General features: G+C 37.5%; 4 protein-coding genes across 9 annotated transcripts in view; 1 reads left to right on the top strand and 3 right to left on the bottom strand.

Annotated features, from left to right (window-relative positions):
• LOC144644198 (microfibril-associated glycoprotein 4-like) overlaps positions 1-2,425 on the bottom strand; it is a 3,574-nt gene extending 1,149 nt beyond the window's left edge. The window contains exons 1-2 of the mRNA XM_078503625.1: positions 2,035-2,425; positions 1-70 (exon numbers count right to left, since the gene is read on the bottom strand). The exon at positions 1-70 is cut by the window's left edge and continues 34 nt beyond it. Coding sequence (XP_078359751.1) covers positions 1-70; positions 2,035-2,299 — 335 coding nt within the window. The 5' untranslated portion in view covers positions 2,300-2,425. The remainder of the gene's footprint in view (positions 71-2,034) is intronic.
• A 336-nt stretch (positions 2,426-2,761) lies between these two features.
• On the bottom strand, positions 2,762-22,306 carry LOC144644185 (paladin-like). Of its 4 annotated transcripts, none has more exons than XM_078503612.1 (19): positions 22,181-22,306; positions 16,630-17,054; positions 12,916-13,083; positions 12,053-12,213; positions 11,364-11,588; positions 10,648-10,759; positions 10,139-10,243; positions 9,507-9,602; positions 8,732-8,872; positions 8,159-8,212; positions 8,010-8,072; positions 7,129-7,251; positions 6,536-6,592; positions 6,330-6,389; positions 5,937-6,086; positions 5,520-5,669; positions 5,230-5,310; positions 4,567-4,707; positions 2,762-4,276 (listed from the first exon to the last, which is right to left on the bottom strand). In XM_078503612.1, the coding sequence occupies exons 2-19, from the start codon at positions 17,032-17,034 to the stop codon at positions 3,983-3,985; spliced, it is 2,586 nt and encodes an 861-aa protein (XP_078359738.1). In that variant the 5' UTR covers positions 17,035-17,054; positions 22,181-22,306; the 3' UTR covers positions 2,762-3,982. The 4 variants fall into 4 exon arrangements, with proteins under 4 accessions (XP_078359738.1, XP_078359736.1, XP_078359737.1 ...); XM_078503610.1 differs by lacking the exon at positions 22,181-22,306 and adding an exon at positions 21,241-21,779; XM_078503611.1 differs by lacking the exon at positions 22,181-22,306 and adding an exon at positions 20,108-20,302.
• A 2,156-nt stretch (positions 22,307-24,462) lies between these two features.
• LOC144644183 (histone acetyltransferase KAT6B-like) lies at positions 24,463-39,178 on the bottom strand. Of its 3 annotated transcripts, none has more exons than XM_078503606.1 (16): positions 39,019-39,178; positions 35,934-36,510; positions 34,811-34,928; positions 34,090-34,202; positions 33,675-33,756; positions 32,806-32,932; positions 32,466-32,537; positions 32,015-32,184; positions 30,981-31,158; positions 29,725-29,797; positions 29,535-29,624; positions 28,280-28,420; positions 27,791-27,884; positions 27,093-27,239; positions 26,714-26,798; positions 24,463-26,138 (listed from the first exon to the last, which is right to left on the bottom strand). In XM_078503606.1, the coding sequence occupies exons 2-16, from the start codon at positions 36,474-36,476 to the stop codon at positions 25,073-25,075; spliced, it is 3,099 nt and encodes a 1,032-aa protein (XP_078359732.1). In that variant the 5' UTR covers positions 36,477-36,510; positions 39,019-39,178; the 3' UTR covers positions 24,463-25,072. The 3 variants fall into 3 exon arrangements, with proteins under 3 accessions (XP_078359732.1, XP_078359733.1, XP_078359734.1); XM_078503607.1 differs by lacking the exon at positions 39,019-39,178 and adding an exon at positions 38,754-38,908; XM_078503608.1 differs by lacking the exon at positions 39,019-39,178 and adding an exon at positions 38,776-38,895 and having other exon boundaries at positions 35,934-36,531.
• Positions 39,179-48,923: 9,745 nt separating this feature from the next.
• Positions 48,924-52,510, top strand: LOC144644182 (apoptosis regulator R1-like). The gene is made up of 2 exons (XM_078503605.1): positions 48,924-49,469; positions 51,230-52,510. The coding sequence occupies exons 1-2, from the start codon at positions 49,032-49,034 to the stop codon at positions 51,353-51,355; spliced, it is 564 nt and encodes a 187-aa protein (XP_078359731.1). The 5' UTR covers positions 48,924-49,031; the 3' UTR covers positions 51,356-52,510.
• The last annotated feature ends 2,534 nt before the right edge of the window (positions 52,511-55,044 follow it).

The following is a 55,044-nucleotide window of genomic DNA, read 5'->3' as shown; positions in this document are numbered from 1 at the left end:
TCAGGATCAATGGTGTAAATACCGTTTCTATGACGACCAGACTTGTACACGTCAGCACAGTCACGAGGAACTACAGAAGACAGACAGGATCATGTATCACGAAAGAAACTTATGCTCTAGATACAGGTATGGAGCTGGGAGTTTAAATCAAGTATTGGTGCAAAGTTATAACTTAAAACTGTTTTTAAAATAATGAGACTTCTCGACTGAAGATGTAGCGTTGGACCTGAAACAAACAGATTAGGGGGATGGGGCTTATTATAAAGAAGTGTATAATTACAAAGAAGTGTGTTAATAAAAATAATAATAATATCTCTTCTTCCGAAGAGAGGCTTAAAAGAAAAGCGGCTTATAGTCCGGCGGCTTAGCTCCTGAATTGTGCGATTTTTGATACAAGCACCAAACTTTGCAGGATTACAAGCATTCGCATACTAATCAATTCTTGATATAGTGCCAACGCCAATTTTCTATTTTCAGCTAGTAAACAGCAATGAAATTTTCAGCCGAGAGGCCCCCCTGTCCCTTCCCCACAAAGTATTTCTTCTTGTACTTTTATAAACCTTTTATTGTTGATTTTTATTCATAAATACAGATATGAATGCTTTTAATTAGGCTTAAAATTGTTATTTTTTTTACCATGTGTTTGATACCAATAATTTAATAGGAAATTATTGCATGGGAAAAGATTTTTCGTTCCCCGCCCTCTGCTCCCTTGCGTCTTTCGTTTTGCGCTAGCGTCCAGGTCTCGCGATCGGTGAACCGCTCGCTAACAGAAGAAAAATAGGAAAATATAGGGCTTTGAACAGTCTAAATTACAGCATTTCATTCTAAATTTTGTACGTGCGACTTGGTATCACTACCTGGCATAATAGTAGTTGTCCATAAACCAGGACAAACAAATATTTCACGAAATTTCATTGATTTTAACCCTATCCAGACCGGGAGGGGTGGAAAGTGCCCGCGCTGCCTTTGAACGCTTATAACTTTTTCAAGATTAAACCAAACGCTACCAAACTTTGCGAGTTTATCTAAAATTTATCTGAAAATAATTTGGTAGGGTAAGTTGTTTTGTCAGGAGCTTGACGTCACCATGGCAACGGCATTTTGACAGGCATGTTTTCCCAATTTTGTAATTTTCGTGTTTCTATTAATGAAAAATAATTTTAATGCAAATATTTTCATCCTTTTACGGTTTTTAAGCACAGTTTTATTGATTTTGAGTACTTTGCAGTAATTTTGGGCGGTTTTATGACGTTTTGGAAAAAAATTCGAAATCCAAGATGGCGGATCCAAGATGGCGGCTGTTTTGACATTATGATGTTATTGTCACGTCATGTGACGTTACCTTCCCACGTGACGTATACCAAAAGATAGGTGTTTGGACATCCTATATATTCCCTAAGTTTCATTGTGATTGCTTAAATATTCTGGAAGTTACGGAGGTCTGAAAAGATCCAAAAAAGCCCGGTCTGAATAGGGTTAATAAATTAAGGTTTCCATGGAAACCGGTGTTTTTCGGGCTTGGCACTATATCTGAAAAAAATTCTTTTGGTGACCACTTTCATTGTGCCAAATTTCATGCTTGTATCAAAAAGTGCACAATTCAACTAAAATTTCGAGCTAAGCCGCCGGACTATTAGAAGGGCAACTGAAAGGGAGAGCATTTCTTGCAGTATTTGTTGCTTTTGTTGTCTAAAGGGTGGAAAATAGGATCTTAGTATCATTTCTTTTTGATTTTCCTAGCAGCCTGACACTGCAACGGAAACGGACCCCAAAAAATTACAAAAATGTCACGAATGTTCATCACGACATACGTTATATCGAGTAGAAAACAAATTACTACTTAATATGGCAGATTCTATGTTTTTAATGACCTCTAATGACTTTGTCTCGACGCCAAGATCTGTTTGTGTTTTTAATTAATAGATAGCGTAGATAAAATAAACGGGAGATCTAATAAAGATCCCTTTGTCTTACGTATCGTAAAATAAATAGAGCTTGTAGATTCGTGAGTTTCAAGTGCAGTTTCATTACCTTGTCTTTCTCCTCCGTTGCAGTTGATGTTGCTAACTTGCCTGCTCAAGACAGCAATGCGCTGCTCCTGCGAATCAATTTTGTCATTCAACTTGCCCAGAAGCGAGACGATGGAATCGAGACTGTTCTTCAACTCCGTGTCATCCAGTTCGCCCCGTACGGATCTGCGAGAATGTCGTTTTTTTCCATCAGTATGATCTGCCCCTTGAACGACAAAGGCGAGGAAAAATCCAAACACGATAATTGTAACAGAAAAGCCCGCCATCCTTTAATACCCTTGACAAAGTGGTAATGGTCTGAAAGCAAAACCTTACTCGCGTGATGATGGCAGAATATGATGTCTTGAATGAAACATAACACCAATTCATTTCAGAACACGGTGCCTTTCGTCAGGTGGTCACGAAAGGAACTTTTGGAAGCCACGCGTGCAAACGACACGAAACCACGCGTGTAAACGAAAACAACGCCCGAATCCATCCTCAGTCTCACTCCACGTATAATCACTATCCTTTTGTTATTTTTTGTTGTTGTTGAGGCCAAGTTCGCTTTTCAAAGTATCGCGAACATATCTGAAACTTTCTAAAATACTAAAAAACAATCGCCTGGGAGATTAAATGCCTCAAACAAAACTCTACTTGCGAGTGATCTCTTGATGTCGATGAAGGCGGGAGGTATTAAACAGGAGAGGAGAGGCTTATTGTAGCGTTAACGAATTGGATTTTCTACCCACTTTAATGGTGAGGCCAGCTAGGCTCTTTATTACGAACGCCAAAAAGGCAAAAGTAAGTAACACTTAATCATATGTTTATTGTTTTTCTCTGTCAACTTATTGTCTCATGTATATACAAAGTCGCCGGCGAGATGTATTTATATAATATAAATTCATGAAATTAAATATAATTCAGGAGCAATTTTTGCACTTTAACTTTTCGCACTATTAGGCTACTGTCTTCAAGCACAGCTTAAATTAATTTTTCTTTGAAAAAAAAAACTCAAGAATAAAGTGACTGGCCGGCATACAGTATAAATATTTTCTCATTTTTACTTTATAAGATAATGCAAATAAAATGTTGTTCTTGCTCCTAGGCAGCCTAGCCAATAAACGAAACAATACAATACAATTTTAATGTCCATACGTGGGACGAGGTTTTCCTCAATGTCCGTGCTAGAGGCTCATGTATAAAACGTAGGAATTAAAATTAAAATACACTATAGTATTGCTATTAAAAGTATAATCGCAGTGTGAACCTGCCCTGACCTGTGTTATTATTGGATTCCATTTCCCTTAGTTTTGATGGTTGAGAAACCACTACGTCACGTGCAAATAGCAGTCCACAGTTAACAATACTCTATCGCACATCACACCTATATCACCTTCATTATTTCACCTCGGATTTCTATCTACTTCTCATCTCTCATACACCGTGACATATCCTTTCCTCAAACCATCTAGAAAGTCGTAAAATATAAACGTACTGCTAGAAATTCGTCAATTGCACAACCTTTGCTCCCGTTATTCAAGAAAACTCAGCAAGAAATGTCACTGATATCATATATATATTCACGGTTTTCTCAAGCCCGAGGTTTAAACTCATTTTAAAATACATATGTACAGTCATGTAGAGCGGAACAGTTGAACGGATATGCCAGTGTGTTTTCTAAAAATAAGGTATTGAAAAATTCCCTTTTAACTGACTTTATAAATCTTTTAAAGAAAATAAAATAATACTCATATTATTTAGAGCCATAAGATAATTTAGGTATCTACCAATCAAATAAGAATAAACTGGCTCTACGTTGCATTTTACTTAAATAATAATAATAATAATTATATTGATATGTATTAATACATGTTTAGTCTACATGTCTAATACATGTCTACTTTTCAAGGATTCGGTTAACTTCAAGAGAAGACTAATTTGTACAAGTCACATTTCCCGCCAAATTATCAATTTGACGGCTTCCCCTTGTAACTTTCCCGCCATCTCCAGCGCAGGGCGCGCAAGCGTTCCTCTGTCTTCTCAAAATCGTGGAATCCAAAGTTGTCGAGAATTTCATAAACGCCTGCAGCGGTTGCAACTTCAGTCATCCATTGACTAAACGAACGCTGCCATTTGGTTCTTCTCTCCATGTGAAGGTACGTGTTAAACAGGATAAGATAGAAATATCTCTCCAACAAGTAAAGGCTTCTTTTCCGAAGTTCTGGAATTTCTCCACGGTGTGCACAGACACCATTGCGATACTGCAATTAACAAACAACACCTTTAGGTCTTCTGGTCTCCCTACTTCCATAGACCAGCAAAAGAAAGTTGGTCGTTAGATAGCTGGATTACCAGGAAACTAAGTAAGTACCTGGGAGATTAGATTCTTGATAACTACGTAGCTGGCTATAGGCAGGTCACACTAGTCGGTCGGTCAAGTACAGTAATAGATATACTTTTGTCAAACTGAAACTATGGCGCATACTTTATTGTCTCCCGGGACAGACCGAGGCCAACAACAACCTTTATTAAACGTTTAAACCTAACTCACCAAATTAAAAGTGGAGAAGATAACCTCTCTTGAATGGTAATGCATGGGGGTCATGGTCTCTGAGATTCTGTCAAGTACATAGTCAACCTCTCGCTTCCTTTGCGGACCGCTGGGAAGAACTCTTTTAAGGTGGCGAATAACCTGAAACGGTATAAAGAAACTTTTGTTTACTGAACTACTCCTATAGTCAGGACACACGCTTTCAGTGTTGCGTGCATAGCTATCTTTCTACATCCATCTTTCGACGTGCTGTTTGCGTGTTCGAAATGAGCCAAGTGAATCAAAACCGGTGCATAGAGGTGTTGGTTTTATGCAAATGAGCCCACAAGTTCAGAAGGTCATGCTAGTGGGCTGTGATTGGCGAATTTTGAACCGTGTTGATTGTTTTGCACGTCGATAGATGGATGTCGAGGGGAAGTCGCTCTGCACGTAACACTGAAAGCGGGTGTAAGTTGAAATTTAGTGGAGAACAATCATGCCTCCGCGGAAATAAATAAATGCCGTTTGTAAGATGTGAGTCACATCGAAACTAATCCTCCTTTGCAGACTATAGAGATAGGTATAATTACTCACTACTTCTTACTGGAATCTGCAAAAATACAACCTTACTCCCTCTCCCTTGACTGTTTTATTGTCTTACACTACGTATGATATATTGCTCACCGAAAACTCGCCCAGTGTGTACTTTGCATTCGGGACACAAGCTGGATCTTGCTCATCGACTTTGGTACCAACAGGAAAACCCTGAAATGCATATGTATATCGATATTTATGTCTAAAATAACTTTTTGGTAACGTCACTGACACATTCAGTACCATTTTGACAGGAATACAAGGTGGTTTCTTTTACGGTTCAAAATGTCACTAAAATGCAATTTTTTAGAAAAAAAAATATCATCAGACAGTAAAGACTGTGTGACATGTCAAAGAATAAGATTAAAACACGTATTTACCCTCTTGTTGCAGTAAATAAGTGCAGCAATTGCCATGCCTGTGGTTGTTCGACCCTTGCCTAGCTCGCAGTTAAAAACAATAGCAGGACCGTCTTCATCTGTGTAGATCTCGTGTAGGTTGTTAAGGATTGATAATATGCGATCAAAGTCCTACAACACAAGAAAACGGACAGTAATTTTTTTGCCTTGGTTTTAAGATGAACAGTGACCTGAAATATAAAATTATATGCCATCCAACGTTTGTCGTACAAATGTGCGAAAAAATATAATTATTATTTATTGCACATTTGATTGCTCTTAAATTGAACTGTTGTTGAATATTTATTAGTTTATTTGGTTGTTGTTTCTTGTTGTTGTTGTTGTTGTTGTTGTTGTTGTTATTGTTAATCGTCGTGATTTTAAATACAGTTGCTATACCTTCTCCTCGGGTGCTTTGTCTTCTGGTAATGGCATTCTAAAATACAAGGTCTGTGGATTCTTTGCCATGCACAGCTCTGCTGCCTCTCGCATGGTCAGTATACTGTTAAACTCGTGTTCTTCCGGCGCGCTTTTAAGATCTCTGTACACCTAAACACAATTATAATTAATTGTAACTGGTAAAGCCTGGTTTACTTTTGTAAAACTTAGACGGATCACTGACTGTGTCTATAAAAATTGATTGATTCAGTAGTAGTGTAAGGACGGTCCACCCTGTGTTAGAGTGCAAATCGTCCTACGCATTACGGGAATGCCCTGCAAAAAACCCTCGTTTTTTACTTTTCCTTGACAATGTACGAACAGAGCAGAAAGACAGTGTAACAATCAACTTACCTGCGTAGCTTGTTTCTTTCCTCTCTTTAATAATTCTGATTTCAATTCATTCTCCTTGTGCTAAAAAAATTTTAAAGCAAAATTTTAAACGTAAGACGAAGAAGCCCATTAAATAAAATATGTTCAATTTATATTTATTTAGACCTGACTTTCAGAATGCGTGAAAAATGAATAAAAATATTGTTCAAATAGAAGCACATCCTCACCTCGACTTCACTAGTATCCAGTCCTCTAAAAGGCATATGCTCCGTCAAATTCAAAAGCTAAAGAAAAAGAGGTCAACAGCTTATTTAAGATATTTTACAACTCATTTAACTGCAAAATGTTAATAAGTTATAAAGAGGTAAAAATATAATAACAAAGGTAATTTAGCAACTCATTTACGGCTGCAAAGTCGTTTTCGGCAAACGAAAAGAAAGTGCGCTGAGCTTGATGATAGATGTGTTTCTTGGGAAATCAAATAATTGCTTCATCTCAGCTGCATTCTAGCATTACAAGACTCTTAACAATCTGTTGTACTCCCATTACTGACATGCCGAGCTGCATGTCATTTTATAATTCCTTTCTTTTTTTCATTTCTGCAAGGATCTCTTCAATTACTAACTCACGACGCATAAGATAAATGAACGGTTTTAATACACACTACAACATCAGCAGTCACATGGACCGCCATGATGGTGGGAAGGAACAGTTCCCATAGTTCCTAGCGACATATACAAACTCTGAACATCCGGTTGCTACACTTCCGGTACATAATACGAACATTACAATTTCGAGGCTCTTATCATTACGTCCTCACCTCTCTAGGACTAAACGTGCTCCCATCACAGTCGACAGCGAGGTCTTCTCTTAAGTTGAGAAAAACAACTTTGGGATGGAGGCATTTTGGACCAAGAAGATAGCTTGAAACACGGTACAGCCCCTTAAAAGAGAAAAAGAAACTGTTACTAATCGTAAAGAAAAAAAAGAGTTTAATTAACTGAACAGTGTTGAGGAGAAACGATCGTACATTCAAGTTGGTTTTCAGTTTGCTAAATCTTCAACTCACTGACCTTTGCCAATCCTTTATACAGCTTTATAGCCTCCCACGCAGAGGGGGATCGTGCACAGGAGTGAAACACGATCGCCCCTAAAAAGGACTGCGCGCGAGGCTCTAATATCCATTTAAAATGGTCAGCGTTTATAAGCACCTTTATTTTTATGTAACACTGAATTTGTTAACTAGCATTCACAATTGTTAGTTATTGGATATGGTTAAGCATTATTGCAAAAAATACTTAATCAAGGGCGAGGCTGTGTTGCCAAAGGCGAAGGCTAAGGCGAATAACACAAATAGAAACCTAGAAGGGGGGGGGGGGGGGGGGGGGGGGAGGGGGGGGGAAGGGGGGAGCCCCAAAAAAAAAAAAAAGGGGAAAGAAAAAAACCAGGGGGAAAAAAAGGAGGGGGGGAAAAAAGGAAAAAAAAACCGAGGGGGGGAAAAAAAAACGAAAAAAGGAAAACGGGAAAAAAAAAATTCGGAAATTCAAAAAAGAACGGAAAACAGGCCTTCGAACAGAAATTTAATTTTACTAGCTTCGCAATCGTGTGAAAACCGAATCCAGTAGTTGGTTTATTATTGTGCGTTGTGGCTATGGTTATCGCGTTAGTTGTTGTTGTTGTTTGTTGTTGTTGTTGTTATACCTGTCTTGATGGTTGGCACATGCCATAAACCGGAAATCCGGGAACTTTCCGGAAATTTGAAACCTGAAAACAAAACAACAACAAAAACAATTACTTCTACCGAAACATTAATCGAAATTAATTGGAAATACTTTGAAAATGACAAATACCTCAAATTCCCGCTGGGTGCTCAGAACATCAAGACTAACTTGTTCATCAGCAACCTGAATCATGGCAATGAAAACAGTCACTATCATGCTTCGCAAGTCTTTCAATTTCTTAAGTCAGGAAGTAGTTCTTAAATTCTATCGATTCATACTTTTCTTTCTTTCTTTCACTAGCTTACTCTTATTAAGAAAGGAATAAAATTATAGGAAATTCTTAAGAAATATGAAAAAGCACTTATTTATTGGTACTTTCCGTTAAAGCTTCACGATCCAAGTTAAAAGAATTCTGTAAGCTGTATCTTACTAGGCACTATGCATTTCTTCAGGAATTTTTTCGGAGAATTTCCTTAAAATTAAGAGGGGTTGGTGTGAAGTGAGAGGCTACAAGCGATTGCTATACCAATAGAAGAGCGAGAGAGTCAAGGGGTTACTAAGCAATTTCCACGGGACATTTGACTTACAAGCAAAGCAAAGTACTATGCAAATGACTTTGAATAGTTGAGGCGGCGAAATCCACTGTTTGATACTGATTGGTTTTTAAGTAATTTAATTGCTATTTACGTGACAGCCAATTACCAGGCAAGTTTGATTTTTGTATTTGGACGTGAATTCTGACGTCACTCCCTTCTCCATGACGTCAATATGACTCAGCATTCTGTAGAGCCAAGGCCTCTGTTGCATCCACTTCCGGAACGTTTGTGAAAACATGAGAGGGAACTAAGTCAAAGAGAAAGAGATCATTTAATAGGGTGTCCATGTCAATGAAAAAGAAACACCGAAACATACAAACTCTACGGTGAAAATAACAAGACTTAATTTACTTTAGGCTCAGTATATCTGCTAGTGCTTTCTTGCTACCTTGTTATAGGAAATTAACACTTCCTTCAATTTTGGTCTTTGAAGTAAAGGCTACTTAAATTAACGCGAATTGGAGGGAGAATTTCTCTTAAATAAAGGAAATTAACGCAAGGGACGGGGGAAGTTTTCAAAATGAAGAAAATTAAATCGATTTTTGATTGCTTTAAAGGATTGCTGTACCGCTCTTCTGAAAACGATAAATAAATTGGAAATATTGCAGATGAAATATCTTTAAGGCTTTTAAATTGCAAAAGACGAAAAAATAGTGTACAGAGGAGAAAAGACCATTATTTCCTAGTTTCTATGTTCGGACATATTATTTGGTATGAAACTGAGGTCTTGAATTAACGCTCCAATTAACTGATGACGTTGGGGAAATTGGGGCTCACCAAATAACGCGACAAAATAACTCATTTCTTTATTTTCTTTAATTTCATGGCTAATTTCCTATAATAAAGTATGGTATATGATGTTTTTTTGTCTCATTTCTCACCTGCTCGTGTAAGTACGCATTGAAGAGGATTAAAAAGAAGTATCGTTCCAAAGCACTCAGGCCTCTTCTTAGCCAGTATTCACGTGCACTTTGACCCTGACAAAAAAATGAGATGGTTACACCAAGCTATAGCGGTGTGCTGTACCATTCCGAAAATTTTGTTTCATTGTAGCCGTGTGGTGTTTCTTTCGTTTTTGTTTTTTTTCAGTAGAAATGAAATTGACCATTTCCTAGCTTGTTTGTTTAATTACTTGTTTGTTTCTCTGTTTTTCAGTCTTGTATTTTTTACGAGGATGTTTACATGAGGAAACGTTGTTGGTTGTACGAAAAGTTCACGTATAATAACTCCTGTTAAATTTGTTTTCTGAATTATTCCAAGTCTTATATAACGTAACAACCTCCGGGTTCCTCCTCCTCCTCCCCCCCCGCCGCCTGGCTGGTCCTGCACAGCGACGTGCAGGTGTCTCTCCCCTTCGCTCTTGCTCCCGTGGGGGGGTCCACTCCCATCTTCTCGTTCTCTCCCCCACCCGGGTTTTTAATTCAATTCTGCAACCTCAGTAAAAGCCTGTGGGAGAGACTTTAAAACAAAGTCCGCTTCTAAACTCCAACCAACCTTAACCTCTGTCACTTACCTCGATTTTATAGTCATCCTTAATCTCTTCCAGTTTACACTTGCACTCGTAACTGACGGACCGCAAGTTCATGACGTCAGAACAGATGTCAATCACAGAATCCACCTAAAAATAATAAATGAGGCACCAAAAAAGAACACCCACTCATTCTTTTTACAAGTATCTTATTTTTGGGTTGTCGATAGATACGTCTGTAGTACATACGTTGTTAGACTTGATGTATTGAAATGAAAAATATTTACTGAAAAAAATAAACATTGGTTTCTCCATAATAAGACAGAAAAAAATAAGGAAACAATATTTTTGTACGGCTTCAAGCTTGTTCACTTCATTGTAACCAAGTATAGGAAAAAAACTTCGCCTGCGCGTTTTCTAGCCTTCCATCAGGTTTTTTCTGTCCTCTTTTCGACGGCGTTTGTATACTTCTCCGCTTTCATAATCGTAATCAGAGAGAGATCGTGCATTGTACAGCTGAACGCGGCAAACTATTGAACGAATCGAAAGCTTACCTCTTGTTTAATCTGTCTTCCACTGGGAAGATTTTTCACAAGCTGTAGAATTATTCTAAATTCTCCTCTCTCCAGGTTTGGATTGTTTTCGTCGACAGGGTATGGAATCGTGCTAAAAAAATAACGAACTATAATAAGCCATCGATACGGAACTATTACGAAGATATAGTAATAGCAAGAAAAAAAACTATAATAGCGACCCAGTAGCGCTTTCGCAACTCAAAACCTGTTATTAGCAGTTTCGCATGCAATTTTGTATCTTGAAGTCTTCCCCACTCATAACAACCACTGCTAATCTAAAACTGTTAGGTTTATATTAATATCTCAAGAGTATGAAGTGGTTTTTACTTGAGATGTCGAAAGTAATTCGCCTCTGCTTTGATTTTGCATTTCTACGCTTAGTGATTGGTAAAATTACAACACTCGCGCTACGTACTTTCTCGACCAATCAGAAGTAAAACCAAAACCAATCGCGACTCGCTCAAACACGTTTTGTCGCGTTTCGCGCCGCTACATGTATTTGATTCGAGTTTTGATTGGTTCACTGGTTTTCTGTATCTTTTGTGATTGGCCAGGGTGATTGCTTGGCTGGTTTTAGTTTTACGACAATCAATTGAAAATCACTCTTTAAAAGAGCTCACATTGTATGTGCCTAGAGCATCACTGAAATCTGGCTACGCCCTAGAAGATCGTGTGACCAATGTAATCGCACTTACTGTGCCTCTGATGGGAAGCCAGTCCGGTGTGACATGATTAAACAGCCAATCACCATGCCAGTGGTGGTACGACCCTGGCCGACATGACAGTTGAATACCATGGCCGGCAAAGGAGCTGACGAGTTGTTGTCAAACAACTGAGGGATGTCTTTAATGGCGCTGATGAACTGGTCAAAGTCTTGCTCCTCGGGAGCATTTGTGGCCGTGATAGGGATCCGAGAATACCTGCGAATAAAAAGCCGTGATGAGACCCCCACAACTTCTGAGATCTGAGACACAGGACAGTGAGCCTGGTCACACGACACAAAATATAAAGTCATTTTTGTGGTCTACGAGATAACTTCCAAATCAAAGAAGCCTTGAATTTTACAATATTTGGTAATGACATCGCCTTTCAGATAATAGTAAACCAATAAGAAGAATAAGAATGGTCACGATGGGTGAGAACCCAAAAACGTCTGCGTACGTGGGTAAGTTGGGTAACAACGGATATACCCATCCTTGAGTGAGGTACTGCGACAGGTAGCTTCGTTGTATTGTAGACAAAGCAATCATATTACAGTGTTTTCGGTTACTATAGTCTTCACAAATATTTCATTTGATCCTTTGGTTTAATAAATATTCTCATTCCTCTCAAGGAAGTCAAAAAAACCTAAATAGCCCTGAAGTAAACTTCTAGACCGGCTTACCTCAGGAAAGGAGTGAGAAAGATCTGTCTGCTATAGATCTCATCCAGCACGCACAAGTCTTCTTCATAAGCAACCTTGTATGTGTGCGGCTCGTCTTCGAATGTTTCCACGTTATTGTAAAAATAAAATTTTCCACCTTCGTCGATTGAAAACCTAATTATCTGCAACAAAAACAAGCAAACAAAATTATTGTTTCATTTGTATTAAATCTGTATTAAATCTCATCTGTATTAAATTACGTCACTGTGAGTGAGGAGGTATAAAAATGTGGGAGACTACTGAAAAGATCCCGCGTTCGCTGGTACCTTTGAAGAGTGTTCATGGTGTTCATAGCCTCTCTATTTTTCAACGCAAAAGAACACGAGAGAAACAGCGAGCCAAGCGAGCGCGAGAGCGAAGCACGAGGGGATAGGGTGGGGCCTCCCGTTTTGCGCTGGCGTCCAGCTCTCTCGCGATTCTTTCCCCTCGTTCGACAATCGAAGAAAAACACGAGAAAATAGAGGGTTGTGAACAGACTAGTGCCCTTGGATTGCGGAAGGGAAAGGTTAAAGACACGCTTTACTAACGGACGAAGAGGCTCACAAAGCGGCGTGCTTAGACTGGCAGTTTTGCTACTCTGTTAGTACATCTTACTTTCGCCACAAGAATTTCATAAGGTTTCAATTTGCCTGTATCCATTTATACTCCTGGGCGGAAAGAGACAGTTTGAGCACAAACAGAATAACACCAGACGGCTAGAAAATCAACGCTTTCCACTGAAATAGCGGGGTTGGATATTCGTTTGCATTTTCTCTAACAGCTAAGAACGTTGTCCATAAAAAGATAAAAAAAAATACATAGCACAACAAAAATGACAGCGTTACCTCTTCTCTTATTTTGAGTTCTGTTTCAGCGAGCTCTTCAGGTTTTACTCCATGATTAGCAATGTTACCTTTCAGGCTGCTGGGGTCCCGGGGAGAGTAAGGAACAAAGTCATGATTCATTCCTACAAATATCACTGGCTCCTCTCGCAAGTTAAACGACACTATTTCCTACAAACAAAGGATAAAAGGGTTAACGGTGGACATCATTAGAGCGCTTTTGATACTGTGACTGCCCAAGATAATCACAAGAACAGTTTATGTCTTACAACCAAAAGCAAAGTAATTACTAATGAGTCATAGAGAGATTTTCGATTGAGTGTCTTCACACCAAAACTAGAGTAATCAGTCTAGCCAATCACAAAGAACACAGATAATATAGTGAACCAATCAAATTTGAAGCAAATACATGTAGCCGAAAGGCACGAAGCGCGGGAAAACGAGTGCGAACAAGTCACGATTGGGCTAGGCAAAAGGTTTTTAACCATCTCGATTCCATGCGCGCGTGGGGAAACGGTAGTTGTATTCATCCAACCCTCACGATGTTGCTGAGTCTCGCGCAGGGTTTGATGAAACAACTACCGATTAGTAAGGGATCGGTATTAGTGTAGTAAATGCAAAACCAAAGCAAACGAACGCGAATTACTTTCGGCACTTAGTGAAAACCGCTCTAACAAACGCGCAATAAAAAAACAAAATTATAAATTAACAGCTTTTGGAAAGATGCTGTTATACAAAAAATACCAAAAATTGCAATTGTTAGGAAAAGTATTAAAAAAGTCAATTTGTACCCGAACTCACGTCCTTTACCAAAATCCATTTGGATTTGGACAATTTGGAAACATTAAGCTGTAACTTGTCACGTGTTTTTAAAGACCATTTTCGATTGGTTGTTATCTTGCTTATTCCTGTTCACACCAAAGCCATGATCCTTAAAAGCTTTTTTTAACATATGGTTTGACACCACTTCAATTAAAACAGTTGATTAATAAAAGCTATTGTAGGAGAAACTCAGGGCTTAAGTGTGTTGTGGCAGTTCTAAGCCTAGTTGAAATAAATAGACTTTTGAATAGGCTATTAGTCATGAATTATAGTGGATAGGTGAGGTGGCTCTGTGGAAAATGGTTATCTACCCTGGTTTTATCCTATTCTCAGTTGTTCAGTTGTAACATGTAAAAGTTCGATGTTCTAAATGAATAAAGCGCTTTCAATTTGATTTGACACACTAAAGTGTTGATTAATGAGTTGAAGGTGCCATGCATTTTTGACATTTTCGTTTAATTCTTTTTAGTGCAAAATTTTCATTATTAATTACTTTTTCCTAGAAGGATATTATTGCTTGCAAATTGTTTAGCACCTGATCTTAATTGATCAGAATGAATTATAAAAGAATATTATTTTAACATCAGAACTGCAATATTGTGATATCAATCAGAAGTTTGAAGAAAATAAAACTTGGATTAAAAAGAATTTCTGGTTTCTGTATGATAGCACAATCAAACCATTCTAAAGTTAATTCCTTCTGAATCTGAATCTTCCGTTAAATAAATGAAGAAAAGAACAAGGAAGTTAGAAAAAAAAAATGACATTTCATGTGGTGTTCGCCGGACCACTCGACCAATGCACCTGCAATCAAGAAGTTTCCGTACATTATTATTATTCATTTAAAAATGAAATATAAATTTATCTACCATTACACCGGCCAAAAATGAGTACTATAAGGGATTAAAAAAATAATAAAACGAACCAAATCAATTTCAATAGCTGTCGAAACAGCGGAAAAGAAACACGGACTATTGTGGGTACTGTGGACCTGTGGTGTCCGTCCTCAGTGCAGAAAAAGTTACACAATACAGAACAAGCGCGCCTCCCCAGACAAATTTTTTAAATCTCTTCCAGGCCACAAGAATGAGAAAGAACTAAGACAAAATGAACAAGGCTGTAACGGCGATCTGATGATCTGAAACAATAACAGTTGCAGCGATCATCGACAGTGTCAACAGCTATTCATCCTAAATAGTGGAAGACAGAAAGCCGTCAACTTCGAAAAACCGAATAGCCGGAGGTAGGGCTGTGCTTAGCAAATCTCCACAAAAGCTCTCAAAGGGTTTCTTCAATCAGAAAACAGCGCGAGGACTTCCGCCAAAGTTGCGCATGATTGATGTCATCGCTCCAGTTGCTAAGCAACTATTGCAGTTCTCGAAAGCACTTCGTTTATTTGTTATCCAATTTCCACGATACCATGTAACGTTACACTTAGAATTACTTCTTCCAAATTGAGACATATCCACGTGAAAATAAATGAATAGTTTTAAGATAAATGAAGGAAAAATATGCCCTTGAGAACATCACAACATCTGAAATGCGCAATTTACATACGAAGCTCAAGGAATCAACCTAAGACTACAAGAATTAACGGATTTCGTACGGCCATTTTTCCACTACGACCCGTTTATTTCGCCTTACGCTTGACGAACTAAAAAAAAGGGGACTGCTCGACACTGATTACGACAAATTACGCAGATTTGCCAAACAATGAAAGAAATGTTTGTAGCATTTCTTATTTTTGACGACCATGACGCCTACGGAAATTAGAATGTTGACGAGCATACGGTACAGCTATAATAGCGGTAAGATCTATTTTGCGTGTTTTCCTTATTGTGATTATTTTTTTTTTCGCCGGTGCACGGCCTAACAAAACATTTTGGCGGCTTATCTACAGTTTACAGTGTGTTTTAAAGCTGCTCATCCCCAGTTTTTAGCTAAATCAATAAACATTAGATAATAAAAGCCTCAAAATCGATTAAATTTGTCTTGTGGATTAGCGTTGCCATGTGAACTTCAATAATATCACCGTGTTCCCGCCATAATGGTTTGGTCGGCTCTGAAAAATATATTTAAAAAGCGATTCTTGACAACCAGCCTCCCTTCAACAAAAGAAAAAAATTCATAGGATATATAGCACTAATGGCATTGTAGAGCGTTCGTGTAACAGTTTTTACTTTAACCCTAGAATAAGAAAAGATCTCGAGAATGTATTTTTGAGTTTGATTGACAAAATCAAACAACACGAAAGGTTATTTGCTTGCTATGCCGTACACGAAAGTTATTTTCAGCGTCCTCCCACGACTGGAAATTATTTTCCTTACAACGACGAAAGACATTACAAAAGCAAATATCATTTGCAAGATTCTGGTTATTATTTTCATAACAATAAAATATATTACTCCATACTGTTCTCCTATTCAGCGTTTTATTACCAAGTCCGATATTCGCCCCATTTCCCAAAAAGTATAACTGCAATTTTAACAAGCGAAAAAGATTTTTTTCAGTTTTGGAAAAGAAAATTTATCTCTTTTCTAACACGAGTCATGAGCGATGACGATATCGTGACAGAATATGTTATCTTTAGCAACCGTAATCGATATCTTTTGCAAATTCGCCTGATGGCCTTTGCATTTGAGTCGCGCGCAAAAATCAATTTCACGATGCAAATCTTTTCCCATTAGAGGCGAGGCAGGTCTTTAATCAAGAAAACATTTGGATTTTAATACGCCATGGCACGATTGGAAATAAAATAGCAAATCTACTACAAGCAATGATTTGCTTTTTCTTGAGAAAAGAAAACAACTTGTGTTGAAACCAACAACATGATCATTGAAGACCTACTTCGTCTCGTCGGAAACCGATAAACGTAGAAGATATTCACATCCTTACCTTGTGCCCATTTTCAACCAAAGATTGTATAACATGAGCTAGTCCATCCCTTGACGGTTGACCCATTCCGTAAACCGGATAGGGTCCGCGACTCTTGCGAAAATTCGGTGCCCCATACTCGTCTAAGGTCTTGAGCTTGTCGATTCCATCAAAGTGATCTTTTATTAGAAAATATTTGTCTTGAATAAGTCCGTGGACGGGAAATCCCTGCTTGATGAAGCCCCGCTTTCGAATAAGCGGTGTATTTGTCGGTTCATAACTTAATGTTATGAAACCGTTTGAGTGTTTTTTCGAGATAGAAGACGCTTTCCTCGATGATTTGTCCTCAGTCGACGGTGTGGAGCCTTCTTTCACATTTGGGTTTGAGCCCGCTTGCGATCCACCACTGCTAGCACCGGTTCCCATCTCCCAACATCGGAAAAGACCTTCAAAGCGACAAACATAAAATTATGGTCGATAAAAATTAACTTTTGCTCCCGAGTCAACAAACGAACGAACAATCTAGCAACCGATGCAACGAGCGTTTGATGTTCGTTTGAAAGAATGATGTTCATTTCTTCGGCTCAAAGTTTGACAGCTGTTGTCGAAAATTGACCAATCGTAGTGCTGTTTTATTACAAGAAAGCCAATAAGATGCTGCAGGTGGTACGAACCGGGGTAAACAAAACAAGCGCACGTGGCTACGAACAAGATCACGGTGTACTTAAACTTTACACTAGCTTGAAACTTACTTATTCAAATATGAAACTTGATAGACCTTTTCGCGTATCGCGGCAACGAACCCCTTAAGTCAAGCAATGTTTTCCGAGTCTATTTCATCGTTGTGACGCGGTTCTTGTCATATTTGACTAATGGGTTAAATGACTAAAAATTGCTATGATTGGTTATTATGTAAACCTTTTTGCGCCGCAAAAGAAAAACGATTTGAATAATAATATAAATAGAAATGCTCGTTTTGCATTAATTAGCTTTGTTTCCTATATAAAAAAGAAAAAAGTTCATAAAATGAAGTTGTACTCAAAATATAGCCTATTACATTTACATATAACGAAGAATCCCGGTTCTGTTCGAGCCGTTCCTCAGACGTATTTGTCGTTTTATTTTGTTCGCTGCAATGAAGTAAAAATCTTGTAAACATTTTCAGAATTTATCTATTTATTTTTTTATCTTTTATTAATTAATTAAAAAATAAAAATAAATAAACAAATAAATAAATAAATCAGGTGCTCGCTGTTCCGCATCTGTTTTCAGATGGAATCATCGAAAGAGTTATCGCTTTCGAGTGGATCGGGTCTCACTACTCCCAGGATTCTAGGTACGGTATATTGATGTGTGAGGTCGAATTGGCTGTCACCGGCTATGACTCCATGTATGGACCGCTCAAATGAAATCTTTCGAGCAGTACTTTCCGGTGGTGCTGTGCACCAGGTTGTGTACTAAGTGCTGTAGTTTGTTTTCAATACTTTGTAAAGTGGCATAAATATGTTATAGACATCACAAGACTTACATCACCAAATTAAAGGATTGTTCTTTTCGATAAAACGATTTGTTTGTGTTTATTGCGCCGCGCAAAATGGATTTCGTAATAGTAAAAAAATGCATTCCTTGAAGACCCTTGAACAGTCATATGGAAAAATCGGCTACATAATGCCGTAAACCTGAAAACTCTTCGATAGCAGAACTTCACTTCTTGAATCCTGTCACTTAAAAAACAGTTTTGAATTTTGTATAAAGCTTCTGTTCAAAAATATTTGAATGCCGCAAATAAAGCACTGAGAGATTTAATAATTGGTTCCAGTTTCTTTGTTTTTATTTCGGCCTACAAATGTTAAAAGTTCATTAAAAATGGTTTTTAAAAAAGGTCTTACCGGAAAATGTGTGATTAGTTGATTTTGCTCTTAATCGATTCGTTTGCCCATGCTATACAACACTGATCTGATATAATGTTGATGGGTTGTGCGGCCTGACGATAATAACTAACACTAACAATATTCTTTTTGTTTAGCGTCCACATTAATTCTGATAAAAATAAACTACAAATACAAAACACGGGGAAACTGGATTAATATGAAAGGCTCGTGTTTAGCGCGTTAATTATATCGACTGCCGAATATTGGAGGAGTTTTCATATATAGTTACAAAATATTATTCAGAAAAGGAAACTGCAGTGCCACGCATTCAGCTGTATTCACTCTTTTTTATATAAAAACCTTTTTTATAAGAACGTCAAGGCTGAAAAAGGCCATAATTTAGGAACATCCTAAGAACGTGCCCAAGGCTGAAATTAGGTTAAGAACGAATTTTATTTTTCCTATTTGTTGTAAGTGACAAATCTATGTACAAAATGAATACATCTTTATTCAAATCCTGACCTGAAACCAACATTGTCACCACTTATTGATGACGTGAACATATACATTTCGATTAGGAATGAATTTACTGTAATACCACTTTGTTTTTAAAATTCAAAAACTAAGAACATTTTAAGAACATTGTAGGCTCAAATCTGCGAAAAAGTTAAGAACATTCTGCCTCGGCCGAAAATTAGACGTTTTTATATATAAAAAAGAGTGAAGTTCAATTTAAAATTGTATACTTCTCGGCCTTCTATACTTGTTGACTTGGAATTGGGCTGAAATGAAATCAATCCAATACCTCGAGGCGATAATAAGTCGAAAACTAATTTTGTGGTTAGATTGTTCGAGGCAATCTCTTAATTGTTCTGATTATTTTCAGGCAAAATCATTGTCCAATCTTCAGCTAAAATATGCAGAGAACACAATAATTAACACAAGATCTGTCTACTGAGCAACTTTACACGTTGCCAATTTTTGTATAATTGCCGTTTATATTGTTTCAGTGCATTGATGTTAAAATATAGAATATTAAATATTTTTATGTGAACGACACAGGATCATGGAATTACCATGAAAACTGAGAATGTATCGCTTTTTCCAATCGAGATCTTACGGAAAAGTTATTTTGCAAAAGGACGAATTGAAGACTCCGATACTTGGTTTACCAAACTCAAATTATAAATACAAATTTCGTACGAGGCACTACTGAAAAAATTAATCGGCGCTTTCCGGTTATACTAGAGATATTATGTAATATATGAGGTTTGCTCGCGGGGATGAATTTAAAGACAGCTTTCGTGGAACATTGAAAGGTACTGAGTACGCTTAGGTGAGCGATAACATCCAGGCTGTGAGATGCGCTTCGAAAACTCTGGAGAGCATAAGGAAAGCCCGAAAAACAACAAATTTACAAACACTTACCTTGTTTCCAAGTCTAATAAAACAACTATTCAAGTCACTTCCTGCGAATTAACATTTTCCACTCGAAGGACAGCACATTTTCAAAGCACGTGAGCAAAGTCCTTTTGCAACTCGTATTTTTCGATGTGATTGGTTGATGTTTGTCTGTAAGCGCTACTTTGGCCTTCAGTGTATAAACTATAAATGTCGACAAAGGTTACCTCTTTTGTAAGCGTGTGACCCCTCAATGTTTCAAAGTTTCCCAAAACCAATATTCTTAAAAACAGCAAATGGAAAGGAACTATTAACGGGTGCCTCATGGAAAATTGCCTTTTGAACACAAAAAAATGCTTCCACGTCGATGAAAAACTGATATTCTCAGACAAAATGCTTCTAACACGGCCTGGTTGTATGTCTCGAGATCGTTGTTTGAGCCAAATGATACTTCATTTGCATTAAAAAAGAAAATAATGACGTTTGTGAAGGCAAATCAATTTACCACGATCGTAATCATAACTTTAAATTAAAAATCCCAGTCGTTGCTGTGGTGTGTTTTGACTCTAAATTTATCACAAACACTTCACGTAAAGTCGTGGGTTTCTTCGCGTGGAATCTGCAGAAACTGTCAATTTCTAAACTATAATTGCAACAATTTTTTCCACGGTTGTAATATATCTCTTCGATCGTGCTGGCTAGCTGACGGACAGTTCGTTTGTACTACAAGTCCAAGCCGGCAAGCCATTTATATTTGGAATGACCAGTTGCCTTGGAAATCGGTAAAATTAAACTGATAGCAAGTCACAATGTCTGATGAAGCGAGATTGTTTGAAAAGGATAAATAATTTGCTTGCTGTAGATTTGCATATAGGTTTAATGAAGGCGGAAATTCCGAGCGGGGTAAAATGATGTTTGCCGAGGCCTTTGCCAAAGGAATCGTTTACAATATTTTCATTTCATATTTTCTATGATCAACCTGCTACATGATAAACCCCTGCTGTGAGCTAGCAGGAAAAAAGAAGATTGGCAACTGGCATTAAATTAAGATTGATAAAAATTATTTTAATCATCCGTTCCACGTTGCGTTGATACAGGATATTTTAGTTGAACTATCCACGGTGACTCTTAATTATGATTCACAACATAGCAAAATTTTCGCTTTGGAACATCGCCCTTTGACTATTGTAAAATGCTGACCTACCAAATGGACCAAAACAAAAGGGTTTTGTACTGTGAAATCGAATAATATAAAGCAAACTGTGGTATATTGTGTCTTGAAAGAAATTTGATCACGACTTTTTTAAAGCTATTTCGAGTCTGTGAAGATAAAGTTTCCTATTTGGCCAGCTGTACTTACCCGAAATATCGCGCAGAATATGACTCATGTTCAAGATCTGTCTCACACGCCATGAATTGGAATCTGCGGTTACTGATAAGTTCCCGCCATCACGGGTATGTGAAGTCTCCCGTACGACTTTTCTATCAAACCCACGTTTACATAACAATGCAAACAAAACCTGTATATAGAGGACCACCCACCGCGGGCGCTTGTAAGGAATAAAGCGCTGTTTATTTTGGAGCTGAAGAGAGCTGAAGGAAAAGATTAATTTTGTGGGGCTCGGCAATTTATATTATTTATCCATACAATGATTACAGTCAGCCTTTTGTCAGACTGTTCTATACTCGCTTATCTTTTCATTTTATAAGCTCCTAAACCAGTATACATCACATGTAACTGAATTTTAACTTTTAAATATGGTACTTTTTTTAATAAAGCAGCTAGTAAATATAAACGAAGGCTATACCGAACGTTTAGTCGATAAACCAGTGTAGTTTTGACAAGGTTTAGTTTCATCAGAAAATAGCAACGAACAAACACTTCAGAAAGCCAGCTGAAGCCAGCCTGACGAGACTGCCAGAAAAAAAATGAATTTTTACATGACGCACATTTAACGAGCACCAATTGATGTTACATCCGGTTCAATATTGAAAATATAGTTTTTCGCTTTTTTCCTCCACTGAAATTGCTCTGTAATTGAAATTAAAAAACTGGGCTAAATACACTTTGCAAGCATACATGAACATCTAAAATTTTGTGATGTCTTTTTGTTTTGTTTGGTTTCGAGTTTTGGGGATGATATGATTACTAGAGTGCTTTGAAAATAATTATGGAATATTTAATGACATCTTTCCTGCACAATATGTCTTTAGCGGATCGGCCCGAGATCTCGAGAGAAAAGAAAATAATAAAAAGAAAATAGTAGAAGAACAGAACTTTAAGAAACGTCTAAACTTACAAGTTTACGTTGTCCGCCAGAGAAAGAGAATAGTCTTCCCTGTTTGTTCATTAAACATGACTTGAAAACTCCTCGAGTGTCTTTCGTGTTTTCTTTAAAACGACTCTCGCTAAAAGAATACTGTGTTATGACTGTACATGAACTTTGCTTAAAAGGCGTCACTTCTACAATCAATCAATCGTTTTAACTCAGCATGAATTTATAAAAGACGTCGATTCTAAGGCGCGTCTTCAAGTAGGGCTAGTTCTAGAAAATACTTCATTTTTATATATTTTTTTGGTATAAAAGTGAAAATTCCATTTTTTTTCTGTTAAAATACAAAAAGAAGTCAACACGCCTAAAAGTAGGATATGATATATTTGCTGTAAGCAGGTGTGTGAATTAAGACGATGCAAAGGTTTGTTGGTCGATTTGATAAAACTGATTCCCCTGCTGCAATTTGATTCCTTGATTGATTAAAAATAAATAATCTTAAAAGTAATTTCTCCCCAAACGTTCATTTGTCAGAGCCTGAATCGTGCCTACAATGTTCCATTTTGGAATATTAAACTATTTAAGTCTTGGGAAGGAAAAAATATGACTCTGTTTCACTTTTATTTTTAATTTTTTTTAAGAAAATCTGCATAATAATATCTGCGTCAACATGCGCAGATAAATTTAAATGGCGTTTTAATTTCGATCGCAGAAGCTTACAGCTAAAAGCCGACAGCTCTTAATAACCGAACACTTTCATCTCCCCCTCGTTTATCCACTGTTTGTTCTGAACAGCTGCGAGCTCCATTCACTAAACTGTTTGTTATTCCATAGGCTTTTTTATCACTGTTTCATCCAGGGATTGTTTGCCAAACACCAATCGTTAATTTTTATTTTTGAACTATATCTAATGTTTGATAGCAAGAGCACTATCACGTCTTTTGATCAATACAAATGCCATTATCTCCTGGTTCTTACAGTGGCACCTCGCTGGTATTATAACAAACTGGAATAATGAACTATAGAATCTGAATAAAAGGAAAGACGAAAATGGACTCAAATGACGTCACTGTCGAAATGACCATCAATGCAATAAAAAACGCGCGAGAACACCAACCAGTAACGGATCTAAACGAATGCCGCTCTTTTCATGATCTATGTCTCAGACATTTAAAAAATTTTACACAATGCACTCTATGGTCTGACGCATGTATGTACGTCAATCTGGAGAATGGCCCACCCCCACGAAGTGGCACGAGTCTCCCATGACCAATAGCGAAGCGCGCGAGTGACGTCACGACTCTGACAAGCTAGACTCAGACAAACAAACAGAAATGGCGGACGATTTTCCAAAAACGCTTTCTGAAACAGCCGATGTTCCTAAAACACTTTCATAAAATGAAAACTTCGATTAAATTCTTCTATTTATATCAGAACACGCTGATGTTTTCTGAGCCTCGAGGGGGTTATATTCATTTGCATTATATTTTGACCTCGCGCGCCTCGCTATTCAATATAATTTTGTCCGTTTGTTGTCTCGCTTCTTCACAACGAAAAACGAATAAATTCAGACGGAGTTGATCCTTGGGAGGAAAAAAAACCGGTAATTTGCTCTTGGACCTCCACGCCTAACAATTTACAGTCCGGCGGACCAACTTAGTCTACGCAGGCGAGAAAATATCTGAGGGATATTTTCCTCGTTTTTTTCTTCTTAATTATATACCTTCTACTATCCATCCCAGATGGACTGATTGTTTTTTTATAAAAAACAAAAATCAAAATTACCAATTCTGCGTGCTATTTAACAATTATTCCACGAGCGCGTGTTGGATATCGGATGGTAGATAGCCGACGAGGCGCGTAGCGCCGAGGGCTATAGTTATCCCAGATCCAAGAAGCGCAAGTGGAATAATTGTTTTATTAAAAAACACCGAGAGAATTGCAATATTTAAGCTCCCCAGCTGTTCTCGCTGACGCATTCGCCCACCATTTTTGTTGTCCATGGTATATAAGCTATACTATGGCTATACTATATAAGCTATACTATGGCCTGTAAACCAATCAAAACTCAGGATTTGCAATATAACATGGCAAGTTTTTAATAAGCGCTAATGGAACACGATCGCGCGCGCGTTGCTCTTGAAAGAGAAAATAATTCTTGATTTTTGGCTTAAGAATCTACTAAAACAACAAGACTACTCGTCCTTGTTTTCTTTGAGCGACTAGTCAACTCAGTTGCGTCTCAGTAGTCTAAAATAAACTACAACTCGTCAGCAACTGAAACACCAAAAAAAAAAACAACCTTGACGCCACTGTATAATCTCTATTTTATATATATTAAGATCACTTGTTAACCAAAATGTACAACATCCATTAACTCGTGCAATACAAAATTTTCATCAAAAAGAACTTTCCAACTTGACTATGTTTTATACAAACTGGAAATCATGCACCAAAATACGTCACGTCAGGAAATAATAAATAACAACTGAAACTGCCATGTACATGAGATACGGGAAATGTGGCACAGTAATAAAGGTTAAGAATGAATATGGACTGCGGAAAAGTTGAATGCCTCTACTAGCTACGTTTAAATCAAAATATCAAGTTGCAATAAAACAAAAGGTCAAAATTGTCCACTTTTCGAGAACAAATCTTTCTCGGTTAGTATATGAGTGATTGGTAGCTAAAACTTTCAAAACATAACATTTCTGTGAATCATCCCTAAATCCATTGCCTTTTTAGGATGAAGTTGTCTTGAGAAGGTCGAGGAAACGACAAAGACACAAGCATAAAAAAGATATCTTGATGTGCAACAATGACTTAGAATCGATCAAGAAAACGCGAATTTGGATAATTCGTGACGTTTTACACAAAGATGAGGCATCAGTAAAAGAGCGCACCAAAATAAGGGCTTGCTCAAATGTCTTCGTCTGAAGAGTGCTGGCCTCCAAGAGAGGGCGTGGCACCGATAGAGAACACTTCTTCGGACAGTTCTTTTATGAGTGCGGTGCTATCCGTGTCTGGGAAATCAACCACAGGGTTCATATCTTGATCTACTGCTAAATTATCCGACGGGTTACTCTCCTTACACTCGAAACTTGGTGACAATCTCGAGAAGGCCGGATCCATTCCAATCTCCGGGTCTGTTAAACTAGCTAAGGGATCCCGAGGACCCGATTGGCTTCCGAATCCCGCGTAAACGCCCGCTGGTGAGTTGTTAATTTCCGACGACGATTCGCTCGTGCCATCCTCGGAGCCTTTACGGCTACCTTCGTTTTGCCCGGCAGGATTATCTTCGTTCTCATCCATAGCTTCGTCGTTGTCGCTATCTTCGGACGAGGACGAAGACGACGAGGACGAAGATGACGACGAATCTTCGGACTCCGAATTATCAGCGGAATCTTCGCTGGCATCAGCTCTCGGCTCTTCGTCGTTCAATTTCATTCGCTTCTTGACGACCTCTGTTTCGGGCTCTGCGCTGTTCAGCTTTTTGCTTGTCGCAGTTTCAGAATCGGCTTCATCCTTTGAATTTGCCTCGTTCTTCAACGCTCCTTCATTGTCCGCCTTCTCTTCAGTTTTCTCCGAACCGCTGTCGGAAAGCGTGTTACTTCGTCGGCGCTTTCTCGGGCGAACAATCGGACCCTCGTCGTCATCCTCGGAAGCACTTTCATCTTCATCTCCGACAACTCCGTTCATAATTAATCCATCCTTGGACTTCTCGTCCTGACTACTACTGTTAAGCACATCCACTTGTCGATCACTGGGGTCCTCTGGGACATCCTTATCTTCCTCGCCGATGACTTCTGTGCCATTCTTGCCATGAGGTCCGTTGGCTGCTTCGTTCTCCTTGTCGATGAGCGCCAAATTGGTGTGCACGAGCGGTGTCCATCTCAGTGCGTCGGGATCAAGTGAGGTACGGTTACTCTTTCTTAGTTTTTCCATATGAGTGTTAATCAGGCGTGGGTTCACACACAACACAAACCTGTGGATTAACAAAACAACTTTTAAGTCTCTCACTTTTTAAAAGTCAAATCTCCTTCAATTTACTTCGATCTAACTTTAAGGACGAAATCGTAACGTGTGATCATTCATATGAAGACTTTTGAAAAGTACTTACATAAAGTATTGTTCGTTTTTCAGTACTTAGAAATTAAAATTTGGAATACTTAAGAGCGAAAAGACAACATAACTCCCAAGGCCGTAGCCTGCGTAGCAAGCGTTCCCGTGTGAGCGAAGTGCTGCTATGTGTCGCGCGCGAGCGAATATTCTGGCGAAGAGCGAAAGATTCTGGCCGCGCGAAAATTGGGGCGAGAGCAAAAAAGGGAAAGGAGGGGGGAGGGGGAATCTTTCGCTCTTCGCCAGAATATTCGCTCGCGCCCGACACATAGCAGCACTTCGCTCGCACGGGAACGCTTGCTACGCAGGCTACCAAGGCCGAGAAACCTTAAACTGAAGATTTGCAAAAGCGTTAAGCCACAATTCTGTACACTTCCACGTTCGTATGATGAATTAGCAGAATACTCTGAGCCTGGACAAAAAAAGCAAAACCTAACTTACTTGCCGTCCCGTTTCTGGACCATATTGAGAATCTGTAGTGTAGCAGCAATGTCATGTGGATCCATACCAGTTGACTTACTGATCCCTGCAAACAAGACAATATTTCACTGGTCAGATCTCCTTACGTCTCTTAAATCACGAGATAAGACGAGAAAATTCAGAAAATCCTAAATGCGAAGTATTTCCTGGACACCACTACCAGGATACTCTCAAAGCTAACGGTTAATAACCCTTGTATTATGGCACTAAAAAAGGAAAGATTATATGTTATGAGAGTTGTTTATGCAAATAGGAAGTTCCAAAGAACGCCCAGAAAAAAATTACGTTTCAACAAAATTAGAAGCCTTGACCCTGTGATATGAATGTGTGAAGGGCTTACCTCTTATGGTTACATGTTTTTCTTTGTTGTCGTGTAGATACTCTAGTAACACACTTTTCCAGTAGCTACGGTAGCTGATCAAACCAAGGTCTGACAAGGGTTTCTCAGGCGAACCAGGCTGGCCTTCAATTCTCGACAACAGATAACCTACAATGACAATGCAGAAATAAATAAAATGTTTGTTATGGAAGCCGCACACTGACCACGCTTCAACTATATGTTAGTCGTGATGTACACTATTCTAGAAAAGATGCGCAACGGACAAATTTGCAAGGGAAACGGGGACGGGGGAACCGGTAATAGAAGAATGGTGGAAACAAGGAGACTACACATCCACCCAACCCACTTTTATCCGTCAGAGAACAAAGGAGACAACTGTCTTTTTCGTTTGGATTTCTTATCCCAGAAAAAAATGATTGCGCCTGCAGTTTTGAACATGTATGTTGCTTGGGAACACGACGTATCCTGATATCGACATGCTGTCACGTGACAACGTACGTAGTTCTTGTGTTAATCCTCATTGGATAGTAAGATTCGGAAAATGTTCGGCTACTTCAGCGAACATTTGATAACAGCCGCACCTGCTTTCGTACTTTCCGACAAGTACTTATCCGGGGTGCTAAAGGGAATGACAAAAATTCAGGCAAATAAAGCGTGGTGAGCGAGGATGACTAGTTTAACAAGACAAGACGGCTTACTGAAGTCGATGAGCAGGCGGCCGAACCCTTGTCTCTGACAGTGAGGCATGGTCATAATACAAGACACATTGTACTTCTGTTGACATGACTTTTCCTGTGGAAACAAATGACAAAAAAAACAGCTTTAGTATGTCACCATATTTTTAGTATTAGCTAGTATTAGTCACATTTGACCCCACACAAAGAAACTTTTTACTTCACGAAAAAAGCTACCGTCACATGTGATATCAAATGTTAAGGACGATAAAACAAAAAAAAAACGTGCGTTACAAAACTGGTGTATCGTTCTCCACCAACTTGTATCCTCAGGAAAAACTTAGAATTGAATTCTCCCAAAAATAGTGTTAAAAATTATTTAAATGTATCAACCAATGCCCTAAAGAGAATTTTAATTTTAATAAGGAAAATGGAAAGCACGATTGTTACACAGGCGCAAGGTTTGCACGTATTCACTAAAAGGTTCTGAGCTAGCACTAAGCAAAAACTCACCTTTGAGAAATATCCCACCAAATGACAGCCTTTTTTATCGTTCTTTGTTAAAGCATAAAACAGGAATGGTTCCACATCATAGTATAGAGTCTTATGATCAAGAAACAGTTTGGCTAACAGGCAAAGATTCTGACAGTAGATCTAATAAATGAACACAAAAAACACAGTCGAAATTAAAAAGTAAAGAAAAATTCATACCAGAATTTATTGAACAGAAGTTCACAAATTTCTGCAGGTCGGGTAGTATAAAAGGAGCTATGTCTGGGGAATTCGGAGATTTTTGGTATTTTAAGACCAAAAATTGTTCTGAAATTAGTGGTAGGCAACTTTGAAAAACATTATCTTTGAGCATCTAAAGGAAGATATAACCTTAATTTGGCATACAAACTGCGACTATAAACATCGATTTTTTTTAAGACGCGCGGAAACAACTTGAAAACGTTAGCCTCACTTATTCAAGTTGCAATCCATTTCCATCCGAGCCATCCGCAGCCAAACACGCTTGTTAACAGTGTCAGTGCTCTAATATAGAATTGTTTATCAAAATTGACCATTACTTTTAGGTTTCCTACGACAAAAATATAAATTCTGGCTGTTCAAAAATCTGTTTAAATCCGTGACATAATGATAGTCCCTTAAAGCTGCTGATAGCCAGAGCACAAAAGTGTATGTTACGGGTTAAAGTTTATTCATAGTTCCAGAAGAAATCAGCAGTGAGTAAGTGTGAACGAATCATTTGATAACATTTCTTCATAGATTACGATCAGTTTTCAATTTACGTGTCAAGAAAATCAATTATTACCATAAGGAATTACTCCGGCCAATCACAAAGGACACAGATAATCCAGTGTAACGGCAATCAAAACTCGAAGCAAATACATGTAGGTTCATTTGCACAAGGCGCGGGAAAACGTGCAGCGAGAGAGTCACCAATTGGTTTAAACGAGTTCTAGTTCTATTGTTGAGCAAAGTGGCCGAGATTTCTAAGATAATTTCACTAAACGCAGTCATCAAAAGCATAAAGCAAAAGCAGATCAACTTTCGACACTAAAGTGAAAACACGCATCTAACGATCAAATACGCGCATAGAAAATAAAGTTTATAGTTTAGACATTTAAAGATTTATCCCCATAAATTCTATTCCAGATGTAATTAATCCATTTTATACTGCAGCACAAGCTCTGACTATTAAATATCTTTTAAATAAAGTACTAATTTATACATGCAGCAGAGTCAAGATATTGAAGAGCTTTACCTTGTTGACTGCGCCATCCACTTCAAATACAGAGATATCACCTTTACGGTAGATTTCGTTTGCTGGAGGATGAAACCATTTACACTTTGTCTACAGTGAGGAATAAAGAGAGGGATTCTTTGTGAATCGTACTGAGAAATCAAGTAGTTACAATAAAAGAAATGGAGAATAGTACGGTTTTGTGCTTTACCATGTGGCGCATAAGGATGCTTGTGCTTTTCATGTACTTCAGGCAAAACTCGCAAAGGTACAGTTTGGGAAGCCTGCAAGATAACATGCAAATAGTTCATGCTACTATTTATACACAAAGAAATAAAATCTCACATAAGACTTTTTTGGATAAAATGACCAAATGTACTCACAGTTCTATTAGAGTGATTTTATTTAACCCGTGAAACAACATCTACAATTAGTGCTAAAAGTGAAAGAACAATGGAATAGTGTCTAATAGTATCTATTTGGTAGTAACTATTTCACGGTTGAAGTAAAATCACTCTATTTGACTGTACCAAATTTATCTTTTAGCAGTATAACTTGATTAGTTTAAAAATGAAATAATTTATTTAACTCTTTCTTTCTTTTGTCTATCAGTCCATAAGGGAGAGGGGAGATCAAGGTCTCTAAGTCACCTGTGATACATTTTCCTTCCTGTATTCAGTCAATAAGTGTATAATATGACTGTTCTTTTAATACAATTTTAAAAATAAATAAAAAAAACACAGCTACGTGTTACAACTGTGCATGTGGTAGGCATGGTGGCCTAATGGTAACAGCACTGGACTTTACATCAAGTGGCTGCAAGGTCCATGACACTCAGCTTAGGCTATTATCTCCACCCAGGCATACAAATGAGTACCAGTGAACTAAAGGCCCGGTAATACGAGCATTGTCCTTGTCTCGCACTTGTTGCTTGCGGTGGTGTTGCCCTCCTCCTTGTCTCGCCCGGGTTGCGTGTTCGTGCTCGGTTCTACTCTTGTGCCTTGCTGCGCCGTTTCCGTCGTGCACACTCCTGCATGCAACAATGTGGTGAAATGTGCTCGATTACCGGGCCTTAAATGATGGGCGGATGGACTAACATCTCATCCTGGGAGGGGGGGGGGGATAGAAATGCTTCTTAGTCACTTCATGCTACAAAATCTGGAGGTAAACGTTCGGCCTGATAGGTCAGTAGGCTTAAACACAGACAATACCTAGCAGCCAAATACAGTCAACTCTCGCCTTGTGGACACACCGCTATTGCGGACACTCGCTATACGGACAAAATCCGTCCCCGTGGAGGTTTGCTGGGATGACTCCCTCGACCCTCGCTATACGACACTACGAGGCTCCGAGCGTGCCCGCTATAACGAGAGTTGACTGTACAGGCATCCCTTTTGATTATTGGGAGGTGGAGAAAACGTACACTGTATTTCTTCAATGGATGCCCACTTTAAGCTAACATGTTACCTGGCATATTCTTGAGGATATGGTGAAGAGTACCATGTAACTATCTCATACCGACCAAACTGAATCAGTGGGGGTGAGCGAGTACTGGGTACAAGAGTGGTGGATGTATCCAGGTTCATAGCAGCATTAGCTTTCTCCTGAGCCTGTTTGAAAAGTGCTAGATCCTCCTCAGTTACTCCTATGTGTCAACACAAAGTCCCAATTAGAATGATCTTAATTCTCTTCTTTTCTTTTAATTCTTTTAAAGTCGGCAGAATACTGAACACCAATATTAATTTCACAATGCAGGAATACAGAGAATGTAGGATGCACAGTGCAGTGAATTTCCAGGAATTTAAAAGGATCTTTGCCACAATACTTTAAGTCATTTTTCCGATACAGTGACCTTCTCGCCTCTATAAACGAAGTCCTCGGTATAACGAACGATATTCGTCAGCCCAGCCAAAATTACAGTAAATTGTATGGAACAGAACCTCGATATAATGAACCTCGATATAACAAAATCCTTGTTGTAACAAACACAATTTGGAGCCTAAACATGAAATGTACCAAAATATAACGAATTATTGTAAAAACGTGGCAAAAGATGGAGTAGAACAGATCAACAAGGTTAAAAAAATACTTCAATCCTGTAATAGGAAAACAATTTATGTGGATATTAGATATTAAATCACAAATAAAATGTTATTTTGAAAGTCGTGCAGAGCAGTGAATGCTGGCTAGTGCAACATAACTGTGTGAAAACAATTATTAACTATACCTCAATAAAACGAACATTTTGGTTGTTTTTCCACAAATTCGTTATATCACTTGAGGTTTTCAAAATAATGAGCCCTCGATATAACTAACAAATTTTCCCAGTCCCTTGGCACTTGGTTAAATCGAGGTTTTACTGTATAAAAATGACATTCAAATTGAAGAGAACCTTAAAATGATACTTTTCTGAGGGAGAAAAACATCAAATAAGAAACAATAAACTAAAGAGAACAATAGAGTACAATATTCCAGAAAGCAAGTGTTTCTGATAAACTAACCTGGCGGTAATTGTTGCTGTTTCCTAGGTGACGTAGGTGAGAGAGGAGTCATTGGCTGTGCTTTACTGGACGCCGGTGGTCTGCCAGGTCGCCTCTTGGGAGTTTCATCAGCAGACTTTGGATCCTCCTCAATCTTTTTGGTCTCATTAGCAACTGGGCAAGCTGGAAGACTACAACATAACCACATCTGCATGTAATTGTTGTGCATCCTACGATTGCAGTGTAATCCCAGAATACTTAAATTGTCATGAGAAATAAAAACTCTTCAAGTTACCCAGTAACAGGAGTTCAACTTATCAAACGAGGCATTGAACATTGCAGAAAAGTTTTTTTATTTCCATATGTTTAAGAATTATAAACAACTGCCAGAGACAAGCGAGTACTGATGGTTATCCACTTAGGTGATGACTTCTAGCTGTGGCTTTCAAAATATTGACTAATTCTACTGTACCTTCTGTGAGATGTAAATCGTCCATTTACATGGCCTGATCCATCACATCCTGGTGTTGGACACACACTTGACCTGATAGACACATTAAAAAGTTAGCCAACACAGCTGATTAATGGCACCATAAATTAATTTATACAAAACTGTTTAACATCAAGGCTTCTTGTAAGATAGCAGCTGCTTATAGAACACATTTATAATGACATTGTTTGATTGGTGGGACAGTTACTGTCTGGTGAATACCAGGCTACAAAACAACTACATGAAGAAAAAGCCACATCCTTTTTTTTTTATTCAATGGACACTACACATGATTGAGTAATTATAAAATTCATACACCCACCCTAGAACTTCTGCTGTTGCTTGAGGTTGAATTTTTCTGCGAGGTGGGCTGGTGATAGGAGTCTCTATCTGTCCTTTCTTCTTTCGACCAGGTGTTTTCACCTTACACCCAGAGCAAAGCCAGCTTCCTACACATGTAATATATGATACAAAAACAATAAGAATACAATAAGCTACATGTAATAGTCCCTTAACAACAACCTTAACTATAAAGGTGTTGTATAAATGAACCACAATCAGAAATTAAGTCAAGTTGTGATTCCAAGTCATGCAGCTGATCACTGCTACAACTCAAGGTGAGACTTCTCAATTCAGACATATTTTACCAATTGGGCAACCATGTCTCCCAACTGACCTTTTGAGCTTGTAAACAAGAGATTTAATTAAAAAACTATTAGTGAAGCTTGCATAAGGTCACTGGCAGCACTTTTAAGGAAAGGGTTCAGAACAACGATTGAAAATTTAAGGTGGCTCTGAGCCCCCTCTGGGGAATGCAAATAACAGTGTCTATTAAAACAAGAATATATATACTCTGCATTTGCAAGAATTCTGGGCAAATTAAGTTATTCCCTTGCAAGTTCAATAGGTGTTCCCTCCAACCTTCACTGGAGGTCTACATCTTCCACTGACACAAATTTACCAGAGAAACCAGCCATTTGCCAGAAAAGCCAGAGTGAAAACCCTTTTACAAGAACACTTAATGTACATTTTTTCCCAAGTGAGACTAAAGTTGTGGTCTTCTTCGATTACGATGGACAACCTATAAGATCTTCAACTGACACAAATTTGTCATCACTGTTATCCATAATTACCTTATGATTTAAATTAATAAATGCTTCTTAGAATTCAAGAGCAGCAAAAACTCACTACCTGTTGGTGTCTCCGTCATTGGAGGAGAAAGACATTCCATATGAAATCCTTTGTCACATGCATCACAGAATAAAAGGTTATCCTGCAATGAACCAAACATAAGCCTCAGCTATATAGATCTATGATACAACAAGGTTCTTCACTAAAAGTGAAGATTACAAAAGTAGTATAGCTAGAGAATCTTTCTACAAGGTATCTGCATTCTATTTTTGATAGCTTCAGCAAGAATATTCAGCTAGATCAGGCTGTGCTCTAAACCCGTCCCTGCCCCCTTGTTCGTCGCCCGCCGGGCCGCACGCCCTGTAGATTATCATGCCATGTTCACTAGCATTTAAGGGGACTACTTTGCTGGTACGATGTATCGTGTACTCATAAGGATTCAGCAGGGCTACAAGACAGTTTCAAAAACTCTTACAGCATTTCCAGCATCCTGACAGACAGAGCACACTTTACACTCAATGCACTGCCAAGGTTCTTGTTTAATACGAGCTGTTAACTCAGGAGAGTACTTCAAGCATGATGGGTGGCCTAGAAACAAAACACGACATTAGAAAATACATCTTGATAACAAATAATGTCCCTGTTTCGTGATTGTTGTGTACCCTGGCAGCTTGTTTTAATTGGTATATCATTAAAAACCAAATATTATTGCAGCACAAATAGAGAAAAAAAACACACATGTTTGGTGTACTGTGGGGGGACACATCCCTGCGGTTGGCATGATAAGCGACTTTGAGTTGCATGACCTTTAATCTCCAGCACTACCACGCCGCACTGGCAACGGACAAAAGTATTGGCAGGTCAACATGGGAGCATAACTTTGACCTTTCAAAGCCTCACTTATCTCCAGCACTACCCCGCACTCAAAACAGACAAGAGTATAGGCAGGTCAAATTGATGGTCAAACTGAACACGTGACCTTTGAAGCTTCACCTATCTCCCTGGCACTGGGTAAGCCAGCACTGGATCGGACAAGATTATTGGCAGGTGCACAAATGAAAGGGAAAGCTGTTTTAAAAAGTGTTTAAGGAAAATCAACTGCTGTTTCGGTTTGTTTGACTGAGTCGTCTAATTTGTGATATCACTTGCGTGCTACGCTATTCCAATAATGTTTTATAAAACATTTCAAGACTTACCGCTATTTCCACAGTCAGCACATGATATGAGTTCTTCTTCTACACCATCCTTGTTACGTTCACCCGTTCCAAGGCAAAACCCACAATAAGTGCTTGCATCAACTTTCTTTTTCTTGGGCTAAAAATTCCAAAAAAAAAAACATTTCCTTGACTTACTCATTCTTCAGTTATTGTGTTTCAGGTAAAAAGAAATATGACTAGAAGCAATTCAGTGAATTGCTTAACATGTACCGGTACTGGTCAAACACTTTTCTTGTCAATACAGCAAAACATGCATACATAATGGTGTTATTTTTCTTAGGGTTTGTAATGTTTCACACAAATTTGATTCTCACATTCCGTATTCATAATCTGAAATAAAAACACTTAAAATCAAACTGGTTTATTAAATTTTACACCATAACAAATTTTAACTTACTACAGTAAATAGATTACTGGTACAAATATGTGTGGGGTTCAGTGGGATAATCGAAACCTTTAGATTTGACTATGTACAGTACGAGTTATGAAATCAGGTACGAGTACAACTTTGAAATTTAGAGACAATACCCCATTCCCTCTATAGCGCGCGCCTGCAGGGAATCACGGTAGTTGTATTCATCAAACCAGGCGCGAGACTCAGTAATGTGCATCGTTGCTAAGTCTCGCACATGGCTTGATGAATACAATTACCATGATTCCCTGCAGGCGCGCGCTATAGAGGTAATCGGGTAGTGTATCCTCCAAACTATAACTTTTCCTGTTGCTGACTAACCCATAAATAAATGTTAAAGATAAGATTGGTGTGATAAGTCATTACATGGAGCACAATTTCGTACTCATAGTCCAAACAAAAAGTTGATAATAAAAACAAAAAGCCTACAATAAATTATTCTTTGTGCCTTATAAATTAAATCCATTATCAATAATTACATTAATTTTTTTCTTCTCTTCTGTGTTTTGTGCTCACAAATCAGAATTAGAATTGACAGTGCAAATATTACATGGAATAACACTAATGGATTATCTTTAAACACCACATCGTCTCTGTGATAAAAATGACATACACTGCCTTTTTTTCATTTTCACACAGAGCAGACATTATCATATTTTGAGATATTTTAATCCCCAACACTGTACATACCTTGGGTGGTGATGCAAGCCTGTAGTATCTTCCTTCCTTGATTAAGACCTCAGATGCAAGTCCTTTCTTAAGAGACTCTTTGACGCGTAGTTGTGCATTACCAGGAGAGTCTAAACTTGCAGCATGATGATCCACAATATAACTATTAATAGCTTGTTGCGTGCACCCATTTTCATCCCCTTCATTCTCTATAGCTTCCTTGATCAGCTCCAGGAAGTCTCTGGGTTTTTCAACAGTCCCTCGCATGTGAGGGGGTACTTTAGCAGGGTCCTTGTACGAGGCTTTGTTCTTGAAAACTACCTTTAGAACTTTCCCTGTTTTCACACACAGCTCCAGCTGTTCCAGAGCCTCCTGTGGATCTAAACCATAAACCTGTTGAAGAATATGAGTGATACGGTCCTCACTGGGCCGTTGTTTTTGTCCCTTGACCTTGCCGATAGCAGCGATTATCCACAGAGCATATTTTGGATCTGGCTGAGGCTCGCGGTCTTTATCTTTGTCCTTTTCCTTCTCCTTTCCAACACTACTTCTTCCACGAGCCATCTTTGATTAATGAATCCCAAATGCAAAATAAAAGCTGGAAGACAGAAAAACAAAACTCATATTTTTAAAAGAAAAATTGTATATTAAATAAGCTGTGAGAAATAGACAGAAATTAAATACACAACTGACAATAACAACCTTGATTATTATGAATGATCTATGTGTAATTTCCTTAATATTTACTTATGATATTCTAATTATATAAATCTAGATTGTGTAACCTTAGCACTGAAAATATAGGTGTTAAGTAACGACGTGGGTCTTGTGTTAAGCATAACCACTTTTATTACTGAATCAAATTTATTTTACTTAGCTACGTGTATCAGTTATGACATTTAGCATTTTATCCAGGGGCAATAAATAAAATGTTAATGATGATATACAAAAAAGAAAATCAAGAAATAACCACAGGTTTTGCTAATAATCTAAATCTTAAACAACCTGTTTATACGTAAATTTTAACCCAAAACCTTGTATTTCTACTCATACACTTGCCCATGGCATATAGTGCTGTTAGCAATTTCAAATAACATGCAAATATCAGCAACACATAAATTTCTTTTTTGACTCTCGTATTATAATCCTACAATGTTTTTTATATTTTTTCACTAGCCCTAAAGTAAACTAGATATATTCTGATAAAATTCAATATGAAATACTGGGGAATAATCATTCTCGATAAAAAAAAAGTTTGAAACATAATACAATAAAGATGACACACAAAATGAATTAAAAGAAAAATTCTAGCCTCCTATACGTGTTTTTCACATGCTATGCAACATACCCAATTTTTACTTCAACAACAATATTTTAAAGTGATCATAATCCATTTGGCTAAATGTCTCAAGGCAAGGATTCACATGTTTTGTAGCAGCTGCAGGTGGAATTGACAAGATGATTGATCATTCCTCTTAACTATACAAAATTTCACATGTTAAAACCAAACAATGAACTTAGCTATCTGTCAGTCATTTTTGTCTCAAATTTGCATTTTAATAAAAACATGAAATCCTTTTCAAATTTGTCAAATCTCCAACCATGTCATGATGTATTATTATAACAGTGTTACGAAAATTATACATTTAACCTCAATCTCTTCTTCAAAGTTATATTATTATAAATATGATATAACATCCTGCCTTCAATAGATAAGACTACATAGTTACAACTTTGCATATAAAAATATAAAAATTATAATTGCTTTTAATATGTTAACACCTTTCCATGTGTTTAAAATGATAATTTTCAAAAGAGAAAAAAAGTGACACAAATGAGAGATGTGATAAAAATAGAAAAAAACATTTTAAATATGATGCATAATAATTTTGTACTTTAATCAGCCAAGTATTCAAGTTTGTCAGTTTTGGTATCCTCATATTATCTATCATCTATTTTAATCATTGCTAATGGATGTCAAAATATAAATCTAATAAAACTTATGTCTGGTGCATGTGTTTATTTCAAGTGAGGCACTAGGAATTTTAAAATGCTGTCTGTAGTGACAAATATTCCACTGTACATAACAAATAGTTCAATTATGTGAGAGAGGATCATTTTCATTTGAAAAGGTACATGTGGCTAATTGAGATCTTTTTGTTTAACACAATGTGGTAGACATGTGATTCTGTAGAGTCTTCCACAACAATATCAACGCCACACTAAACAAGAGCAAGCGAAACTTTTACTAATTTTCAACGACTTGGTGTTTTCTGAAATAAATGTAATTTAATGAGATTGCAAAGAGATTTTCCCGATCCCCCACAACGAAGAAATAAAAGATATGTAAACGTTAGATCATAATATAAATGAACAAAAAATTATAGGCATAATGAAAACACTTTAAAAACATGCCAACACTGAACGATCCAATAATGATATTTATAAAAATAAAATTCGGCTAGCAAGTAAGCTATAAAACTCGACGGTACCCTAAAAATATATATTCATTGGCCGATATCGGTGTTGTGTATAGCCCACAAATAAAACGCAAGATAAGCTAAATCATCGAAAAGCTATTGTTTGTAATATCTTTGTATGAGCTCGGTGATGTAAGTTGTAAGCTCTGAAAACGACATTCTGAAATTACAAATTCAAACGTCGTTTCCATATTTATACTTAAGACTTAATACTGATACGATAAAAATCATGATGTTTAAGGAGCTATATTATTTAGGCCTGCAAAGTACAGAACAGATTTTCTTAGTAGACAGGAATAGACAACTAACGTATAAACTCCTATTGATCTCAACATTATATCACATCAACAAATTACGTTACCTCAATTCGATGATACTCTGACCGCGACTGCCAAGAACTACTTTTGCTACAGTTACAAATCTATGTTCTAATATCTTTCTGTTTGTAAAATTGTGTCACCGTACGAGGCAAAATACTAAAGAAATCGCCGGCAAGAAGAACAGTCGCCGGACTGAACTTACAAAGGCCACGTGAAAAACACAATTGGGGGAGATTTTGCATATCGCATGTGTTGATCTACTTTGAAAGAGCAACACATGCTTCGCAAGAATATATTAAAATTTACCTTGAATTTAAAGAAATTGTTATCCAAATGAATTCCCAGTAGAAGAATAACCATAAACTATTCGACTGTATCCTGTTTTTGCCTCAAAAGGCAAAATCCTGCCTGATATTCTCCTTACAAATAAAGACATAGCTATCGTACATGGCGCGTTGACGCCATTTTGCATAATTAACTCAGGGGTGAAACCTGATTGGACAAGTAAATTCATTAATTATTCAGTCAGGGTTTTATGCGATTTTCAGGAAAATGTAGCGAATTTTGAGATCGTTTTCAAACCCTCTAATCATAATCATTATGACCTTCTTTCCCCACATATTTTTGCATTTCTGATTTTAAAAAAAATTACCTGAAAATTGCGTATTCAACAAATTATGCAGTTTCAAACCGCAAAGAAAGGAATAAACATTTCTTCAAATCTGTATAGCAATGTGGTTCCTTCTGCTGCTTAATTTTCGTCTGATACACAAGCATAAATTAGTAAGATTTTTAACTTTTTATATTTTTATCTTTTTATATGATGTTTTTTTTATTTTTTGAAATTGTTATATATTTTTCTTTTTACAGGACCACTTTGATAACAGTACTCATGCACTGAAGGACCATCCTGTTAAATTATTCGTTATTATTATTATTATTATTATTATTATTATTATTATTATTATTATTATTATTATTATTATTATTATTATTATTCCTTTCTTCTTTGTCAATGTAGCTTATGCGATGCTGTGTTATCAATCACTCAAACCATTTTAAAATCAAAAGCGTCACAGAAGAGGCCCTACAGAGGGGTTTGGAGGGGGGAGGGGGAATCCCCGAGTCGCTTGTCTAAATTTTAAAATGCCTGGTGTCGCTGTCAACTGTCATTCTAGGCCTTTTTGTCACTTGTCGGAATTTGGCGAGAAAGGTTATCGTTAGTCTCAATTTCATTTTGTGTGCTTTCGCTACTTGTGGGCCATGCCGCCTGTCAGAATTTACCCTGGCAGGGCCTCACAGAAGGTAATGATCCGTTTACCGCCCTCCGTCCAATAAGCTTTGTCCCACAAAAGCGTCCATCAGAAAAGATCGTTCGTCTTCTTTCCGAACTGCTCAAATCACTTTTCCCGCATAACAACGATAACTGGTCCGTGTATCCGGCAACTGATCATACAGTAGAATCGAAGTAGAACCCCGATATAACGATCTTCGATATAACGATATTCCCGATATAACGATGAATATTCTATGTCCCGGATAATGTTACAGTAAAATGTATGGGACAGAACCCCGATATAACGATCTTCGCCATATAACGATATTCCCGATATAACGATGAGAATTTAGCGAACCGAACGTAAAATCTTCCCCGATATACCGATATTAACAGAACACAGTCAAAATTTAAGCAAAACCCTGATTTTAATACAATAACTTTACTGTTATCGAGTAATCTCTAACGTTTTTGACAACAGCTATGTTGTATGATGATATACAATTTTGGTACTGTGTTTTAAGCCTCATTATCCAGTAAAGAAGTACATCGAAGTACATGTTAGCTTGACCCCGATATAACGATATTTTTGGTTATTTTACGGCCATATCGTTATATCGGGAGTTTCGATATAACGATACCCCGATATAACGATATAGCCTTACTGCTCCCTTGGCATATCGTTATATCGGGGTTCCACTGTATTTTCATGCGAGGGCAGAATTCCTTCACCAAAAATAAAAATACTAAAAACAACACAAAATCACTAAAAAAAAACACGCGAACTGTGGTGAGAAACAATACGAACAAGCAGGCATTATACCTTTTTTACTTGACGTTTCGAATGCTTCTACTTACACATTCATGCAAGCAAACAAAACAATGCGTTTGTTCGTAATTGCGTGTTATTTTTAGTTAAGCTACAATGGCCAAAGAAAAAGAGATTTCTTTCAAACAAAAGAGATCTTTTCCCTTTTACACATTCAGCTGTTACACAAAAAAGAGCAAGCGCCCCTTACCTAAAAAGCGGACTGACTACAACAAGCGCCATCACTTTAGCTCCAAAAATAAAATAGGCTTAAAAAAAAAAGGCGCCCCGGGTGCTAAATCGAGTCATTTCGGTAATTCGTCACACTCGCTATTTCCTTCGTCAAAGAATGATCACTCAAATCTCTTATAACTATACCGTCAATGTTTAAGGCGAGGGTATACCCGAATTTAAATGGAATTTAAGGAGATTTAGAGAAGGGATTGAAGAAAGAAACATTTTTGAAACACCACCGGACAGTTGACGCCCACGAAAGAGCAATAAGGTTGTCAGGGGGACTGTCTGGTGTCCGTCTACCAATTTTTCAGGGTCTCAAAGGCGTTAAGGGCTCCAGGGCTCCGGGCTAAAAAATGCAGGGCTCCAGGGCTCCAAGACGAAAATGTCAGGGCTCCAGGGGCTCCAAGACGAAAATGTCAGGGCTCCATATCACCTGCTTTCGGGCTCCGGGCTCCACCATGATCAACAATATAAAAATTATTTTGCAACGCTAAATCAAGTCCGCAAATTAAAACGTCCACAATTCCGACCATTTTTTTAAACCCAAGAAGCCGGTTATGAAGACAATCACGTCTACTTGTAATAAGTACTATCCTCTCTTCAGATTCTGTTTCTTTGTGGCAGTTTACACGCACAAACATACAAAATGCAGTCATAAAACAAGAAAAAAATGCAATCTGGAATTGCGAATGATCAAATTTCAAAACGCTGGGCTCTGGGCTCCGCGGTAAATTTCTTTGGGCTCCGGGCTCCGCAGCCAAAAAAGGATCAGGGCTCCAGTCAGTAAAATGATGGGGCTCCAGGCTCCAAAGCAGAAATTTCAGGGCTCTGGGGCTCCAGGGATCCCCCCTTTGAGACCCTGATTTTTAACTTCAAATTCTAATTTTAAAATCACATTAAATCTCCGGTGTCTTATTTCTCTAAATTACACTAGTCCTTTGAGAAAAACTATCTTCTCCAAAACATTCCCCCAAATCACCCAAAAATTTACAAAACACAGCAAATTTTCGGATTGCTTGAAGCGCGAACGAGATATTTGCATAAAATGCAAGTTAAGCGGTGGATAAACAGCCTTCAGCTGTACTCTCACCTTAATGGGGATTGCCCCCCAAGACCGGGGTCCAAAAATTTGGGTGAGCCGTGCGGCGCGCCCCCTTTTCAGACCAAAATAGGTAAATAACAAATGTTTCTTCTAAACTACCATACCCAATTCCAGGCCAGAATGCAAAACACTATGACACTTATTGAGCCTAAAATGGTCAAAATCTATGCTCTGGTTTATACCAAAACGGATCAACACGTACCCATGTTCTTTACGCCGCGCATCACTGTTAAGCCTCCTTCTAATTATCCCACCTCTGGACGTTTAATTTTAATTTTTTGAATAAGCACCCCCTCAGGCTCTGTACCAAGATGGTAGATTATGACAATTTATAGACAACAAAACAAGGAAACCATGTTTACTCTTTAAAAATTATTCATCAACTATATTTATCTATAATTGTTACTGTTTTGTGAAAACGTGTTACTTTTTTGTGCCATTTTGTGAAAATGTGTTACTTGAGAACACTGAGTAAGAGCTTCTCGCTACCAGGGTTGACATTTAAAACAAATAAGTTAATTCTCCTATATTTTGTAGTGCACGTAACTCCGTGTGGTAATTTACTTTGATAATATACTGGGAAGATCCTAAACCTGATCTCCTATATTTATACTATGATTTGTTTGATAGTCCATTTTAATGATCACTTTTGAAAGTGTTTTCTACCTAGCATACGAAACATCCAGGGTTTTTTTACAATGTGCGTTGTTTTGATATTTTTTATTTTCTACGTTTTATTTTTTATTTATTTTTTGTTATGCGTTTCAGCTGTCCAATGACAAGAAATGTCTCCTTTGGTTTGAAAATGACCGCGCTGAAGGAGGTTTGGGTCGAGTTCCCCGGTGACGTCAGTTTCAAAGACACAGCAATAGGAAGTAAGACGAAAACAGCACGAAAACTAATCGAAAACCGCGTAGAGCGTTATTCTATGATAAAGAAATTAGCGTGTGGTCTGTCATGAACGACCGACCAAACTGACTGACTGACTGACTGATCTTTCACTGAAAGCAATACGTGAACATGAAGTCAGCTGACTGACTGAGAACAACACGTGAACTCGTACTCGCCAAACACCCACTCTGTAATTGATAAGTGGTGATTATGGTTTTCCTCTTTCAGAACTGCACAGCTCAAAGGTAACACAAACGCAAAACGTGTCCATACTTGAAGCTCGTGACTAATCCACGCCTCGCACGTGTTCCAGTAAACTGCGCAAACATGAGTGTCACGATGCACGTTTACAAACCATTAAAATAAAGTTCTCTTATTTTCGTGTTTTCCTCGTGCAAATAATAATAGCGCGGTGCACGACAACTGTCACTAGGTAACTGAGACTTTTACTTTCTTGTTCCAAAAGCACGTCTTGCACGCGAACTTCGAGACGTACTTTAACCCGTTTAAATGAGACGTGCCGGAGACGTGCTTCGTCTCCCCCAGTTACGCAATATGGCAACCGCTGAAATGTATCTTCCCCTGCACGAAATTATCAAGAAGGAAAAAAATGCATCACTCACTTACAACAGTTGAAGCAAGGACGAAGCAGAATACACTTTTAAGAAGCTTTTGCAATCGATATTTTTATTTTGTGCCCGAATTCTTGAATTAAATCTAATTAAAGTCAGTTTAGATTGTTCGTGCGTGTGAATTAAGCGATAAGTACCTCTTATCTTCGTGTACTTTAAATGCGTCATTGCAAATTCCTCATTATTTTTACTGGTTAGCTCATCCAACTTGGCCGCGAAACATCTAATCCACAATTCTAAGTTCTAAAATACATTCCATTTCTCCTCTTCATATTTTGAACATTACATCATAAAAACCCTCTATGATTTTCCATTTTCAAACTGACTTTTGGTGGCTCTCTGGATTCTGCTATGAAAGACATGTTGAAAGAGACACTCGATTTACTTTCACCCAAATCTACTATAGGAGTGTGCTTCTGATCTAGGTATTTTATCTCGGAATTTATTAAAACACTTGAATCAGAGGCAAATTATTAACTAGAATAATGCTTAATTGGAGAGGGTTAAAATATTTAAGATAAAATAACGGGTGTGGTCGACGTTCCTCGTTACATTTTACAGTCCTTTTCACTTTGCAATCGAAACGGGCTTGTCCATAGCTAGGGAACGCAAACAGATTTTAGCCACAACAGGAGGAAATCTTTCTACGTTTGCAGGCTAGACCGGCTACCCCAAACATTTCTTTAATGAAAAGTTATTGTAGGTCGAAAGGGATGGTGACACCTTACCGTCATCCCAGTTAGGCAGTGAGACGTTCGTACCTCGGGGACAGGGACTTCCGTGAAAGGGTCGGCGATGCCAGTCGGAAAATACGAATTAAACCTCTAAAGAAAAAAATCTGGGCGTGGTTCAAGATTTTTACACCTTACTGAAAGATAACAATTTTCATGTAGTGTGATGTTGCCTTTTGGATTTTCATGTGCATTCCTAAACGAGACTTTGACGGATTAAAATGTTATCATTCTGTCCTGAACACAGTAATTGAGACCAAGATCTTAATTCACACCCCTAAGTGAGGCGACAAGCATCACCGTCTCTTTCGATTTCATATAGGTGTACTCTCGACTCTCTCCTCCCCGGGTACGTTTTTACCCTGTAAGGTCATTTAATTTTTCGCTACGTTTCCCTAAAATTTGGTAATTCGTATTCTGTATTCTTAAACTGTCTAACTTGTCGCTGATTTCAAACACTGAGTTGGCAAAACCATTTGGAGGAACGTACACCTTTCCTACAGTTTACTTTGTACCTACTGATTTCCCGTCTAATTTCTCTGCAACAAGAATACTAATCTCTCCTGTGAGAGTAGAAAAATCAAGGATACACAGACAAGTATAAAATTGTTGTGTTTTTAAGTCCAGGAAAGACTTCAGACAAGAAATAGCAAGTGTACATCCATCCGCTTTATTTCCTCATAAAAAGAAAACAGAAACATCACGATCACCTTGGAAAGGGTTTTCCCCTCTTTTATTTTTCTTAGAGGAGGGGTGGGCGGATATACACAACATTACACAAGCTGGCAAAGTGGTACTAAGTTCCTTCTGTTAGAAGAAGCACTAGCTCATGTTAGCTGTAGTAATCCGCATCTTAGTAAATTCTTGAATGTTTATCATTTAAACTGTGAAAAAGGTGAACTGAGCAAGTTGCACTCGATGAACAAGTTGTCTTATCACAGAGCTCATCTGTCGTGGATGATCGCTTTCACCGGAAACGGGATAAAAAGGGGTTGAACTTTCGAAGTTTTGAAAAACAAGCATGTTTGCATACCGATCTTGCTCTATCAGGCTTTTATCGTTGTAAAGAATGTTACACAGCGAGTTAAAATGGGATTGCATGACTGAAACGCGAACATCCGGTTCTCTGCTCACGAGGTTTTTTTTCCCTGAAATCACTTTCTAATTCAAACACTTTTGGAATCCGTGACCCGTGTCGAGGGCCATCCAGGCATTTAAAAATCTGCTGACAGGGAAAGCTCAACCGGAAATGTTTAAGCAGTGACACGTTTGCTAAGTTTAGATCGCTGGCCTCGCGTGAGGATTCAAGAGCATCTCATGTCAAGGGTGTCAAGAATACAAAACTACAGGAAAGAGTAATTGACCAGATTGACGCAAAAGAATTTTTATATACTTCAGCATTAGCGGCTTCTTTTAAATCAATTTTGTTTTAGCAAAATTAATGTTCAGACGAAACATTTTTTATGCTTTCACTTTAACTTTCACTTGTGGACCGGCTAAAATGTCAAACGTTCTTTGCCACGCATAATGTTAAATGAAAATGTTTCTACTTACTTGTTCAAACATTTTCATTCAGTGTTCCTTGTATGCGAGGAACAATGTTTGCAGTACATGCCTCATGTTGGATAGATAAGAAATGTTACTGTAATGTTTGATTGTTTCGAGCCGGTCGTTTCGCAAGCTCGTTAGATGAGCCAGCAGCTTGCACCGGGATCATAGTATCGGGAAAAAACGTCAAGAAAGTTAGCAATACGGTTTAGTTACATTTACAGCTGCTAAAGCCAGCAACATGTGTAGCGCACGTTTTTGGACTGAAAGCGGCTATTTGCATGAAAACGAAGCCATTAAAGCCACCAACACCACTTTGTTAAAGATAAGAACAATATTTTTTTATCAGTAGTAATCCATTTACAATCATGTCGGCTCGTTAAATACGTATTTCTCACAAAAGAATCGTGGTGCCAAGTCTATCCCCGACTTGCGTCAAAAGGATCATAGCCGCTTTTTCGACTTTGTACTCAGTCAACATTGTTCAATTAGTTTGAAGATCCATCTCCGGGTTTTGTACAAGCAAACACCACGCCAATAGGAGCCGGGGATTAATAGGTAGAACGAATTCATGAATTCTCTCACGGTTTTTTTCTAACATCGTCATTTTTCCTTCGGAAAAAGTACGCTTGCTAGCATGCCAAAATCTCGTCCACCCTTAAACTAGCCTGCTTATATGATCTTTGTATCAGAACGAAACCAGTTTGATATTACTGAAATGTTACTTTTCCTTCATGTGTACCTTTGACGTAAAGCTTTAATATTTAAGGAAGATCACATGAAGATAGTTACTATATCGCGAACTTCTGTATGGAAACATGTCACTTCTAAATCCATCACTTTTATTGTAAGTAAATGGGTTCTGAGGCGATAGTTAAAATTGGCTGCAATTAATTTAATATAATTTAGTACAGTTCTGTCATTTGACAAGTTCTTTGAAATATTTTCAAGACTTTCAAGTTCCCGAGGCTACAGAAACTCGCGGTAAACATTGGATGTTTAACAAATAAAATCTAAGTCAGTTAAATAGCACGTGACGTCTGAACAGGCCACGCGTCCGAGCAAGTTCTCCATTTCGCAATTTTCGCGACACGTGAGTCTTCAACAGTGCTGAATCATACGATCCCGTCAGATCATACTCTCCCGCAACAACCAACCATATCAGATTATCAGTGCTTCGTACGTACAACAAAATAAATAATTTCGATTAAAAAAAAACACACAAAAGAAAATAATTCTAAATTTAGTCTAGATGAATGTTCTCAATTCAAGTATGTCGCAAAATCATGCAAAGGGCTCCTGGTCTAATATAGGATTACTCCATTACTGTTACATTTTCTCTCAGTCCGGAAACGTTTCCCTCTGCACTCATATGAACACACTTTTGTATTTAAAGAAAAGAATTATAGTTTGTTTGGCAGTGAATTGTGATTAAACTCTGTTTAGTTTTTTCTAGTAAACTATTCCCTGTTTGGATGTGACGCGAAACTGGACTAGTCACATTGCTGAGATACTGAGTACGAGAAACGTAAAAAGTTCTTGTAATCCTTTATAATTCCAGTCCAATATAACGGGACTTAACACCTTCTAGTTACACTTTTAATAGATCCATATCGAATCCTTAAAGAGTAGACAAGGTACCATTGGGAGGGGGGTGTAACCTTACACGTTGCTTTGAAAAAGCAATCATCCTCGCACGGCTGAAAATGGAGTTTTATTTGAATTAAAAGTATCGCCGTTGACAAGAAGTCCCCCTTGCTAAATCCGCTTGCTTGTGTCACGTGCGAGTGTGAAAAGACATGCCGTGAATTGATTGAACTCCCAAGCTCCCATGGCCCAGTAGTTTATACCACTTTGTTTTTGATTGACATCTTGCTAGCGTTTACCAAAACCTCCGTCTGAAAAATACACACGGAAGATCTCTAGGTTTCATAAAAGGTGCCAGCTTAGGGAAATATTTTCACTTAACTTATTTTTTCTTCGTTTACTCGTGTAAGGAAGGTCAAAACGCAGGGGAAACACCGCAGTTCGAACGAAAACATTTGCGTGTTGATGGGGCCTGAATAAATAAAGTGTTCTGCATGCAAGAAGGAAACAACTGCATTTACATATCCACATAAATTTAATAATATAAAATTTGTCACACTTTCTGATAGCACCTACATTACTGAGAAACAAAAATCATTCCATGCAGACTAAATTGAACAACTACTTTTTTCTAAAATGATTTTTTTTTTTGGAAAACAAGTCTAAAGGTGGCAGTCCACAAATCCACACATTTGGCAGTTTTCCATGAAATATAGAGCGGTGATGGGATTTTATATTGGCTAATTCATGTGCACTTTTCTTGTTGTGAAATTCTTTGACCTTTGGGGATTAACTTACATTTATGTTGTGGATTATAGGCGAAGACAATTCAAAACGCGAATAACCTGCCTTCGTTTTGCAAGATCTGCAATTTGCAGGTTCTGTTTTTGACCCCCTTACCGCAGGCTATTGTGACGTCGATTTGTGAGTGGTAGTGAATTCTCTCACGTAGCACCGATCCACACCGCACAGAACTATTATTATTTAACGAGCTCAATTTTTCTCGCACACCACACAATAAAAGATCGAGAATTTAACTAAAAGTACAATTAGTAATCAGTTTCTTTTGCTGTGTGTGTGCACATCGCATCCTTGAGACTTGAGTTGTTTTGTTAAAATACAAATAGCGATTGTTGTATGTTTATAGGTAGATTTGAAAAATTACGTCATGGTATGCTTTTGAACAACACCGCGCATTGTTTTGTATATCGAGTTAAAAATTGCATTTCGTTCTGCATTGAGCAATTTTCATCTACCGACCTCTGAATTGTTTTATGTGATGATACAGGGTCAGTTCACCGGAAAAGAACGTCAAACTGACTGCCCACGAAAGAACAAAAGCTTCTAAAACACGCGCTTTATGACGTCATTAATGAATAATATTTGATTAATATTATTCACTGCAGCCTGTCGTTGATTGGATAAAGTCGAAGGTGGTATTTGATTGTAGTACAACTTCATACAGCGGCAAAGTTAGAGTGAGAGCTTACCAGCAAGGCGAACGATAATGCCTACGGTGGACGAAAACAGATTACAGTCGTTTCACAATATTGTCAAAGACTACATTGCGTACAAACTTCGTCAAAACAATATTTTCTTGCAAGGTTACCATGAGAATTCGGTTCCTTCACCGGCTGCCTGCCATTTGCGACGAGTCGCGGACGAACTTATAGAAGAAAACAAGCAGTTGTTCGATTCCATGTGCGACCAACTTCATCTCACAAACGCCACAACTTACTCGACTTTTGTGGGAATTGCGGACGAGATTTTCCAGACTGGAAAAAACTGGGGTCGAATAGTAGCATTTTTGGCGTTTGGAGCAACATTGGCAGTGTATTGTGCGCAAAAAGAAGATTTGGCACAGAGCATCGATAACATTGTTGAATGGGTTTCAATCTACATGGACCAGAACTTAAGCGGGTGGATCAACGACAATGGCGGATGGGTGAGTGAAACTAATCTGTGAACTCGTATTCAAGTTAAAAAAATATTCTAGATTTACAAGGAGGGAAAAAGTCATTCATAGATGTAGTTAAACATGCGTAGTGGAGTAAAAAACGCTGATTCACTCGATATCGTGCGCGATTTGTTGACATGAAAATCGAAGGGCTTCAAAAATAGATAAAAAATATTTTTAAAAAATTAATTTATAGCTTAGTAGTTTTTGAGAATTGTTTTTGAAATTGAAGAACTTATTTTTCCAGATAAATGAGCAAAAGTTGAACATTTTTGGAAGGCTTCCTGTGTTTCCTGTATAATTTCTGTTTCTATCGTGAGAGTGCAAGCCTAAATCTTGTGATTATAAATAGCACAATATTTCTTTACCAAAAAAGGCAGATTTAAGAATCCAAAAAATGCTCTTTTTGCATTTTGTCAGACAGAAAAATATTTCATTCTCAGGGCTAAATTTAATTTTCGTATGTTCTTCCTGCCCGTGGATGTTTTCGATCGTGTATTTTCAAGAATAGAACTTGCTTCCCGGGGGATTACTTTAGTATGGCAACCTTTCATTTCCATGTAAGGTATAAATGACAAATGATTTCAGTTTTTACAAATACGTAGTTTGAATTGTAATATAAAAGAATCTTAAAATAAAATTGATCAGCAAGCATTTTCGAAAGTCGTATATACTGTTCAATAAAGTCTATATATTGGCATATATTGGTTCAGGGATTTTTCATGTTTCAGAAAACTGACTGGGAAAAATTCTGTCATTGCCAGAAACTTCTCGTCGGCGCCAAGATTTGTATCGTGTCTGCAGATAGTGATGTTTGGAAACGTGTTGTAGTAAAACGGCGGAAATACAGCCATTTCCATGTTTGTCATCTTTGCGGCAAGATTCATAATGAGACAAAATAGATCCTCAAGAGGTTTCCTTCCTTTTCCCTTTATATTTATATGCACTGGGCTTTGACAGTGTTTTAACAAAGATTGACAGCTAGTAGTGCCAAAGCTATGCTTCACTGGTGTTCAACATTTCCCAAATTTTTCCATTCCAAATGCTCTCAGCGAGATGATGTAACTCAGCAATATTAATGTACTTTGATCTGAAGTTTAGACATTAGATCCTTCCATTAGGTTCCTTCTCAATATTCTCCTTGGGTAGAAAAACTGTAACACTGACTATATAACTTGTTTTGTGGCGCTAACTATTGTGCAGTGGTGTGCGGCACCATTTGCAGACATGGATACCACTGGTGAATGACACCCTCTAATGGTATAGGATATAAAATCAGTTATACTCCCTCCTCCCCCAACTCCCTTTACTACCAAAATATGGAAAATATCTCTTGTTAATCCCCCATGTAAAGTTCGCCTCAACTTGATCCTGTCAGAACATTGGAGCCTCCACCCACCCCTGAAACAACCCTCTCTGAATATAAGCCGACTCAAAATCATAATGAAGGTGAATAAAGTGAAGCTGATTGGATAAGGCACTAGTTTTCCTTAGATGAGTTGCAACGAGACACAATGTCTTTGCTGAGACAAGCTAACACTAGAGCATTGATATGAGAGTTGTATTTCCTATATTGGATGGTAGAGCTAATCTCAGACTGGTACTTGTGTAGTTCCCCAAAGTGCCTTCTTCCGAAAAATAGCCATTACTTTTCGTGTACAATATTGTGGACGTGTCACATTTTTATTCGGTGATGCAATTGCAAAGTAAATTAACCTTTCTTTTCCTTTCTTTTTTCTTTCTTGTAGGATGGATTTATCGCATTCTTTAGAAGAGAGGACGATTCTTCAGAAAATGGAAGAAGTGGTGGATGGCGTGTTGCTGCAGTTGCTGGTCTGGGTCTTGGGGCCTTGCTTATGCTGGCGTGTAGATGAAGTTAAAAAAGAACTCATGACAAATGAAACTCAAAATATTTAAAACTTTAAAACTCAAATATCTAAAACATTTTATCTTCTACTTCCCTGTTTATATTTTTCCCAGTTGTGATTGGTTTGAATGGGCTTCATTAATAACACAGTGATTATTAATAATACAGTGATTACATAATCTTTGTGAGAACACAGACTGGATATATAGAAACTGACGTGGAAAACATTGTGTCAAAAAATATCAAGCAACGAAATGTTGTTCAGTAGCTAGCTAAAGTATTTTTCTCTCCGTTATTTCAGCATGACCACTGCTTAAAACAGAAGATGGTTACAAGTTTGTGTATTTTTAAGACCTTTGTCAATAACTACAATGTTTTTAAGATTACTTATTGTATTGTCAAATATCAGTGGCTGTTGTTTACCAAGAATAATATATGTTAAGTATTATCTTGCACCCATTCATCACTGGGAATGCATTCAGTCATTTGTAAAACCGATGCGCATGACATCTTTGTATCTTCTGTGAAGAACTTTTATTATTTAAGTCAGTCTGTAATTAAATTATCTTCAATTGAGTAGAGAAACATTGTGAATATTACATATTTTGACTACAGAACACCTTAAAAGTTAGTTGTTATTCATTTACAACAACAGATCTATGGATTTCAAAATTGATTGAGATCTTTGCAATGCATTTTCTAGTGGATAGCAATTACAAAAAGAACAGAAATTTAAACTGTAAAATAATACATAACAACTTCTCACTAATGGAAAGAAAATTTTGTTTCACATCATTTGTGTTCATACATGCAAATGCTTTTAACTTTGTATATATCGGTATATGGGTAGCAAATAACTTGAAGTTTTGTTCATAGTTGTTCCAAGAATTTCTTGTGAAACGGCTGTTGGGTTTAAAAATAGATTTGTTATGAATCAAGATTGAGAGATGTTGATCATTAGTATTATCTGTAGCTATTTAGCCCTGTACATTCGGTTGAGTTATTTGAAAAAAGTTAAAGCACCCACTTGCGTAAGAATGAAAAAAGAATGACAAGAATCCCAATAAACATCTCCTTAAATATAAGTTGAAATAAAATTTCGCTCTCTGGATTAAATGAGATTGGATGAAAAAAAAAATCAATAAATTTGCAGATAAACATGTGTCTGTTTTGTCAACTCTTCTCGTGTTTCTTAAATAATCTAAAATAGATAAAACATTGCATTCATTTTTAATACCCTGGACATGTTGTAATGCATGTTCCTTTTAGTCTTTGACAAAATACATTGCATGTAGCCAATTGGAAGAGTCTTGGTCAATGCAAACACCATGGTGCCCTTACAAAATTAATTGGAAAGACAGCTGAGTCATACCATGCTGATATTTTTATTCCTATATTTTTGTACACATCCCCAAATACAGAATTTTCTATCCCCAAACAAAATATTCAGCAGAATAAAGATTATCCCTCACCCATCATTGAAATTCTGTAAAAACAATCCCACACATGGTACAAAGCTACTTCCTCAAGTGTGACGACTGGGGCCACTCAGACATTGCTGAGAATAAATAGAGAATTTTGACTAGTTGAAACAGATTGCACCAAAAACTGATTGGGTCAAACAGCTGAAGAGAAATGAAGTTCTTTGTTTTTATTTGGTTTTTACATTCACCTGTGCAACTCACAACAAACCAAATAAAAACAAAGAATTTCAATAGGCTTCTTTCGATATATTAAAATTCAGCTTGGTAGCAAGGCCTAGAGGAAACAAAAGAAATTTTATGGGCATGTTAATTTATTTCTTTTGTTTGTGTCCTCTAAGCGTCGCTACCAAGCTGAATTTTAATATACCGGTAATTATAAAAAGAAGCCTATTCCAGGGTGTCAAGTGACAAATGGCACTTAGAAAATAGGAAAATAGGAATGACAATGTCCAAAAAATAGGAAATAAATAGGAATTCTCACCCCAAAATAGGAAAAAATAGGAGGATTTCTTTGAGTTCTATCCTCTTAACACTCCCAACAGCAACTTTGTTTCACAACCCAACGCTTTAATATTTAACAGGCACAATGGCATACATCCACAATGTATTGCCGTATAAACAAATGTTACCAAGCACAACTCATCCTACAACAATTACCAGATTCCAAATTTCATTAGATACTTCACAAGATGCCTTTACTTTAAGTCATTAGACCTTTAAAACTGTGAGAATGAAAAGCTAATTTTTTTACAAACCGAAACAATGTAATGTTCACTTTCACCAAATGTATGTCTTTCTTACAATAAAAGCCAACCACGACTTTGAAAAATCAACAATCAAAAAGTCCAACACTATTAATACTGTTTTGGCTCTTTTAGCAGATTGGGTAACCTTAGCTTTGCTCTCGTTTTTGGCAGCATTTGCTGTTGAGGACATGGCCTTTTCTAACAGTCTGTGCTGTTTGTCAGTCAACAGTTTTCTCTTTTGTCCTATTTTCTCCAAGCTTTGCATTGCTTGGTCTCGCTTGGTCTTAGCAGTGTCAAGCATCATTGTGGCTACATTAACAGTTTGTTTGTTGACAGCTGTTGCTGAAAGGGCATCATTAGTTCATCAGCCGCTTTCAAGTCTGCTTTTACTACTTCTTCCTTCCTCTCGCATCAGAGTATCCTCACTATCTTGCATGCTATCAAAATCACTGAGAAAGTCTAGGCACGAGTTTCAGAAGAAAATCACTCATAAAGGCTTTAAAGCGGTCTTTTTTGACATGAGGTTTCATTTTTTGTAGAATTTATCAATTTTATTGACAATTTCTTTCAATATTTCACATTTTCTTACCTGAGAAAATAAAAAATAGGAAAAAATAGGAATTCATGAAAAAATAGGAGAAAATAGGAGGCAGGCCAAAAAAAGGAAAAAATAGGAAAAAATAGGAACTTGACACCCTGCTATTCTATTGGCACTCTTGAATAAAGCCGGCATATGCAGACCAAACTGCATGCAACTTTCCACCCCAACAACCACCACCTGTACTAGACTAGCATCTTTCCTGAGTTATAATCATGAACAGTTTCCAGTGGCAACCACTGCTGTATGCATTGTAACTGGTTGAAAACTGTTTATCATGAGTGTCTGGAAACAGAAAAGATTTTTAATGTTATTCCAACAAAGAAATTAAAAAATTTCCAGAAAATTCCTGTTTATTATTTAAAGAGGTCATAGGAAACACTTGTGCACATTTGGGAGAACCACAAATTTAAAACTTGCTGTATAACAATGACAAACCAACAGATTGAACAGAAGCTATAAGTTTATTTTTATTTCCCTTTGCATTAATCTTACATAATTTAACATTCTATTTTTAGGGAAATTTTGATGATAATGATGATGACGATGATAAAGATAACAATTTATAGAACCAAAATGTTTTGTGATGATGGTGATTATATGTCACAACAAGTTCTCTGATCATGAAAGTGTGAGATTTGATCCACTGTTCAGAACAACCTTAATGAAAAATACATAACATCCACTTGCCAAAATTTGCACTACTGAAGATACATGTACACAAGTATTAAACATTTTAAATGTGTAGAGGAAAACCCTCTTATATTGCAACTTATCCATTAGTTTAAAACAACAGCAAAATAAAGACATAACTATGAGTATGCTGATCTCTTAACTTTTTTCTTTTGTTCAAAGTATGCTTAGTGTG

This window comes from Oculina patagonica, chromosome 2 (genome assembly GCF_052425735.1).
Source record: "Oculina patagonica isolate OP01 chromosome 2, crgOcupat, whole genome shotgun sequence".
Classification (NCBI taxonomy): domain Eukaryota; kingdom Metazoa; phylum Cnidaria; class Anthozoa; order Scleractinia; family Oculinidae; genus Oculina; species Oculina patagonica.
Note: the sequence above shows the minus strand (reverse complement) of the source record. Positions and strands in the feature narration are given on the sequence as shown.

What these genes read in the sequence shown, in the direction of transcription:
- LOC144644182 (XM_078503605.1), top strand. Translation starts at nt 49,032, where the DNA reads ATGCCTACGGTGGACGAAAACAGATTACAGTCGTTTCACAATATTGTC. An exon ending in TCAACGACAATGGCGGATGG is followed by an intron (nt 49,470 to 51,229) that starts GTGAGTGAAACT and finishes TCTTTCTTGTAG; the next exon opens with GATGGATTTATCGCATTCTT.
- LOC144644183 (XM_078503606.1), bottom strand. Translation starts at nt 36,476, where the DNA reads ATGGCTCGTGGAAGAAGTAGTGTTGGAAAGGAGAAGGAAAAGGACAAA. An exon ending in AATGACGGAGACACCAACAG is followed by an intron (nt 32,933 to 33,674) that starts GTAGTGAGTTTT and finishes TTACATGTGTAG; the next exon opens with GAAGCTGGCTTTGCTCTGGG. An exon ending in TATCCTCAAGAATATGCCAG is followed by an intron (nt 29,798 to 30,980) that starts GTAACATGTTAG and finishes GTTATCTTGCAG; the next exon opens with GCTTCCCAAACTGTACCTTT.
- LOC144644185 (XM_078503610.1), bottom strand. Translation starts at nt 21,268, where the DNA reads ATGAGTCATATTCTGCGCGATATTTCGG. An exon ending in ACAAAAATCAAACTTGCCTG is followed by an intron (nt 8,213 to 8,731) that starts GTAATTGGCTGT and finishes GCCATGATTCAG; the next exon opens with GTTGCTGATGAACAAGTTAG. An exon ending in TGGATACTAGTGAAGTCGAG is followed by an intron (nt 6,390 to 6,535) that starts GTGAGGATGTGC and finishes AAATTTTTTTAG; the next exon opens with CACAAGGAGAATGAATTGAA.